This window comes from Nuphar pumila, chromosome 2 (assembly GCF_984573655.1).
Source record: "Nuphar pumila chromosome 2, dmNupPumi1.hap1.1, whole genome shotgun sequence".
NCBI lineage: Eukaryota > Viridiplantae > Streptophyta > Magnoliopsida > Nymphaeales > Nymphaeaceae > Nuphar > Nuphar pumila.
Window position 1 is genome coordinate 122,606,907 of NC_143250.1, and position 60,948 is coordinate 122,667,854.

A 60,948-nucleotide genomic window follows, 5' to 3' on the forward strand; every position below is an offset into this window, starting at 1 on the left:
TATTACTTGTCCCTGCAATCTGAATGGCATCTCCATTTTCAATAGTAACTTTTTGTATTCACTTATGTTTGACAACTGCATGCCATCAGTTGTCATGTGATGATTGGCACCCGTGGGTACCATGCATCATCTTGGTTTGAGTTTGCAGCCCAGGCAACAAAGGCCTTGGGGATGTCATAGCACTGCCTCGCTATGTGGTTCTTTCTTCCACAAAATTGACAAATAATAAGGTTCTCTTATGGATTTTGGGGTTTGGTCTCGTGTTTTTCATGATCTCTTCGAAGCAGGTTATATGTTCCCCCCGAACAAGGCATCTCATGTTTGGGGGTCCCAAAAGCACCACGTATTTAAGCCTGTGCATCTCGTATCCCCATGTTTGTCAGCATTAATTAGCATTGGAGTTTGATGCGATTGCAAAGACTCAAGTACCCTCTCCTCCATTTGTGCCAAAAAAATATCGATTCTAGAAAAGGAGTGATTGTAAAGACTTAAGTGTCTCGAAGATGATTATTTAAGACCCAGTCTCTGCACTGCAGGATTATTCGAGAAAGAAATCTCTCCTGGAGGAGGCCATGAACATCAACCCTCTCACTCACTCTCTCCCTTCTCTTTCTGCTTCTGTGCACATCCAGCAGAAGATCCTACATTGCTCCATCAAGCACCAACTGACCTGCACATTGACTGTTGTGGAACCTGATTCAGAGTTTTTACCCTTACAGGAGGAGGGTTTGGGGGCTCCTCTCAGCGTGGGTAGCATCATTCAACTAAATGAGTTGTAGATCCTGATTCAGAGATTTTACCCTTACAGAAGAGGGGTCTGAGGGCTCCTCCCAGTGTGGGTAGCATAATTCAACTTGAAGAGTTGTGGAGTCTGATTCAGAGTTTTTACCCCTACAGAAGTGGGGTCTGAGGGCTCCTCCCAGCGTGGGTAGCATCATTCAACTTGATGACTTGTGGAGCTGGATTTAGAGTTTCTTCCCTTATAGGAGGAGGGTTTGGGGGCTCCTCCCAGCGTGGATAGCATCGTTCAACTTGATTCGTTATGGAGCCTGATTCAGAGTTTTTACCCTTACAAAAGAGGTGTTTGGGGGCTCCTCCCAACGTGGGTAGCATCGTTCAACTTGATGTGGATGCTACCCACGTTGGATGTCAATGAAAAATCCAACAAGGAGCATGCCAGAACCAAGATGTGGATGTCAAGCGAGAATGGTGTTGTGCAACTCAAATAACACAGAATAATAGGGGTCTGGTTTTTAGTTAAAATGAAGAATGAAATGACAATAGAAATCACTGAAAATTTACAAGAATAAACTAGACTCAATAACAAAGACACTGCTTTTTACAGATTTAGAATATGATCTTCGGTTATGGAGATATGACCCTGACAAGTTGGTCTTAATTCGAGTAGCGATTTACAGCGATTTGCTTACTGAATAACACTACAAATTGCTATAGTGATTTGCGGAAGACACTGCAAATCGCTATAGTGAGATCCAACAACACTATAAATCATTGTGGGGCTCATTGGAGACCCCAAAACACTATAAATCACTATAGTGATTTGTGGAAGACACTACAAATCGTTGTTGAAAAGCCAAATAACACTATAAATCATTATGGGGCTCGTTGGAGACCCGTAAATACTACAAATCGTTGTAGGAAAGCCCGATAATACTATAAATTGTTGTTGGAAGGCTCCAAAAACATTTAGTCCGGAGGGCGCTGCCGCCGAGCCCCCCGCCAGGGGTGCCCCCCTGGACCCCCGCCAGCTGACTGCGCAGCGGGGTCCGCGCCGGAGGGGGGGGGACCCCCGGACCCCTCTCCTGTAAGGGAAAAAACTCTAAATCAGGCTCCACAACTCATCAAGTTGAATGATGTTACCCACACTGAGAGGAGTCGCCAAACCCCCTCCTGTAATGGCAAAAACTATGAATCAGGCTCCACAACTCATCAAGTTGAACGATGCTACAGTCAATGTGCAGGTCGGTCGGTGTTTGATGGAACAATGTAGGATCGTATGTTGCCTCCCTTGATTTCTTCTCTAGAGAAAGAGAGAGGGGGTTTTACAGTGTTTTACGGAGAAGGAAGAAGAAGAAGAAGATGATGACGATGAAAAGTTCAAACTGACATTTTTGATGGCTCAGGTCAACATCATCCTCGACTTTCTGGATGGAGGACATGTTTGTCCTTTTTTTGAACTGTTTGTTTTTTCTTTTTTGAATAAATGCCATTTTTGTTATTTTCTCAAACCATCGCTTTATGAGAAAAATAGCAAGAAAGGGTACTTAAGTCTTTGCAACCACACCAGACACCAATGCTAAGTGATGTCAACATACATGGGAATACGAGCCTCATGTGCTTGTATACGTGGTGCTCATTCAGACCCCGAACACAGACGTGGGATTCAGTGAATCATCGAGGGAGAACATACACCACCCTCACTGATCTCTTGATTGGGTTTTCTCCCCCTCCAGTGTAGAATGTGATTGGGAAGTGAGTTTTGATATATGTCATAGGGACACGCCATTTTGGTGGAGTGTTTCCGGTGACACGAGTAAACATGCTCTGATACATGTACATGGATACCGACACGTATGGTTCATATTTTAATATTGTTTTTTATGTTTTAAATTTTATTTTAATAAAAAATGTATTTTTAACATTAAAATATCAAAAACTAATTTTTTATTGATTAAAAAAATCCGTGCCCTTGTGTCTTTCCCAACAAATTTTTGTATATTTGAGTCGAATCTGAGTCATGTATCCTCGTGTCTTTGTCACATAGGTTTTGATAGATACCCCACATCGAGAAACATGCTTTCAGATCGGTATCTTTGTGAAATTCGATGGGTTCTCGGGTAGAGGGTGGTGAGATTTGATGGTGGTGTAGGCGGGGTTCCTCAATCCTCACGCTAATTAACAAACGCCTAACAAAGGATTAGTTGGTGTGCTCATAGTGTCAGAGTAAAACTAATTGGGTCATTCGGTCTCCATCATACCATTGAGAAATTGGGTTGAATATCATGATCCATGACCTTGCATCTCTTCTCTCCACTCGCTTGCCATGTATTTCTCAGTTGAGGTGGTAGAGATGGGACCTCCAACCTTGCTTGGTTCGGACCACCAAGCTGGACCAAAAGCGAGAGAGAGAGAGAGAGAGAGAGAGAGAGAGATGCACACACATTATTCCATGTGTGCTCCAGCTTTTGCAAAAATAATTTCACGTTGAAACAGTTTGCTACTTTTTTTTTCAACCACAAACTAAGGCCACGATTCCCTCCCATAGTCCCATTCCCTACTAAAGCAATGTCAAATATCTACAGATCAATTGGGACCCAATTAGCAGACTTGTCCTTCCATGTGAAAGATGAAAACTATGGCGTAAAATTTTTTTTTTAACATGCACGATTGCATCCTTAAAAGAGGAAATAAAAATCAATTACTTGTACCCAAACTTGACATATTAGCCACATGATTACACCCTTAAAAAGAGGAAGCATGTTATGCTTTTGCTTCCTCCTTTTGCCTTTTACAGTAAATTACATCTTTTTTTATCAAAGGGGGTTCATGTCTTCTTTTGTGATAATGTGTCACCAGTGAGCCCCACTATGGGATTGGCCAGCTACTGGAAGCATATAGGGAATAAGACCCGTCATGGTTTGGATCTGATCCAGATCCAATGTACAAAAAAGCCTGCGTCCACTAAGGACAGTGAAAGAAAGTTTGGGAAGTGGATTGGATCTGGACATGGGTATGTTTCAGACCAATACATGGAACAGGATCTCTCTCTCTCTCTCTCTCTAGGTAACCCATCGTTTTAGTTGATATCAATCAAATGCATATCAATGATGATGAACACATCTGTACGGTTAAATTTTTAAAAAAAATAAGAAAATCCAATAAAATGTTTCATTTAACACCATACCATATTTGGCTGGGATATTTTATATAAAAATATATATATATAAAGAGAGAGGGCACAAAAATGTCAATTCCAACAGCTTGAGCAGCCAGTTTTGGTTATGCTATCAAGAGAGTGCGGGGCAGGGAGCTATCCATAATCCATATTCCATAATAGAGAGAATTAGAGATGGATTACCCAATTCACTCGTCAAACATGGTGCGGGATTTGGCGGGATGTCGCTTTTAATTAATCACTCCCATCTCTCTCTTTCTATAGTCCTTCCCTCTTCCTCCATGTTACTGAAGGAGCAGGTGAAAAAGATAAAAAAAAAAAAAAGGAGAGGGGAGTAGGCATTTCCACACTGTGCCTTGCATCCGCGAGCTGCCATTGCGCGCCCTCACATGCCCTCCTCCCCTCGCTGACATCATATCTTTCTCTTTTTCTCTCTCTGCGAGTGTGTGTGAAAGTCATTATTATTAGGATGATGAAAACGTGAGCACGAGCATTTGTTGCTTTCCTCTTTGTGCTTCTCTTATCCTTGTGCTCGATGCAACCAACCAGGAGGAGGAAGCTGCCTGTGTTCCTCTGAGGGGCTTGTGATCTGCCTTCTTCTGCAAGCTTCTTTCCGATCGATCGCCCTCCGGAGTTAGGTGAGATCGCATCGCACAATGCCTGTCGTTTTCTTCCACGCCTTTGACGTTTCCTTCCATCTTCTTTTCCTACTTACTTTATTTTATTTGTTTCAATTGTAACGGTTTTTGCTCCTTTTCTTTTGATTCTTTGTCACGGAGTGAAAATTTGGAGTTCATCGGCATATGATTTAGTGTTTGAAATTCGGATGTAGAGATCGATCATTTTTGTCTTTCTCCATTTCTCGTTCTCTCCTTTACCCGTTTTTCGTACAAATTTTCAGTTATTTTTATGTTTTTTCTAGTGTATATATACTTGTATATATACGTATTTTTTTCTGGTATTCTATCTTGTCGGCATCGTAAATGGAAAAAATGTTGATGTAGATTGATGCATTCTGAGCCGAAGTTATTTTTTTTTCCTTTTTTCTTTTTGCCTGCAGAAGTCCGTCGTTTTCCCCCTTTCTCTCTGTTTTCACTTTTGATATACAATTCCTTTTTAGGTTACGTTGAGACCAAGGAATAAATGGATGATTACTTATTTATGTACTTATTTGTTTTCACGTCTGCCGTCGCCTATCTATCACCTGTCGTAAACGCAAAGAATTGGAGGTGAATTGGCTCCGAGATTTAGTGTTCAAGACTGATTGCTGAAAGCTTCCATCTTTGTGACTGTATTGGCCAGCTATTCTACAAAATGTGTTTTACAGGCGGCAGTTCGTCCTTTAGATAACCTTTTTTCTTTTTCAGGACTAGGGTTCTGAGCATACGATGATGAACTCCCTTGATCGTGTGACCGATGCAAAGCTTTTTGCTTGCAGCAGCAGCACGCTGGGCTGAAACTGAAGTGTTGCTTCTCTCCTTGATCTGTTTCGTTGCAATTCTAACTTCAGGTAAGCTGTGACATAGGGTCCTAGTCGAGTTTGGCGAATGTAGGTTGATCTTAAGGCTTAATTTTATGCCTTTAGCTCGTCTTCTTCTTGGCTGGATCTGGAAACTGAGTTCCTTCTCGTGTGTACGGCACAGATTACTCAATTACCTTGCCTAGGCATAATCTCTATCATCTAATATTCTATGCTCCTGGTTCTGCTGCGAAGTAGTAGATCTCTGCATCGAGCGCATTCAACATATTCCGGGCTGAGCTAGAAGAGTTTGAACCAGCATAAGCAGACATTAATTTTCCTTTTAAATACTAAAACCCGTTTTGAGTTCATGGCGAGGGCTATCCTTCGCTATTTGGGCAAATTTTATTTTCTTTGCTGGCTTTTGCTAATGTCAGTGTTGTCATATTAGATGCTAGGGGTAGGCTTGATGAGTCAGTGCAACGGTTTGGAAATTCCGCAGTCTCTGTTTTGTTTTTTTTCTTTATAATCGTAGCTCAACAAAATTTTGGGGTTGGATCCTCTAGCAATTCACAAATTTAATTTTTACTTCTTTGTCATGTACGAATTACATGCTTGAGGATACTTTGGATTGCCCTTCGTTTACATTCTTAATCTGTTTCTTTCTCACGTGCAGAGTTCCTGTAAAACTCTTGAATACTGAGGATGTTGGATAGTGGTTTCCCATTGTAAGCATTGACAATCTGACGTTAGTTCAAACCTCATGTTTCCAGTGCAACCCTAGGGAGCAGACCTCAAAATAGCTTCATTTCCGAGTTGGTTTTCTTTTTGTCTTCCCTGGATAATGAAATGTGTTGAACTTTACTATGATTTAGGAAGTTGAACGTCTAATATTAACTAATGTGTAGTTCTCAGTTCTAGTTTAAACTTGGCATGTCCTATTGTTTTTGCTATTCATATCATCTTCATCGGTTGTCAGGTCTTTATATCTGCTTCAGTTTGTGTCCAAAGTGAGCAATTGGAGAATCTCTGTAATTCTTTATTTCTCAAAATTTTACCTGCATTGAAGTGGGTATCCCATTCAAATATCTTTAGGGTTCTGGATGGTGAAATTATCCTTTTGCTGAATATTTTTCATGGCCTTCTCGTCATTTTCAGATGACTTACTGTTGGTGCACGATGCAGGATAGGTGCTGATGGTTTCTTGATATAGAGTTGGGTGACTCACTCCTGGGAGGATTGATCACCATTCTCTTGGTTGTATTTGAAAATAATGTCAAAAATTACAAAGTGGAAAACTGAGAAGACAAAAGTGAAAGTGGTTTTCCGCTTGCAATTCCATGCAACTCATGTAAGTATTTGCTTTGTCAGTTCGACTGTGGAATGAAAAGTCAGGTGCATTGCTTGATCGAGCATTGCCTTATTGAACTGTTTATAATTCTTAAATTCTGATATACTCATGATACTTGCTGCTGTTAAATTTTATTTGTCACTGGTCATTTAGGAACATCTTGTCCCTCTGGTAGGAGACTGTGACTCTTGGGGCCACAAAACATTTCACATAAGTTTCTACAGAAGTATCTTGTATCTTTATTTCATCCCTCTTTCTGTGTAGTAGTTTGGTACCTTTTCCTGTTTCCAAGGATTCATGCACCATGATGATGAATGAGCTAGAAGAAATGGATGAAGAATATGTCTAATTAGTAACTTGAAATGTGATGATACTGAACATAGAGGTGGTTCTGTCTATGCTACCACTTACCACTGGGGAGGGTCATCCTTGTTTGGGATGGAAATGTTTGGTACTTATATATGTATAAAATTCTGAAGGTGCAATAACCACAATTGAACTTGTAGTTGATGTTGACTGATGTGAACTTGATCCTTTCTCATTCTGTTTCTTCCAGGTTCCACAAGCAGGATGGGACAAGTTGTTTGTGTCCTTCATTCCTGCAGACACTGGAAAAGTAACAGCAAAAACAACTAAAGCGAATGTGCGAAATGGTAATTGCAAATGGTCAGACCCCATCTATGAGACCACAAGACTACTCCAAGATCAGAAAACCAAGAAATATGATGATAAATTATATAAACTCGTGGTGGCCATGGTATGGACTATTCCTTTTAACTGATTTTCATGTAATAGAAGTTATAAAATGATCTCCTACAGCAACTGCTTGATACAAAAATCTTAAATCTGAAAGACTTCAAATCTTTAAGCATATTCTTGTCCTCAAGCCTCAAGTTTGAGCACATTTTTTTTTATCTCTATTGATGATTTTCCTGTTAGTAATGCGTTCCATGGGTATCAGGGCTCTTCGCGGTCTGGCATCCTTGGGGATGCTAGTATCAACCTTGTTGATTATGCGGATGCATCAAAACCTTTGTCCATTTCTCTACCTCTTCAGGGATGCAACTTTGGAACGGTTTTGCATGTGAGTATTTTTGTCTTGTTTTCTTGATGTTTGCATCTGTTTTTTCTTTTCCTTGTTTATTGCATTTTTAGCTCACACTTGGTAAAACATAATTTGTCAATTACAAGAGTTGATTGTGCTATGAGGTAACGTAGGTAGATTATGCCTAAGTCTGGTTTGTTTACATCTCTTGCACATTCATATTTGATGACAATTTCTGAATTTATTTACTGCTGCCAGATAAACCTTAGTTGAAAATGAATAACTCATCTTTCTAACTGATAATGCCTGATGGCAGGTCACAGTCCAGCTGCTCACTTCCAAAACTGGGTTCAGGTGCTGTTGCAAGACACTATTAATCCTATTCTTTGGGTTGGGAATATACAGGCATAATCATCCAATTTGAATAGGATAAGAGCCTGCCTAATTCATTAATTCCTTTTTAATCTGTCTGATCCTAGCCAGACCATTGATTTAGAAACTTCTATCGAGCCAGTCAATGTTTTTGCCATACCTTTTTTTTCTTTTCCTGAAGATTTGCAATTTCTGTAGAGAATTTGAGCAGCAGAGGGAACTTAGAGAAAGAGGAATTCAGATGCTTACTGACCTGAGCATTCATGATGAAGCAGATTGTAAAGTATCAGTCTTCTCAGAAACCTCCAATCTTCAAAATGAAAAGGTTTGATCATGCGGTCTTGCTATCATTTTATACATCATAGGATCATGGTGATAGTCTAGAAAATCACAACTTTTATCTGGTTTGCTAGATTTTGGATAACAATTGGGAATTTACATTGAATTTTTAAACAAGGAAATTGAATATAAGTTTATTTAATGATGGAGGCTTTAGTTATATTATCTTGGTTGTAAATAAAAGAATTTTGAGCGTCTGTGTTAGGACTTGACTTGGACTTGATTGGGCATGAGTTAGCTTGAAATATATAACTTCCTTGGGACTTGGTAACATTCAGTTCAGAAAACCGTGATCTGCTATCAAGAGCTTACCTTTCTTCTTTATTGTATTCTGTGATATCAATCTGATAAAGGAAGAGCTGGAACTCTGGGGTCATGACCAGGACAAAAAAGCTTCTGGTTGGCAGTAAAATTGTTGCTTTTGTTATTCAAATAAAAAAGCAATTCTTTCTCATTTTATATAGAGAACTATGATCTGATATTATATGTCCTAAATGAATCTGGTCGGTTCCCTAGCAATGCAAATGAGTGGAAGTACTTGAGAATATTTGGATATGTGTGAGCTGTTAAACCACTAACTAGTTTACTTTCATTAATTAATCAACGCGATTTTTTCAAAAAATCTCAAACGTCATCATCTCTCTGTAAACCTGAAAACAACCCTGTTTCTTTGTTTCCTTTTGGTTATATATTCTTAGATTAATAATTTCAGTTTTCTTTGAATTTTAAACTGTATCCATATTCTACTCAGCACAAGCATTTTGAACACGTATGGATTAACAATTAAGTTGTATTTCTTTGACTGAACCAGTACATCTGTGTGTGTGTGCATGACATTTCCTATATATGAAGCCACTTTTTAAACCTACCTACAATTTTAGAAAATTTAGGAACTTTGCCTAAACTACTGATAAATTTTGGAAGTTGCCATCAGATGACAATTAATCATTTTAAGGCAAATTTTTATTTTAATTTATTTTTTAACCTTACCAGAAAAGTATAAAAAACAAGCATAAAATGATGCAGCCTCTATCTGCAATTTTTTAGACCGTATTTCAGGCTGTTGCTTCTTAATTGATCTAATGGCTGATAAATGGGAGTAGGTGCTCAGGGAGCATTCTGTCAATATATTTATACATATGTATGTATGTATATGTTTATATTTTATATAGATATGGGTATAGGCGTTCCCCAGTTAGCTAGTTAATGAAGTCTCTCTTTTTTTTCTAAGAAATGATGAGATTTTGCTTCTCAATGCCTTTTTCCAAAATAGGACAGTATGTATGTGTGTGAGGTGTTTCCATGTGCATGTGTGCACATGCAACCCCTAGATAATGATCAAATATAACTAATGGAGATTAGCACTGAAAAAACTCTCAACACAATTCTGTCGTAGTGCAAAAAGAGGGTGTGCTGGCATCTTGTTTCATTTCTTGTCCTTGCAAAGTGCACATGAAAAGTCTGGTTAAGGTTTGGAACCTTTAGGCTAATTTGCTTCATCTACTGCATCATGTATTTTTAAATGCTTATCTTGCACATCTGTTAATTTCACCATTATGTCATCCCAGAACAGTTGCAAACTTGCAAGAGTGGCTTTGTTATCTTCTCATAAGAGTCTTTCTTAATCATCCAGGTAAGTGGAAAAGTGAGATTCAATTCAGATAGAGAGTTTCCATCGATTGAAGAGGAAGGAGAGATGAATGAAGATTGTGCAGATTCAGCAGTTGGTATTGATGGATTGTCATATACTTCTGAAAGCTTGTGCACAGAGAAGCATGATATTTCCAGTACCCATGAAAATGATAGTCTCAAGAGCACAATATCTGGTGAGATAGGAAGCCTATGTCATATTCAAATTCCTGGTCATGAAAATGTGGGTACAAGTGACCATCAGCTTTTGCCACAAGGGAGTGGTGACTGGGTTCATGGTTGGTATTCAGACGTTTCTTTGGATAATGATTTAGCTGCTGCTTATGAAGAAAATAATAAACTGGGGACAAGTTTGGAGGTTGCCCAGTCCTCCATCTTAGATCTTAAGCTGGAAGTAAGCACCTTAAAAGCTCAAGCTGACGAAATGGCTGCAGAAACACAAAGATGTGCCCAGCAGCTAGTTGCAGAAATAGCCTCAGGAGAAGAACTGGCAAGAAAAGTGTCTACTTTGATACTTGAATGCTCCAGGTTCAAAGATGACTTTGAAAAGCTCAGATTGCATAATACAAATGATAAGGTCAGGTTTCTTGATAACAATAGCACTGTTGGACAATCTGAACATGCAAATAAACAACTTGTGACTGTTAGTGTGCGACATGAACAATCTAAGATGCCAGATAAAGAGGAGAAATATGATCAGGCAGATAATGTTTCATCTATAGCTAAGCTTGGGAAGACTGTTGATGCAGAAAGTTTTGATTTCCTTCTCCATGATTTAGAGGTGAATTGGCTACAGAATCTGTTTCTTTTGGAGGATAAAATAAAAAACATTAAAGAAAAGGCATATCTTGGAAACAAACAAAGAGGCCTTGGGCTTATTGCTGACCTAGAGTCTCTGGAGTCCCTTACTCTCAGTCTTAAATGTAGTAGTCAAAAGTTTGCTTGTTCCTCGAACATGGGGCTAACTGCTAGATCAGATCTTCATGATGGACCTGTAGATCTTGGGAAAGGATTGGCAGAAAGTATTTTACTCTTTGGGAAACCTTCTGGAATAGCGAATTCTCAGAAATCTGAAGGTATATTAGATAATGACTTGCATCAGAAAGGAGGTGTCCTCCCAGTAGTTGATGCAAAACAATTTGACAGGCAAGGCCTTTTCCGCTGTTCTAGCATGCAGGCCAGCATGTCAATGGGATTTGACTGCAACACCTTTATGGAAATGAAAGAAAAAATCAATGAGCTTTCTAAAGAGTTAGATGAGTCTAGAGTCGAGAATAGAAATTTTGCAAAGAAAATGGATGAGATGGAGTGTTACTATGAAACACTTGTTCACAAGCTTGAAGAAAGCCAGCAGCTAATGCATGCAGAACTGCAGGCAGTCAAAGATGAACATTGCTCTTGCCTCTACACCGTTGCTACTTTAGAAAATCAAGCTCGTAAGATGCAAAAAGACAAGGATGAACAACTTGCAAGGTTTGTTGCAGAGAAACATGCTTTAGATTCACTTAACATGGAGCTTGAGAAAAGAGCTGTTGCCTCTGAAACTGCACTAAAAAGGTTGCGGCAGAATTATTCTATTTCAGCAGATCATCTACTAAAGGACCTTGAGACACTTTCGTTCCAGGTTTTATCGATGTATGAAACAAATGAAGACCTGGCCAGACAAGCCTTTACTGGTTCAACTCAACCTTGCTTGACAAGAAGTAAAGTTGAACAACCAGAGGAGATATATTCCTCTCAGGTTAAGTTTGAATCCATCAACTCATTATTGAAGGAATATCACAAAACCGAAACATGTGGAACTTGGACTGATGCTTTCTTAATAGATAAGAGTTCAAAAATTTTGTCGCAAGAGAATGCTGTACCTGTGGCACTCAAGGGCCACATGGCACTGAAAACAGGTCATGATGCAGAAACTAAGGATGTTTATTTTAACCACTTATCTGAAGTACAAGGCTTGCAAGACACTTGTAAGGGTAGCTATCACAAAATGTTGAACTTGCAACAAGATAGAGGAATGGATAATGCTCACTTAAACACATTGGATGCTGGGAACTCTAGTTTGTTATCCCTGCCGCAGCAACTTAATCAAGAACAGGTTTCTCTCACAAATCATGCTGACTTGGGCAAGCAACTAAAAGGTTTAGCTGAAAATAATTTGCTGAGCTGCCAGAAGGATGAAATCTGGATGCCCGGTGCCTTTCCTAAGCCTGTCTTGGATTCTCAAGCATCTGACAAAGTTGAAATGCTGGAGTATCAGACAGAAAATAGACAGCTCAAGAGGAAGCTATCTGAGCTAGACTTTCTCTTAGAAGAGACAAAGCATTCACTTTTATTGCAATGCAATCTCCAGCAGGTGTCTGAAGATAAATTGAGGGACATGGAAATGCTGAACTTGTATTTGGAAATATTTTCTCTTATACTACTTGAAACAGTGCGTGGAGCACACACTGAAATTGTGGTCATGCAGGGAAAACATGAAGAACTTATTCATCAGCTTGAACATTCTACAAACCTAAAGGAGCTTTTGATTGTTAAGTTGCAGGTTTCATCAGACAATGTCAAATTATTGCTGGAAAATGAGGCAAAAAATAAAGTTAGATGTGATGAATTGGTCTTGAAAAATAATTTCCTTGAAAATAAAGTGCAGGATCTTTCAAAAGGAAATAGTGTTTTCATTGAAAATCTTAAGGAATGTGAGACAAGGGTCATGGATTTGGTTAACTACAAATACAAATATGAAGCTTGTACTGCAGAAAAGGAAGAAGTGAAATGCTTGTTAGAAGAGGGAAAACTGGAGAAGATTAGTCTTGAAAATGATGTCATCTCATTGAAAGAAAACTTGAAAGTCTTAGAATTAGATCTAGATAAAGAGTCCTCTGTAAGAGCTGACCGGGAGAAAAAAGTTGCCTTCTTGCAATATAGGCTGGAAAATTTAAGGAGAAAAATGTCTTCTTTCCATGAAAGCATAGTTGGTGGAACAACTACAAGGGAGTTGGATGGCAATGATCTTGAGGAAGTCATCTCCCATTTGGAACAGCTTCAGCATGAAACTCATGAAAAGTTTCTCCAACTTTCTCAAGAAAACAAGGAAGCTGAGAAACAGCTAAGGCATTCAGAGTCTCAGGTTGCACTTATGAAAGAGAAGACTGAAACAAACTTGCAAATTCTAATGGCCAAGCTGGAAGAATCCACTGCAAAATCAGAAAAGCTGCATTCAGAACTGGTTGACATGACCAACAAGTATATGCTTGCAGCAGAAGCAGAAGAAAAACATGCCCAGGAGAAAAGGCAGCTTTCTAAAGAGCTTTCAGACCTGAAGATTGAGGTGCAATCTCTTCTTGAGGAAAAGAAAAGCCTTGCACAGAAGGTGTTGTATTTGGAAAGTGGTGCTGAGGAGCTTGAGAAAATTAAGGTGATTCTTAATGATTGTATTTTAGAAAACAAAGATTTGAGGGTTTCTCTCCAGTGTGCAAGTGAAGAATCTATCAAGCAGGTGAAGGAGCTGATTTGCTTGAAAGAAACCTTGAGATGTTTGCAGGATGAGTTGCACAGTGTAGGAGACTCCAAAGATGACCTTGAAGCTGAATTTGCAAATGTTACTTCCCAATTGAATGAGAAACAATATATGGACCTTAAGCGGCAGTCTGAGCTAGAGTTTCTTTTAGACGAGACAAAGGTTTCAATCTCCTTGAAGGAAAAGCTCCTGCAGAAGGCTCACAATAAATTGACTGATGTTGAAATGCTAAACTTGTACTTGGAAATCTATTCATTGGTGTTACAGGAAGCACTCACAAGCGCACATGCTGGTAACATGACCTTGAAGGAAAAACATGTAGAACTTAACAAGCAGCTTGACCATTCTATTGGACTAAAGGAGCAGTTGATGCTTCAGTTACAAACTGCATCAAATAGCATAAAACTACTGCAGGAAAATGAGGGCAGAAACAAAGCTAAATTTGAGGACTTGGTTTTGCAAAATTCTGTTCTCGAGAAACATTTGCAAGATCTTTTAGAAGAAAATAGTCATTTTGCTGAAAAGCTCAGGGACTGTGAGATGATAGCCATGGAATCCGTTAGCTACAAACAGAAATATGCTACTTGTACTGCAGAAAAAGAAGAAATGCAGTGCTTGTTAGAAGAAGGAAAGTTGGAAAAGGTTAAACTTGAAAATGAGGTTATCTCACTGAAGGAACACTTGAGAACTTTGAAACTAGATTTGGACAAAGAATCCTCTAAAAGAAATGACCAGGAGAAACTAGTTGCTTCCATACAAGGTAGATTGCACGAAATAAGGAGAAAAATGTTTTTCTTTGGTGCGAGTGGTCTTGTTGAGATAGATAGTACTGACCTACCAAAGGAGTTGGATGACAAAGATATAGAAACAACCATTTCCCATGTTGAAGAGCTTCAACATAAAGCCCTTGAGAAATTTCTCCATTGCCGTCAAGAGAAGAAGGAAACTGAAGAACAGCGTGATTTTGCCCAAAGGTCATTAAGGCAGGCAGAATCTCATGTTCTTCTTGTGAAAGAGAAGTCTGAAATGGATGTGAAAGCTCTAATTGCCAAACTAGATGAATCTAATGCAACACTAGAGAAACTCCGTTCAGAATTAGATGATATGACCAGCAACTTTAAGATTGTATCAGAAATGGAAGAAAAGCATGTAGAAGAAAACAGGAAGCTTTCTGCAGAACTTTCAGGCCTGAAAATTGTGCTGCAATCCGTTTCAGAGCAAAACAATAGCCTTTCACAGAAAGTCTTGAGTTTGGAGAGTTCTAATGAGGAGCTTGAGAACAATAAGAGGATTATTAATGATTACATGTCAGAGAACAAAAGTTTGAGGGTTTCTCTCCTGTCTGCCAGGGATATGTCTATCCAACAGATGAAAGAGCTGGATTGCTTGAATGAAAGTCTTAAATGCTCGCAGGATGAGTTACATTGTGTTAGAGAATCTAAGGATGCAGTTGAGGGTGCACTTGCACGTGTTACTTTTGAATTAAATGAGAAACATGAGCAGCTGGTATCTTTTACAGAGAAGGCTGAATTGCTGTATCTCACACAACAGGCATCAGATTTATCAGCAGAAAATTCTAAACTGAGGAGTCTTTTGTTGCATTCTGAGGAGAGCCAAAGGAAATTGATTGAAGATATGAGGTGTTCTGAAGCTGAAGTTAATGATCTGGAAAATAACATGGCCACAATGCACGAGTTATTGCTAAAAGCTGATATAGAATTTGTTTTCCTAAAAAGTCGGTTACCCTCCAAAATGGGAGAGCTTTGCAATCAGATTGCAGTTCTACAGGATCATGAAATGGAGCTTCAGTCAAAGCTTCAAGCAACTAGTATGGCTCCGGATGATCGAATGGCAAGTGAAGATGCACGTCTAGTACTGGAGCTCTCATCGTTAAAGCCGGAGATTGATACTGTTACCCGTGGGAGAAGAGACTTCAGAGAAGGTAATCATTGCCCAAATTTGGGGAGATTCAAGGATGGCAATGAGATTGCGCATTTGAATAGCATAGTTGTGTGTCTTGAAGAAGAATTAGAAATTCTGAAAGCTTCTAGGGATGAGTTGGATATTACAAATATAATCCTCTTGACTAAGTTGGATGAGCTGAATAACCATATTGTATGCCTTAGTGAATATGGTGATGAACTCAATAAATTGCGCATCCAACATTATGAGCTTACACAAAGGCTATCAGAACAAGTCCTTAGGACTGAAGAATTCAGGAACTTATCTATCCATTTGCAGGAACTTAAAGATAGAACAGATTCAACTCAAGTCAATGAGAAGAAGGCAGCAGATGGTCCTTCCGTTGCTACACAGGAGTCTTTGAGGATTGCTTTTATCAGGGAACAGTGTGAAACAAAATTGCAAGAACTAAGGTCTCAGCTATATTTATCAAGAAAACATGGGGAGGAGTTGCTACTTAAATTGCAAATTGCACTTGATGAGCTGGAAGCTCGAAAGAAAAGTGAGGTCGTATATGTGAGAAAAAATGAAGACCTGTCAATGAGAGTTCTTGAATTGGAGGCTGAACTACAAAGTGTACTAAATGACATGCGAGAAAAAGTCAAGGACTACAATCAGTTGAAGACTGAGCTGGAAGTTTCAACGTTAAGCCTTATCTGTTGTAGAGAAGAAAAAGAAAATATTGAAATCTCTCTGCAAGAATGTTATAATCAGAGAACCAAACTTTCTCTAGAGCTTAGCTCCATAAAAGAAGAGTTGGAAGCTCATATTACACTCCAATGTATGTAAAGAACTGTTCTTGAATAAAATGTTATGAATTTTTTTTCCAGAGAATGAAAAAATATCATGAAGAGTTTAAGTCTTCCATTTTCTTAAGTTCTGATCTATTTTTATCTGCCTGCAGCTCCACAAGGATTAACTGTGGGAGAAGATCTTCCCGAGCAACACACAAATAATTCAGTTACTCACAATGACATAATTACAGTGGATCCACTGAATTCTTCAAACAAAGATGCTTTAGATGCCTCATGTGGGGAAGATTTGGAGACAGAGCAAGCTTCCATGAATCAGAGAAACAGTCTGTGCCTGATGCCGGATAAACAATCCTATCAAGTAACTAGTCCCTTTTCCCCTGACATTCAGTTTTCATGTTTTTGATATCTTTTAGTGAAATTCACGTGTTCTAGTTAAGCTTGTATTTCCCTGCCACGCAGGTAACCTAGAAATTTCCACAATAGGGGGGCCTGTGGGCGAAAGTGCTCACCCTGACCCTGTGAAACATTAGGACAGGCTGGGCCCGAAGTTCTGACCCAACACTCTAAGCATGCCCACCCCCAACCCCGACTCTCTCTCTCTCTCTCTCTCTCTGCAGGCCTCCGACTGTTCGGCATCCAGTGGCCTTGTGGCCTTTCTGGTGCACACTCTTGGTAGCTCCATGGTTGGGTCTTCTTCTTCTTAGTTCTTTTCAGTTTTTTCCAAAATTTCATGAATCATGAATGAGTGCTTGGATAGGGTTTTGATTTTAAGAGTTTTTTTTCAATTAGCATAATGTATGATGTTTATTGGGGTTTAGGTATTTGATTTAGTTTTTTTAATAGCATGAATGTTGAATTAGGGTTTTAGGTTTTTTTTTTCAACTAGCATTAGGCATGAATAATGAATGCTTGATTTTGGTTAGAAAATTAAGGGTTTTATTTTTTTTTAAATTATCATAAACCTATGATTTTGTTTAGGATTTAGGCTATTGATTTGGATTTTCTAAATGACAAGAATGTTTAATTAGAATTTAGGGTTTTTTGTGTTATTTTTTTCAATTATAAGTAAGCATGATTCCATTTTTTAGTGCGCTTGATTTTGGTTATCAAACCCTTAAATCTTTATTTTTTTAGGATTTAAGTTTTTAATTTTAGTTTCTCAAATGGCATAAATATTTTTAATTAGTTTTTTTCAATTGGCATATCTATGAATGACATTTGTTAGGATTTAGGGTTTTGATTTGGTTATTTCTAGAATGACATAAATGTTTAGTTTTGGTTTTAGGGTTTTTTTCTAATTACCATTAGGAATGAATCCATGAATATTGTGTGCTTTGATTTTGGTTAGAATATTAAATTTTTTTTTATCAATTAGCATAAATGCATAATTTATGATGTTTGTAGAAACTAGGGTTTTGATTTGTTTTTTTTTAAAATGACATAAATGTTTAATTATGGTTATAAGGTTTTTATGTGGTTTTCTTTTTCAATTAGCATTAAACATAAATCTATAAATAATAAGTGCTTGTTTTGGTTAAATATTAGGGCTTTTTTTATCAATTAGCATAGATGAGAGATCTATGGCTTTTGTTGGGATTTAGGTTTTTGATTTGCTGTCTCAAATGATATGAATGTCTAATTAGGGTTAATCATTTTATGTGCTTATTTTTTTTAATTAGCAAATCATGATTTTATGTTTGATTTCTATTAGGATTTTATGTTTCTTTTTAATTAGCAATAATCTTGATTCCATGTTTGTTTCTATTATGATTTAAGAGTTTTTTTTTGTGTGATTTGTTTTGGTCTTTCATATAGCTATCCTTTTATCTACAACACAAAGACACATAGACATGAGCATGCATGTCCCAGATTTGACTCGAAAGTTGAAATTTTTTAATGCACCTGGATCTGGTCTAAGTCCCTACCCAAGAAAACTGTAATTAAACAAGAAGACTTTAATCACGATCCAAAGTGTCCCCTCAGGGAATCCACTTACAACACTCACAAAGTAAACCACAAAGTGTTCTAAAAGAACACACTCACAAACCCATGAAAGAGAATAAAATATAATCTATTCAACAAAGAAAGTGTGCCAAAAGGCTCACAAATCAAAGGGGAGAACACCCCTGTATATACAAGAGGCTAGAGAAGAGAGAGGCTAAAAAGAGAGGGAGCCAAGCTCTCAATAACTAGAAATTCTAGCCGTTAGGAGCAGTCAAACTAGGTTTGACTCTCCCTAATATATATATTTATTGTTAAATATATATGTATTATATATTGTATATATACAAATATATGTATATACTATATACATACACACATATATATATATATTATATATGGATATGTATTTATATAATACCATACATACATAAGTATATATATAAATATATGTACAATTTAACACTCCCTCTCAAACGTATGGTAGGATAACCGAAACTTTGCCTAAAAGGAAGTGAAACCTAGGAGAAGAGAGAGTAACGACTCTAAATTGACCTTAAAAAAATGCAGAAATTTTCTTTTAAATGAATAAATGATTTTAAAATATTGCGGCAAGATATCCTAGGGCTATAGGGGCACATTACAGATTTCATATCCACAAACCAACATACATTCCAAACATAAAATTAATCAAACTATAAATTTAAATTGAATTTAAATTAATTGAATAGTCCCCATTTCGGGTTCAACAAGTTCCTCAAAATTACAAACTCTTAAAAAAATCAGAATTCGGCCTACCAAATCATAAACCATCGCTCCCTCCAACAAGCCGCTCTCGCCAACACTGAGTCTCAATACCTGAAAAAAGGCTTTTTATAAATGAGATAAAAACTGAAGTTTTCGTACGACACTCTCTCGAAATCCAACAATAAGGAAAAAAACATAAATCAAATCAAACGTAAGTTTAAGAGGGCTCTAACAAACAATTCATACTCCGAACAAGTTTGCAATATAAACAGTTCAATCACAGGCATACCACATATATATTTAGGGATGCATGAACCAATGGAACTTGCATGAATGACTTTTTATTTTAATTATCAAGTATTTCTTTTGAATATATATTCTTACTTAAAGCAACACATTAAGTTTCATCTTGTATAAAACCCACGAATACTAGAAACAAGCCAAAATCTCGAGGTCCAAGGCAGTCCCTAGTAGTATCTTATCATACAATTATATTTTATTAACTGGGTCCTACACAAGTCCCTCGACCGACGTCAAGAATTATCACCCTAAATCGGAATATTAGAAATCATCACTTAATGCCAGGACGACAAGGGCATCATTACCCATTGACACCACTTTCTTGGTATACTAATAACTGCAGCTGAGTCAAACCACGCCAGCTTCAGTCAAAGTGGTGAAAGTTTCCTACAACCGTGGTTGAAAACACGAACCACTTATTTGGTTCTTGGAAAAAACAATGCACACGGCGTTCGATATCCTCACAGTCTCACATGACCACCATCCAAAGATCTCACCATTTCAGAGAGCCTTCAAGGAATAACAAATTATTACACTGCTTGGTCTCCTATACCATTTTTAATTAGTTAAGGGTTCTTTACAAAAAAGCAATTATGCAAATCAACATGCATTCACTAATTTGGGCCTTTGCTCTGTCAATTTCAATAGTAAAATGCATATGCTACAATTATCTCTGAAGTATAATAAAACAGCATTGCAATGCATTCAAAACTTGTCATCTTAAGGACATCACAAGCATCTACTAGTGGTTCATACATGACCACTATACAATTTAATGTAATTAAATGACATTGCAAAAATTTAAGTGAACCATAATAACACATGGATAGAGGAATGCCAATTCGTATTCACGGTACATAATACCAATGCATATTCATGGCTAATGATTGAAGGCATATTGTAACAAACAAATCAGATTTATCATGCCAGCCAAAAATCCGAACTTCGATAACCGACCAGATTCAGCCTCAATTAAATTCAAATTTGACTAGATAACCAAAACAGATCAGATTTAACAATTTATAATGTAAATCAGATTGAATTGGGTTAAATAAATTCATATTGTAGGACTTTCAAGAAAATCAGATTTTTAGGGCCTATCAATCTCAATACAGAAAGAATCAGATTTGGAACACCAAGAACATGTGTATAGGAAAATAAATGTTGAAACGTGTTAAAAATTAGTTTGAAATCCGTTTTGACCATTCACTAAAACTCAGATTTTATTTATTAAAAACCCAGATTTATAGGTTTTAAGATGCCAAGATTGTTTTAGTTTGATTCATATTCAAATCTGGTTTAACAATGTTTCAGTGGTTATAAAAATTCAGATTTGTCCTGTACTTAAGATCCATGTTCAGTTCAAGGTATTTGTATGTTAACAAGGTTAGTCTAAATAAATAGTCTCTGGTTTATCATGTACTAAAACATAATTTAAATATGTATTCAAATCCAATTGATATATTTATCAAAACGCAGGTTTGTGAAATTCAAGGCCAGGTTTTAGCAAAACAAAGTTCAAACTCATGCTAAATTAAATCGAATACCAATTTTGTTTTCCAAAAGTAATAAAAACTCAGATTTTCGTTATAGGCATACCGTCAAATCACAAAGGTTAAAATACATCTTGATGTCCACCTGATTGGAACAGGGTCTAGTTCATTCCGGAATTCAATCTGGAATTTGGATAACCAAAGTTCGGATGCTGATCAGTAAACCCAAGCACGCATGAACAGCAAAACAAGAGCTGTATCCACATCCTCAATAAGGGCTGATAAATGTTAAGGAAAGAAATCCAGTATCTCAAGCTCCAAAAGAAACATAGATTAGGGTCCAGACTTTAAGTGATCCTAAACCTAAAAAAAATAAACTCAACAATAAGATCATGCAATCACATCGATTTGGTCACGCAGCAAAACAAATCTGTAACATGTACAGGTTCCCTGTGCAAGTTACGCAACATCATATAGGAAATATACAGAACAAGGCCAACAGTCTTATTAAGGTGCGTGAACCCCAAAACCCCATCGATTTTAACTGACTACTAAAATCAGTTTATGAATTTAGAATTTAATATAAGCATCAGTCACAGAAACTATTAAATCAAACTATATGGGTAGTGGGCCCAATTTAAGAAACATGCAGATCAACATTTAAACCAATAAATTTAATTTAAACAGAATTAAAATCTCAGCAAAAGACCTCAAACAAAATTATGTCTTTTAGGTTCGTCAAAACCCAAGTACCTGAATCAGCAAAGACAGTCAAGGTTTAAAGAAATTGAAAATCTGTGCATAGATTCACATATTCAACTCTTTTCTTAAACCCATGCTGAAACGATTTAGGCTAAACCTCTGCCTATCCGATCTCTAGAGGAAGGACCCGTACCTTGATGCTGATTCGCGAAGAAGAGGATGGCATTAAAGAAGGAAACAATGAGCAGTGTGAAAATGTCTTCAAAGAGACTATGTGCACAAAAGCACTAAGTTCTTAACGTGAAATGTATGCACAAAGGCACAAGATGAACACTTACAAAAGATTACAAATGCACAAAAGCATGAAATAAAAAGGAATCTTTATTGAATTCTAGAGAGAGCTTTTACAAAAAGCTTAGAATTTACAAAGGGAGAAGACCCCTATTTATACACTTGAAGACCCTTGGAGGGCCTCCACATATAGATGTTGGAGCCCCTCAAATGGTCATATTATGGACCGTTGGAGGGGCCTAACGTCTATGAATGTGGGCCCTTCAATGGCTAAAAAACAAAAAGAATAAAAACAAGAAAAATAAGAAATAAGAAAAAGAAAAATACAAAAGAAAAAGCGCATATTTTAAGAAAAGAATATGCGGAAAAAGAAAAAAATATTTTACCCTTATAGGGTATTACAACAATATATATATATATATATATATGTATATGTATATGTATCTCTCTCTCTCTATATATATATATTACATTTTAAAATCCCCCTCAAACTTACGATGTAATAACCGAAAGTTTGCCAAGAAGAAAATTGAATCTAGGAGAATAGAGCGCCTTAGTAAAGAAGTCAGCCAATTGATATTTTGATGTTACATAAAGGTATATCAATGACTTTCTTTAGATATTCTTCTCTAACATAGTGGCATTTCATCTCGATATGCTTCGTGCGTTCATGAAATGTGTGATTCTTGGCAAAATATATTGTACTCTTATTGTCACAACACAACTTTGTAGGTCCTTGAACACGAACCCCCATATCTTCCAGCAACCACCGAATCCAAACAATTTTCATGGTTATAGTTGTCATGGCTTGGTACTCAGCCTCAATAGATGACATAGACACCTTCTGTTGTTTCTTGCATTTTTAAGAAATTAATGATTCACCTAAAAAGACACAAAAACCAATGGTGGAGTGACGGTTATTTGGATCATCTCTCCAATCAGAGTGAGTATAATCAATTAAATTTAATTTAGAAGATGAAGATAACAATACTTCTTTATTTATGGATTCCTTTATATATCTGATAATTCGAAGAATGACACTCATATAAACTGATGTAGGGGCAAGTTGAAATTGACTTGCAACATGGATAGCATGAGAGATATCTGGTTTAGTGATGCTAAGATACATCAAAGATCCAACGAGTTGCTTGTAAGGAGTGAGATCTTCTAGAGGAACCCCATCATCAATTTTCAATTTTGTTCCTACTATTTCAGGAGTTTCGCAAATTTTGTCATCTGACATTCTTGACCTATCAATAATCTCACAAGAAAGTTTAGTTTGAGACAAAAAATAACCTCTGTGAGAATAAGCAACTTCAATGCCTAAAAAATATGCCATAAAACCTAAGTCCGATATTTCAAATTTTTCTCTTAATGTAGACTTGATACTCTTGATCCCTTTGGCATCATCACCTGTGATTAATATATCATCAACATATAATAATAAAATCACAATTCCTGCATCAGTTTTTTTGACAAACAGGGTAGCGTTAGTATAACATGAAATAAAACCATTTTCTACCATTAAATTGTTAAACCGATCATAACAAGTCTTGAGAACCTGTTTCAAGCCATAGAAAGTTTTTTGTAGACGAAGAACTTTACCTTTAGGAATAGCTATACTTGGAAGAGGATCCATATAAACTTCTTCATTTAGTTCTCCATTTAAAAATACATTGTTAACATCCATTTGATATATGCACTATTTTTTAATAGAGATAATTGTAATTAGACACTTAAGAGTGACCATTCGTGCAACGGGGGCAAAAGTTTCATCGTAATGTATTCCATATTCTTGACTATATCTGTTGGCAACTAGATGTGTTTTATATCTTTCAAGAGTCCCATCACTTTTAGTTTTGACTTTGTAGACCCACCTGTAAAAAAAGCAATATCAAATTTATATAGAACACCAAAAATACATTTCAGCTGGGAAGAGAGAAGGAGATGCATAGTAAAAATCGGCAGCTACCCAAAAGGATGCCTAGCCCTAATCTCATATATGAAACAAATATGATAATAGGTTTAAAATACAAATAAATTACATGATTGCCATTACATAAATAAACTCATTCTTAATATGAATGGATGCACGGATCTGGATCAGATCCAAATTCGATGACGTCAAATACACATTTTATCACCCTCCCTTAAGTTGTGCATGGTCATGAACCATGAACAACTTGTTCTTCAAAAACCAAAATTGATGCTTTGTTAGGCCTTTGGTGAACAAATCTGCAACTTGGCTTTCTGTATGAACGTGACGAGGCTCAATTTTTTTGTCTTCAACCTTCTGTCTGATGAAATGTTGATCTATCTCAATATGCTTTGTGCGACCATGCTGTGTAGGATTATAAGCAATGTTAATAGCACTTTGATTATCATATAACAGAAATGATTGTGAGATTCTTTCTCCAAGATCTGCAAGAAGATGTCTTATCCACGTAGCTTCAGCTGTCCTAGCTGCCACAGATCTATATTCAGCTTCAGTACTGGACCTAGCAATAGCTCTTTGCGGCACCATTTTTTTTTTCAATGAATATACAATACCCAGAAAGATACTGCCTTTCATCCGAATCCCCAACCCAATTTGTATCGATATAAGTGATAATCTCATGTCCTTTATTGTCAATCCAATTTCTTTGATAAAAAAGACCATCACCAATAGTTCCTTTCAAAAATCTTAAAATTCTTTTCACGGCTTCAACATGACCAATTCTTGGTTTATGCATGAATTGAGAAACTTGATTAACAGAGTACACAATATCTGGCTTGATAAAAGTAAGATATTGAAGCATTCCAACGATACTCCGATATTTGGTCGGATCATCATATAAATCTCCATCATTGGAACTCAATTTTTGATGCAGAAAACAAGGTGTGCTTAGAGGTTTACAATTTGACATACCTGTTTTGCTCAAAAGATCAAGAGTATATTTATGTTGAGTAAGAGTTAAAACATCATCTTTTCTATCCACTTCAACCCCGATAAAATACCTTAAATCAACAAGATCTTTCATTTTGAAAATTTGCATCAATAATTCTTTCACAATCTGTGTGTGACTGTTAGAACTTCCTGTGAGAATAATATCATCAACATAGATAAGTAATAAAGTAGTGACATCCTTATCCTTGAAAATGAAGAGAGAATGATCAAGCGAGCATCTGCGAAAACCATAATTTTGAATTTTGAGAAAAAAACTCTCAAACCAAGAACGAGAGACTTGCTTCAATCCATAAAGAACTCTTTTCAGTTTACAGACATAATTTTTAGGTTCTCCTTCAGCATATCTAGGAGGTTGTTTCATGAAAACTTCCTCTATCAAATCTCCATGTAAGAAGGCATTTTTAACATCAAGCTGGCTTAACTGCCAACCATAATCAACAGCCAGAGATATAATAACCCGTATTGTTCCCATTTTAACAACATGACTGAAAGTTTCATCATAGTCTTGCCCATATTTTTGTGTGAAACCACGTGCCACAAGTCTTGCTTTATATCTTTTAATACATCCATTAGGTTTATACTTAATCTTGTAAACCCATTTGCACCCAACAACATTTTTTTTAGGCCTAGTAACAATTTCTCAGGTTTGACATTCATTTATAGCTTCCATTTCTTTATTCATAGCCTCTATCCATTTATGTGATTTAATAGCTTGATGAAAGTTGACAGGTTTATCATGCTTCTCTATTTGAGACATGAATAACTGAAAATCCATGGAAAATTATCATAGCAGACCCATTTCTTAATAGGGTGACGTATCATTTTCGATCTCAAAGAAGGTTGACTCATATATCCTGCACAAGATTGTCCGAGACATTTTCTCTTGTCCTTCTGACATAAACTTGACCAGAAATGTTTTGAAAATCTCTATGCACTTCATTTTCAGGAAGATGTGAAGGTTCAAGATATCGTTCATTTGAATTAAATTCTTCACAAAATGGTTGACAAGATCCTTTTTTACTCTCAAACAGTTCTGCACTTAACCAAGGATCATAAACTTCAACATTTCGAGATGAGTTCTGCTCTTGAACAAATAACATGCTTTCAAAATTCTGTTAATCAAAGATAACATTTCTTGAGTTCTTGATACGCTTAGTTACGGGATCATAACATATGTATCCCTTATAATCATCCGCATATCCAACAAATTTACACTTCACTGCTTTATCCTGAAATTTATTCTTCAGAGACTTGTTAATATGAACATAACAAACACAACCAAAAGTGCTCAAGCTATTATAGTCAGGATGCTTTCCAAGAAGGATAAAATATGAGGACTTGTCTTCTAAAATTTCCATGGGCAGACAGTTAATCACATGAACTGCAGTATGAAAAGCTTTTGTCCAAAGATTAATAGGAATGTTACTATCATGAAGCATACTCATGGCACATTCAACGATATGTCAATGTTTTCTTTCTGTAACTTCATTCTGTTGAGGGGTGTGTGGACAGGACACACGCCTACTTATCCCATTATTTCGAAGAAAGTCAAGAAAGTCATTTGAAGAATATTCACTTCCACCATCACATTGGAAATGCATAACATTAGAAGAGAAATGATTTTTAACAAGGACACAGAAGTCTTGAAACAACCTAAAAACTTCAGACTTGTGTTTCATGAAATATATCCAAGTGAAACGAGAATAACTGTCAATGAATAAAACATAATATTGACTTCCAGATGAAGAACATACAGGAACTGGCCCCCATACATCAGAATACACAATTTCAAAAGCTTTTGATTGATTTTGTTCATTCCCAATTTAGTTTAGTAAGAACCTCTTCTAGAGGTGGAGAGGTAAAAGAAGATAGAAGAGAAGATCTAGTTTGCTCGAATTCGGATCTAAGCCCGTTCAAAAAATTGAAGAAGTGATCATCTTCTAATTGCTTATGTCGTAGCTCAATAACTTCTCTACTTCATTTGGGTTCAAGGAGTATAAGTTTATCCCAAATGGATGATAATTCGGCAAAGTATTCTCTAATAGACATTTTCCCTTGTTGAAGAGCTAATGCTCTTTTTTGAAGATAGTATTTATGAGATAGATCTCTTGAGGTATACATTTTCTCAAGGTATTCCCAAACTTGAAATGCCTTTTTAAATTTCAAAATATTGGCATTAATCCTAGTCTCCACCGTAGAAAAAATCCATGAAAGGATTTTGTAAATCTTCATCTCCCATTCTTCATGTTTTTTGTTGTATTTTTCAAAGCCTTTTCTCTTTCTTCTACATCAAGAACCTTAATTTTACCTTTTTCAACTATAGTGATTTTTTGTTTGGTTCAGGAATCATACCTTTGACATAGCCTCAAAGACCTTTTTCCTTGATACGAGCTTCCATATTACCGGCCCAAACATGGTACTTGGACTCATTGAGTTTGAATCCTAGGGAAAAATGTGAATCCTTTTCCCCCATGGATATGCTTTTATGAGAAAGAAAGAGTCTTCTTAATTGAAAATTCACCACAACGGGTCTTTTTGGAGCTTACTTGATGTAGTGCATCTCACTTGAAATAACTTGCAAGAGCTTTCCACAGCAAAGGAGAAAGAATAGGGAATGAGCACGTTCTTCGAGGTGACCACCGTGAAGACGCAACACGAGCTATTCTTCTAGCGACCAAGCTTTATACCATGTGAAAATGTCTTCAAAGAGACTATGTGCACAAAAGCACTAAGTTCTTAACGTGAAATGTGTACACAAAAGCAAAAGACGAACAATTGAAAAGTGTGCACAAAGGCACAAGATGAACACTTATAAAAGATTACAAATGCACAAAGGCATGAAATAAAAGGGAATCTTTATTGAATGCTAGAGAGAGCTTTTACAAAAAGCTTAGAATTTATAAAGGGGGACGACCCCTATTTATACACTTGAAGACCCTTGGAGGGGCTCCACATATAGATGTTGGAGCCCCTCCAACGGTCATATTATGGACCGTTGGAGGGGCCCAATGTCTATAAATGTGGGCCCCTCAATGGCTAAAAAACAAAAAGAATAAAAAAAAAGAAAAATACAAAAGAAAAAGAGCATATTCCAAGAAAAGAATATGCATGAAGAAGAAAAAGACTATTTTACCCTTATAGGGTATTACAACAATATATATATATATATGTATATGTATCTCTCTCTCTCTATATACACGTAGACATATATATAGAATATATATGTATATGTATCTCTCTCTCTATATATATGTAGATATATATAGATTACATTTTAACAGTTGCAACCTTCTCATCTCCCACTCAATGCTCTCTCTCTCTCTCTTTCTCTCTCTCTCGATTCAGCCCCCCCTCTCTCTCTCTCAATATCATGATTGTGAGAATGGGCTCGTGCCCCTTTTTATAAAACGAATAAGACTCCTCTAAAGAGGAGACATCAACTCCGAAATAGAAGTCTTTCTAAAAATAGACGTCCCTCCTTAGCTAAACTACTATATATATTATATTAATACTATAGTTATTATTTTTATCATTATTATAATTACTTATTTATCTTATCACAGATGAATCATGGATCTCGGCCAACAAGTCCAAGATCCATATCAGGATCCAAACTTGCGTCAACTCTATTATACATATATTATATATTATATTAATCTAAACAACGAAAATATAATTATTTAATACAAACTATAGTTACTAAATTTAAAATTATGCACATATTTTGCAAAATATTACGAGGTTTGGTAAAAAAGTCCGCCAATTGGAACTCTCATGTGACATAAGGCAGATTGATTGTTCTTTAAAGATATTCCTCTCGAACATAATGACAATTCATTTCAATGTGCTTTGTTGTTTCGTGAAAGGTGTTGTTGGTGGCAGTGTAGATAGCACTCTTGTTGTCACAACACATTTTTGAAGCTCCTAGAATCTTGGTTCTCATATCAGCCAACAGTCTTCTCAACCACACTACCTTCATTGTGGTAGTAGCCATGACTTGGTACTCGACTTCAATTGAGGAAAGAGAGACCTTCTTTTGCTTTTTGCACCTCAACAAGATCAATGATTTACCTAAAGAAACACAAAAACATGTGGTTGAGTGGCTATTGTTTGGATCACTTTCCCAGTCTGCATTTGTATATGCAAGTAAATCTAATGCAGAAGAGGAAGACATAAATATGCCTCTAAAAAAAGAATTTTTAAGATATCTAATAATACACAAAACAACTTCCATGTGAACCGATGTGGGAGTGTGCTGAAACTGACTAGTTGTGTGCACAACATGTGCTATATTAGGTCTAGTAATAGTTAAGTAAGAAAGATCTCAAATAAGTTGTCTATAAGGAGTTGGATAATCCAGAGGCTCTCTATCATCAATTCTTATCTTGACATTTGTTATTCATTAGTGTCAACCTTCTTATCATCTGATATTTCGGACCTGAAAATAATATCAGAAGCAAACTTAGACTGAGATAATAAATAATTTTTAAGAGAATAAACAACTTCTATTCCTACAAAGTAACGTAAAAGACCCAAATCAGTCATTTCAAAACTAGTTTTAAGAATATTTTTGATATATTGAACTCCCTGTTTGTCGCCTCCTATGATTATCATATCCTCTACATAGAGCAATAAAATGACAGTACCTGCATCAGAATCCTTAACAAATAAAACAATGTTAGTCAAGCAAGATCTAAAATCAATATCAAACTTTGCTGAAATTATTATACCAAGCTTTGGGTGCCTGTTTCAACCCATATAATGCCTTTTGAAGGCGAAAAATCTTTTCTTGAGAAAGACTTATACCAGGAGGTGCCTCCATGTATACTTCTTCCATAAGTTTTTCATTTAAAAATGCATTTTTGACATCCATTTGATATATAGACCAATTTTTAATTGACACTACTGCAATAAGGGTTCTAATCGTGGTTATGTGAGCAACCAAAGCAAATATTTCTTTATAATCAATGTCATGTTCTTGCAAATATCCCTTTGCAACAAACCTAACTTTATATCGCTCAAGAGTAATATCACTCTTGGTTTTTATTTTATATACCCATTTACAACGTATAGGTTTCTTTCTTGGTGAAAGATTTTGAATAGACCAAGTTTGAGTATTTTCTAAAGCTTCAAGTTCTACTCTCGTAGCTTCAACCCATTTAGGGTGTTCTTTAGCCTAAGCATAAGATAAGGGTTCTACATATGAGTGAATTAGGGCTATGCATGCTTGATATTTTGAAGAAAAATAATCATAAGATACAAATTTGGATGGGGGTTTTGATATTCTAGATGATTTCCTAATTTGCAGTTCATCTTTACTAAGGTTAGAAAACTTTTCAAGTGCACATGGAGGGTTTTGATTTCCCCTTTTAGAATCTTGTATATAAGTTTGGTCATTGTGGGACAATCCATCAAGTGAGTCAAAGTCGCTAGATTCAATAACATTCTCCAAATCATGCTCACAATCACAGTTATTAATATCTTGTTTGGAAACAAGATCAAACAAAAAAGAATACTCGGTTAGTACTTCTTTCGGTTGATCCTTATAAAAAAAAATCTTTTTCCAATAATGTAACATTTCGAGAAATCTATAAATTTTCATTTTAGAGTCATAACACCTATAGCCTTTTTGGTTGTCAATATAACCAAAGAAGGCACAATGAATATCTCTAAGAGAAAACTTATCATTCTTATTAGTAAAAATAAAGCATTTGCAACCAAATGTTCTTAATCTTGAATAATCAGTGGAGAGTTTAAAGAGTTTTTCAACTGATGAGCTAGTGTAGAAAAGAAAATAGCATTATGTAACAGTCAAGACAACTTCTGCCCAAAAGACCTTAGGCACATAGCTAATAAGTAAAGTCCTTGAAGTTTCAAAAATGTGCCTGAGTTTTCTCTAAACTAGGCTATTTTGTTGTGGTGTGTGTGAACAAGATTTTTGATGCGTGATGCCATGTGAGTCGAGATAGTTTTCAAATGATTTTGATAAAAATTCTTCTTTAAATCAATTCAAAATATAAAGATATCATTTTCAAATCTATTTTTGACTATCTTATAGAAACTTTGAAATTGAAAAAAAAACTTTGATTTATGCTTAAGTAAATCCAAGTATATCTAGTAAAGTAATCTACAAAAATAACATAATATGCATATCCACCTTTAGATATAATCGGTCCTGGACCCTAAACATCCGAATGAACCAACTCAAATGATCTAGAGGAAATAAAAGTTCTATCTTTAAACAACAATCTTTTCATTTTTTCAAGAACATAGTCTTCACAAGTGAGATCATTAATATTACAAAACTTTTACAAACTTGGAAAGATTTGGATATTAGATACACTGGGATGTCCTAATCTTTTATGCCACAATTTCAAATCCATTTTTTGGACATTACAACAAAAAACATCTTTCGGTATCTTCAAAAAATCCATATAGTAGAGGCCTCTTTTTCTATAGCCTTGCCCAATCAGCTTTCCCGACAGGCGATCCTACACCAAACATTCATTTGAAGAGAAGGGGATATTACAACCATAATCAAATATTTGAGATACAGATAAAAGATTCAAATTTAATTCAGGAATGTATCTAATTTTTGAAATGAGATTATTTTTTATGTTTGAAAGATCTTTTTCAAAACTTTCTATTCTTTTGATTTCAAGCGGCGTACCATCGACCGTAAAAGCTTTTGATACACTTGAGTTGCTATAGCATTTAGATAAAATATCATTGTATGAGGTCATGTGAAAAGATGCACCAACGTCAATAAGCCAAGGAATCTTACCTGGGTCCAAATAAGATGATATCGTGGCCCCAACTAAGGAAGATGACCCTCTAAGAAGAGGTTGAAGAGCTTTAACTAATTGAGCTAGAGACATGCTTCTAATAGATTTTCTTGAAATGTGGGAAAGTCCTTTTCCTTTGGCTCTTGAGGAGAATCAACTGAAGCAACTTTCTTTTCAAATGTTCCTTTTAGTTTAGGACATTGGGGCTTAGTGTATCTTGGTTTATGATAAAAATAACAAATGATTTTTTTTTCTTTCATAGTCATTTTTCGGGCTTGTATAATGATGTGACTTATATGCACGAACATGGATTCTTGGTCTAGAAATGGCTAAGACCGAGTCATCTTCACTTTTGCTTATATGCTTTTTCAATCTATTATCTTCTATACTCAACTCTTCTATAGTGTCTTTAATAAAGGACATTTTTCTTCTATGGAGAAGAATAGACTTGGTAGATTCAAATTCTGGCCGTTAATGAATTGATAAACGTGCTTCGTATCCTTGTCTTTGGCAAAGTTTTATGTCTTTAGGACAATGGCATTTTAGCTCTAGAAGAGCCAATTCTTCCCAAAGTTCGGATAGGTCATTATAATATTCTCTAATAGTTTTATCCTCTTGGACTATAGTCGAACTTTATCTTGCATATTACATATATGTGCAATATCTTTAAAAGAATACATTCTCTTGAGATACCTTGTTAGCATGTTCAAATTTGGCAAGACTTGAATATTTTTTCACATCTACACTACTAATAAGCCAAGACATGATCTTGGCATGTCCCATCGTCCACTCCTTTCGGTTCTTCTCATAAATAGTTATAACTTTAGTTTTATCATTTTCGGTTATAGGAACTTCTTTTTCACCCTCTACCTCAGTGAGAACTAGCTTGGGTTCCAGATCAGATTCATCTACTAATCCCCACGACCCCTTTTCCCAAATAAAGTGCTTCATGATAGAAGCCCATGTTACATAATTGAAACCATTGAGCTTTATGGGTTTAATGGTGACATCATTATCATCCATTTTTACAAGGGATTAAGAGGGAGAAAGAAAAAAAAGAAAACGAGAGAAGAAAAAAATAGAGAGGAGCAAGGAGATGAAAAAGCACGAGCACACCTCTACGATCACACGAGCCAACAAGCTACACTTGCACAATTCTGCGAACACTTGATTCACCAAAGTCTTTCTTTCTTCCGTTGGGCACGAAAAATGAGGCAACAAACAACCTTCAAAAGTCAAGCGCTACCTTACTCTGATACTATGTAATGAAACAAGAAGACTTCAATCACGAACCAAAGTGTTCCCTCAAGGAACCCACTTACAACACTTACAAAGTGAACCACAAAGACCACAAAGTGTTCTAAAAGAACACACTCATAAACCCATGAAAGGAAATAAAATATAATCTATTCAACAAAGAAAGTGTGCTAAAAGGCTTATAAATCAAAGGGGAGAACACCCCTTATATACAAGAGGGTAGTGAAGAGAGAGGCTAAAAAGAGAGGGAGCCAAGTATATATATATATATATGTACAATTTAACAAAAAACACAAATTCCTTCATTTTGGGAATCCCAGACCCAATCATCTAAGACCCCTCATTTGAAGGAAGGATGGTGTGAGCCTGATTCTGGATCCAACTTTGATCTGCATGTTCGCCGATCTCATCAAACTTTTGTAGTCAAAAGCGTTAGTCAGTGCTTAAGCATCATACTCTTAAAAGGCTTAGGCGGGACTAGTCGCCCTAGCTGGACCAAAAAAAGGAAAATATAAAATTAAAATAATTACAAGAAATTCTTAACAACAATAGAAATACATATTCAACTCAGTTATGTAGCTAAACAGCTGAAACTAAAACAACACATCATTCATGAATGAAGCTAAACAATTAAAACATGATTACATTTTTAACATTCGAATCCATCTAAAGTATTACCGTACAAATGCAATATACATGTACAGAAAACTGAAAATGTATACATTGTATACAACAAATCAAGTGCACAGATCTAGAAAAATAATCTAAAATGAGTATACACAAAATCATAAAGCACATATACAAAAAAAATGAATGCATAAACTGTCTGTGTGTGTATATATATAGCTTCAAAAAAAAAAAAGAATGCATAAACTTTCTACGTGTGTGTGTGTGTGTGTGTGTGTGTGTGTGTGTGTGTGTGTGTGTGTGTGTGTGTGTGTGTGTGTGAAGAGGGAAAAAATGAAGAAGAAAGAGACCCTACTGCCTAGGTGCTTGGGCCTAGGCAGAGGGCCACAACTAGGCCGAATAGGCACCTATTCGGTGCTTTTGACTACATAGATTCAAATGTACTGTTAGTTATTGATTTTAATGAGATGCTTCTGCAGCATCACAACGGAACCACATTTACCTGTTGTGCAGGGTATCACTGAACCCATGGGCACTTCACCTGAAGACTCCAGGCTGATGCTGATACATAAAGGTGTATTGCTAGAGGATAGTAGGGAACGTCTACAACTTGCTAGTAGGCACATCAAAGAGAAAAGCCTGTTTTCTAGCATGGAACGCCTGCAGAAAGAGGTACTCTGGTTGCATCTTTCTTTAAATGTTATTATCTCCTCTGCCACAACCCACCACCGGCACCCATAATTTCAGTCTGTTGAGATTATTTTACCTAAATGCTGGAGCATCCCTTGTACTTTTTGCACATTAGGTTGTATAGAGTTGAGAAAAATAAACCAGGTTTGCCTACCAATATTGGAGTGCCAGACTGCCATGCCTTTCTTATGCTCTTCTTTTTTCCATTAAGCAAAACGAATGGGAATTTTGAAGACTTTCATCAAATCTTGATATTTCTTATGTTCCACCTTGAATATATCGTGATATTATCATGAATTTATTGCAACCTCAAAAACACCAAACATACCACATAAAGTTTTATTAAAAGGAAAGACATGTAAAGCCCAATTTCCAGAAAAAAAATTCAAAAGCTCTTGGTTCACTCACGTGATTCCACATCAGCAGCTATTTTGAATTTTTTGGTAAGGGGGGAAAACCCTCTTAAATAGAGGTGGGAGAGGCGATCATTCCCCTCTGTGATATGGGACTATTTTGCGTCCCTTGCTTTTATTCTTTGCATTATATAACCACCAATAGAGGGGCACTCTTCCCCTTCTTCCTCAGTATTGGATCATATCATGTGTTTGAGTGTTTATGCTAAGGTAATGTTACCAACTCATACCACTAAATATATATTCATTAATTTTCATAATACTTCTTATTGCATGTTTATTTCTAATATTTTTAAAAACCGAATTTCTCTAGATTTTTCTCATAAAAACAAAGATTTTGGAAATCTCCTGAGATATTCCATTGCCACGAGCATCATTTATGACCATGCTTTATCTTAATTCTGTGTAATTTAAAAGCAGTCAGTTATCTGTTATTTCTTGTTCCTTAAATGAGGGCCCTTCCTTTTCTCAACTGCAACTGTCAATTCCTTCTCTCTCCAAAACTTCCACAGGCATCCTTTTGGTGTTGGCTTCTAAGTTGGAAGGATGGCTTTGGGAGACCCTCTAAGATTCTTTTTGTAATCTTCTTTGGTGAACTGCCTTTCTGCTCTTCATTTTGTTTTTTGTTCCTTAGATAAGCAGATTCATTACTGTTGAAAGTACACACTTCAACTGAAAACTTCATTAATGCTGAATTATAAGATCACATTTGTCGGCTACATCTTTAGTCTAGCATTTAGCTAGGCAAAGTTCAGGATTCTTTCTTTCCCAAGTATCATAGAAAACTTATTTCCTGTTCTGCAAGTTTATTTAATCTCCAACTTTCCACATCATTTGCCTTTTTGTCGGCTTGCTTAATTGCTACGTTTATATATGGTTTCTCTCATTTACCTAAATTAACTTTCTTAAGAAAGACTGGGCATATAGTACCAGAAAATGTTCTAGATGTTTAGTCATATCCTTTATAAGTAATGAACCTCCAAATAACACAATTACTTGTTGAGACATGGAAGGAATCCTTGAATGGAATGGTGCTGTTTACTTTTATCGTATTTGGGAAAATAGCCCTTCCCAATGTTTCCTTGTCAAGTTACACATCATCTGTGGACTGAAACATGCTATTTGTTAGTTCATCTGATGAACCATTATCATAAGCAAATGTCAAAGATGTCTTTAACCTTATATGAAGCAGGCACAAAATCACATTTTAAGAATTTTAGACTGTTATGGATATTATTTATGTTAACATTTAGACAAAGGAATTGAAATTAAGAGCTGAAGATTTTGACTTTTATCGGCTACAATCATAAGTCTCTGGGATGTTTTTTGTCGTCCCTGAATTGAATAGAGCAATTGGAAATTTGCCATATAACCTCTTATACGACATTGGCAAAAGAATCCAAATATGGTCCTCTTTCTCAATGGAACTTCCCAGTCTTGCAATTTTGCCTTTCCACGGTCTAATCAATGGTCATCCTCTAAATGCTTATTCTATTCCTTGTTATTAGATTCAACATCACCTAAACAATGTGTAGAAGATGACAAACGTAGTTTCTAAGTTCCACAAGAATTCTTTTCACCTACTCTTGATGATCAATCCCTTCTTTGTCATAATTATGCTTGTGTTTCTGATGATCGAGTCATGAGTTTGGTAAACTTTTAAGAAATTGAGTCCTAAACACTGTGCTTGTTACAAAATAATCTAAATAGACAAAAGTTGTACTAAAAACTTCGGCATTGCTTGGGCTTCGTGTAAAGCCCCAAAATTTTTAACCTTAATTATAGTTCAAATATTGAAATTTTGAGACCATTTTTTTATAAGTATAAGTAATTCAGATCTTATAATGCGAAAACAATTTTTAAAAACGGTTAAGACTTTGGGCACGGTTACATTAAAAATAACAATCAAATCAAAATGTATGGGATATACACATTTCAAACCACGTACAATATAAGACTGAAATATGAAGAGTTTTAATTTCATTTCAAATTAGAGTATGAAAACAATACTTCAGTCTCTACGTGATCAAGCACTTAAAACGAAAAGATCATGAATACCAAGATCGCAAGAAAAGAGTGGACCCTCGCGGAACAGCTCAACCAGCCCTTCGCTCCAACTACTCATCATACTTTACCTGCATTACTTGTCTCCCATAAAACGGGGTCAGACTCGCTAAAGTCTGGTAAAGCAACCCAAACTCAAACTTAAAGAAAACATATCAAGCATTTAAAGGTAAAGATATATTATTCATCCATCGTCAAGTGATAGACAAGAGAACAACGTCCTATGAGTCATTCATTTCAAGCATTCGAACATAAAGCATGTAAAAGCATTTCATCACTTAATATTCTATTCAACCTTAACTCACGTAATAAAGCATAATCTATATGCAATCAAGTCATACAAGTCATCGCATAATATATATATATATATATATATATATATATATATATATATGCATTTAAGACATTCATATCATTGTATCATTTTCATATGCATTCATAATTCTTATAAACAATAAGTCAAATCACATTTGACAATTCCAACGTGAAACACATGCACATACCTTATAAGTAATTTAGTTAGATATTCATGATACACATCAATCATGATACATAGGTGTGATATATTTACTCAGACAATCATGATGCAATCATTTGAAATGAAACTATGTAGGCGTGATGTATCATTCACCGAATAAGCTATGTCACATGGGTGCGGGTGCGGCGCAATTTCAAAAATTTTGGACACGAGGACTCAGCTATATATATGTATATATATATATATATGTATATATATATATATATATATATAGAGAGAGAGAGAGAGAGAGAGAGAGAGAAGCAATAACATAGCAACAGAAAAAATTTATTAGCAATTTCATTGTCATTTATCAGTACATGAATATATAAAAATATCAAGTTTTCAGTAGAGAAAATATGACTTGCATATGAAAATATACATCTTACAGGAAGAGGGCACATTCATGTTTCAGTTACCTTTGCTCTGGCTAAATCCTGGTTGTATTGTATTTATATTCCTTTAAATTGATAAATTGAAAGGTATTTTAAGAATATAAAATTATGCATATACAACTACTAAGTATTGGTCCTGAACACTGATAAGCAACTTTCTAGTAGGCAGCTCAAGCATTTACGCTCATTTGAAGAATTTGCATAGTATCAAAAGAAGCACAATATATAAAACAAATCACCCTTAAGATAGATGGAGAGAAAGAAACCAGAAGCATCCAGACGTGTATGTGTGTGTTGGTGTGTTTTGGGGGGAGGTGGGGCAGATAAACATTAAACAAGCACTACATGAACCAGTCAAAGTATGTTTCTGTTTAATAAGTGTATGCCCCATGAAAGCAGGGCCCACTCAAGCATGATATTGGTAGTGCACACCCTTCGCTGGAGGAATCACGCTTCCCCTTAAAGATCACACATCCCCAATCAAATGGATCAGAGTTGCATAGACTGCAAGTCACAGACTGTGCACAGTCACAGACTGTGCAGTTGCAGTTGCACAGTCTGTGACTGTGCAACTACATTGCAGTCTGGTTATATATATATATTTAAAAAAAAAGTTATATAAAAAATGTTTTTTTTTGCTTTTCGTCTTAAAAATGGACATTTTTGGACTCGGTCAAAGTTGATCGAGTCCAAAATATGGACGGACTCGGCCTCGACTCTTTGACCGAGTCCGACTCGGCGTTGACCGAGTCTGGGCCGAGTCCGAAGCCGCACCCGTGTCGGGGCATGTCGACTCGAGTGCGGCGCCTCCCTAGCCAAGTCCGTGTGACATAGCTAATAAGTCAGAACTAATCATTTGTAGGCGTGATGTGTCATTCACCTATACGCTAACATAAACGTCACAATCATAACCTCATATCAAGATTTAAAATCATTAAGGATCTGATTATCATATCCGAGTTCAATATATAACCATGCTATAATAGAAAAACCAAATCTATAGATTCATAACTGGCTATCTTAATCAACTCAGAAGATCATCACAATTCATCATAACATTTCATTTATTCATAATAAAGATTCACAAAATCCACGCCCGATCACCTGGTCTGAAAAATGTACAACCTCACAAGGAGTTACCGCTCTAGACGGATGGTTTGCCTGGTCTTGGACAATGCACTTTTTTCACAAGAATATACCGTCTTCGTGGGCTACCCGCTCTTGGACAATGCACTTCCTCACGGAGACTTACCGCTCTAGCCAGATTACCTGATTTGGTCATGCACACCCTCACAAAGAATCTTTTTGGGGACAGTTCCTCAACGGGTACCATATCCAGTGAAAACTATTGTGATATATGCATCAATACAATTGATGACTCTCAAGGTCGATAGTCATCAACACGGGCATAAGCATGTATACAATCAAAGCATCACATCATACATCACTTCATATGTTATTAAAATTATAAAATCACACATTTAACCAATAAGGCTTCATGAACCAAAGTTCACTATTGAACTTAAACATTTATCGCATGCATTCATAATTTCATTTCACGTGGCATTTAAATCATATCATATATAAGCATATTATCCTACGCATCATATCATCACCACAAAGAACATTGCACTTCGTAAATTGAACCTCGAAGCATGCGTAAACAAAACATGAGTTCTATGCATGCATACGTGAACATGCACATTTCATAATACGAAGCAACTAAACTTCAACATACATAACTCCTACGTAGTTCGAGATTTGCACACACAATAAAAGTCATATGCATTTTTTACTACATAAATCGATATATCACCTTAGATATAATTGTGTAAGGGTTGGTCAAAATCTCATTGACCATCCTACCGTACATCATACACATATATTTCTCAAGCAAACAAGACATACAAGTTCAAAACAATTTATAACATTCACATGCATTCTTCTATACAAGAATAAATGAGTTCATCATATGACAATATATATAACATTCACGGTATGTAACGCCCCAAAAATCCAGACTTGTAACTTTTTAGAAAAGTTTAGAAAGCATTGAAATCATACAATAATCAGAGTTTAAATAATACTTCAGCGGAAAATGATATTTTTTAAAACCACAAGTCAATGGATCTTGAGCACATTACAGCGTAAACTTTCCTTTTGTCAAATCCCGCACAACCATTGAAATCAAATGGTTTAGAAACAGAATTTCAATAATTGAGAATTCGTTTGTTGAAACCAAGAAGAAGCTTACTAAAACAGTTTTATTAACTCACGGTTTAATAAAAGAGAAATTTTGAAACACACTTTATACCAAATTTACCAACATGTCCTCAGGAGCGAAACGTCAGGGAAAAAGCTCTATCTTGACCTCATCACGCCATCGTGTCATCGCAGACTGTATTACCTATCCAAAACCTGCCCATAAAATGGGTCAGTTTCACTAAAAACTGGTAGGTGCACAGACAGGACAATATTGAACATAATTAAGCAGAATAATTTAATATGTCAAGTAGATAGGCAATTATATAGCAATTTAATTTCAACAGATTCACAGAGCAACGACCATGAGCACAATGCTAAAATTTTTACAAGCATTTTATTGGCACAAGTAGGCTAACTATTACAAGCAAAGCGCTACACAAGAAAGTTAACTAGCAAAATACAATGCTTCATCAACCACACACACAATTCCATAAGTATTGAACCTGTTGTACACTATAACTTTCACACGTGCATGATTGAACATATTATGTGATCAGATTTAAATTATGTTTCGATATTAACTGGCCAAGCGGGTACGCACAAGGCACGACTCTAGAAACAGCCTAGACTGATCCGGGGGTTTATTATGCTATGTATTTTATGATAACCCGGATAGCTGACTGAGTCCGCACCTAAGGGGACGGTCGGTGACCAAGAGAGAAATCCCCAAAGCAGCATAAATAATGGATGCATCCCAAACATGGAGAGCTACCACCTAGGATAATTATGGTAGTATCATTCCCCTAACTCCGATGACTGGGGAAGCCGAGTCTTTTGCTCGTAACTGCCATTAATGGCCTGTCCATCGAAGTTTTGTACCTTCCTGTCCTCTCTCCTGACAGGAGTCAGCGATTCGAATGAGTACATCAGGGGTAGTTAACTGAAGACTCATTCTACATACTCTGGTCTTTCGACCCACTCGAGTATCTTGCCGGTGAAGGCGAAAACATCACTTATTTAGGTGATCACAACATTTTGTTATTTGCGCTCATCGAGGTTGCCACAACCTACTCATCCAATCATCGCAACGTACAAAGACGTACTTGTCAAAAAGTACGGTCGTACATGTCATAAGTACGACTACGATGAAAGGGATATGGTTCCACAAAAGAAACCCCAACAGATATTATCTGCAAAAGAATTAATACAACACAGCCTGGCAAGATAAGTTTGAATTCACTTCAACAACATTTTTCATATTTCATGATGCAAGGTCATCTCGGATCTCTCGTCCGATCAGCAAAGTACTTAACATGTTGTGCATGTCTAAAAGTACGCTATATTGAATCAGGGAGGTCTGTGGGCTTCTCAAAAGGAATACCCAACACCCAACTTCAAAACAATTCAAAGAATATAGGAGTGCTCATTTGGCACGATTCATCCTTAAAAGCCATAATGCCACATTAAGTCATTCACACAAGACACAACACTATCAATCTTACATCCAAAATTTATCTTAGTATCGACATGTTACACTAGATTGATACATAAGGAATGGGTCCTTCAACAGAACCCCACTCATTCATATGCTCATGCCCATGATCAGGGTTATTCAAAATGAGCCGCAACTTGAGTCAAGGTTATAAAACATTTCTCCCAAGTGTGTGGACTTGGGAGGGGCCAAATGTGACTTCGCAATCCTGCAAGATTTAATCATACTTTGCAAAAGTTGTGCATTTTGAAGAGCCCGGGGTTTGCAGAAGGAAATCCTCTTTAAAAGAACTATAGTGCTCAAGTGCAACTTCTGGTGTTTTGAAAACAGGTGATAACAGGATATGCACAAGACTACAATTATGTAAGTACATATTTACCATGAGTGTGAGCATATGCAGGTTATAACATGTCAACAAACAACTCTCGACTTGCGATGCCGCACATCGAGGGAAAAGCACATAAGTAATACATGAGGTACCAACACCATACATTGACCACTTAGACAGGCAAACACATAAGGTCATAAGTAATACACGAGACACAAGGTCGTACCTCACTCAAAGGAAACGTGCAGGCAAAAATGGATACAAGCAAACAAGGGCATATGTATTTCAAGAAATACGAAACCACACCTCAAATTCATAAACACTACGCAAAATAATAATCGAATAATGAAATTGTACATCCACCCATAGAAAGGTACAGGCGAGTATACATGTAAGCAACTTAGGGCATAAGTATTGCAAAAAGTGCGAAACCACCTTCAACACGTAAGCAAATACACAAATTACTACTCGAAGAGTAAAACCGTACATCGACTCATAAACATGGAGACAAGAATAATAAGTCACGCAAAAGCAGTATAAATCTAAGTACAACTAGCATAGACATTTTAATTATTTCAACTTAATTAGATCTTATTGCCCCTTGTGCAACTTTACCCTACCTTGGGATGTCGTGCAACTGCGTACGCCTACGCGTGAGGATAATATGAGGGTTGAGTCGCAGAGCACGAGCGAGACCTGTTGCGTAAATCTGCAAGAGTGCGAAACATTTAATTAAGCTAATCTAATTAATGGTGCGATGAGGACATGGGTAGGTTTAGGCGACAGGCACTGCCGAAAACAGCAAGGCGGTAGGGGCCCTCGGCTCCTTCCGACAGAACAATAAAATAGCAGGGGCTTCAGCCCCTGCCTGACGAGGAAGCGAAGGGCAGGGGCCTCTGCCCCTGCCAAACAAGGTCACGCATGGCAGGGGCATCGGCCCCTACCTGACAAATCAAAATGTACGAGATATACACATTTCAAACTACGTACAATATAAGACTGAAATATGAAGAGTTTTGATTTAATTTCAAATCAGAGTATGAAAACAATACTTCAGTCTCTACATGATCAAACACTTAAAACGAAAAGATTATGAATACCAAGATCACAAGGTAAGAGTGGACCTTCGCGGATGCAGCTCGACCAACCCTTCGCTCCAACTACTCATCATACTTTACCTGCATTACGTGTCTCCCATAAAACTGGGTCAGACTCGCTAAAGATTGGTAAAGCAACCCAAACTCAAACTTAAAGAAAACATATCAAGCATTTAAAGGTAAAGATATATTATTCATCCATCGCCAAGTGATAGACAAGGGAACAACGTCCTATGAGTCATTCATTTCAAGCATTCGAACATAAAGCATGTAAAAGCATTTCATCACTTAATATTCTATTCAACCTTAACTCATGTAATAAAGCATAATCTATATGCAATCAAGTCATACAAGTCATCGCATAAAAATATATATATATATATAAGACATTTATATCATTGCATCATTTTCATATGCATTCATAATTCTTATAAACAATAAGTCAAATCACATTTGACTATTCCAACGTGAAACACGCGCACATACCTTATAAGTAATTTAGTTAGATATTCGTGATACACATCAATCATGATACATAGGTGTGATATATTTAGTCAGACAATCATAATGCAATCATTTGAAATGAAACTATGTAGGCGTGATGTATCATTCACCTAATAAGTCAGAACTAATCATTTGTAGGCGTGATGTGTCATTCACCTATACGCTAACATAAACGTCACAATCATAACCTCATATCAAGATTTAAAATCATTAAGGATCTGATTATCATATCCGAGTTCAATATATAACCATGCTATAATAGAAAAACCAAATCTATAGATTCATAACTGGCTATCTTAATCAACTCAGAAGATCATCACAATTCATCATAACATTTCATTTATTCATAATAAAGATTCACAAAATCCACGCCCGATCACCTGGTCTGAAAAATGTACAACCTCACAAGGAGTTACCGCTCTAGACGGATGGTTTGCCTGGTCTTGGACAATGCACTTTTTTCACAAGAATATACCGTCTTCGTGGGCTACCCGCTCTTGGACAATGCACTTCCTCACGGAGACTTACCGCTCTAGCCAGATTACCTGATTTGGTCATGCACACCCTCACAAAGAATCTTTTTGGGGACAGTTCCTCAACGGGTACCATATCCAGTGAAAACTATTGTGATATATGCATCAATACAATTGATGACTCTCAAGGTCGATAGTCATCAACACGGGCATAAGCATGTATACAATCAAAGCATCACATCATACATCACTTCATATGTTATTAAAATTATAAAATCACACATTTAACCAATAAGGCTTCATGAACCAAAGTTCACTATTGAACTTAAACATTTATCGCATGCATTCATAATTTCATTTCACGTGGCATTTAAATCATATCATATATAAGCATATTATCCTACGCATCATATCATCACCACAAAGAACATTGCACTTCGTAAATTGAACCTCGAAGCATGCGTAAACAAAACATGAGTTCTATGCATGCATACGTGAACATGCACATTTCATAATACGAAGCAACTAAACTTCAACATACATAACTCCTACGTAGTTCGAGATTTGCACACACAATAAAAGTCATATGCATTTTTTACTACATAAATCGATATATCACCTTAGATATAATTGTGTAAGGGTTGGTCAAAATCTCATTGACCATCCTACCGTACATCATACACATATATTTCTCAAGCAAACAAGACATACAAGTTCAAAACAATTTATAACATTCACATGCATTCTTCTATACAAGAATGAATGAGTCCATATATATGTAAATAGTGATTTATAGCCTAAAATAGTTCTATAAATGCAAATTATACCCTGATTGACTTGAATGAACAAATGAATATGTAATAAATAAATAAATGAAATTCAAAAGGTAGAAACACATTTCTAATTTGGAGATAAAAAAATGAGTTAATAATCCTTAAAAATTATGGGTTTTACACTTTGACTATGCATCTATGCCATAGCTACATGTTAAACCTTGCATGGACTCACTGGGCATGGTACTGCTCAAAATTAGACACGGTGTACACTAACACAGGCTAACATAGCCAATGCTATGTCCAACTTGGTCAATGTCAATCATGCGGAACATAGTCAATCATGTGTGTAAAGGTTATTTTTGTAATTTCTAAAACAATAACAAAACGTAAAATGCTTTGTTTCTCTGTCTTTCCTTCAAAGGCTTCTAGCTCCAACTCCAACCACTGTCTTTGGAGTGGATAATGTAGAGATTTTGGCAAGATAGTTACCCGCTCTCTCTCTCTCTCTCGTGAGCGCGCGCCCGCACACACATTTTTGTTCTTGTTCTTGATGTGATAGCAAAACTTTGTTTGCTGACAGCTCTGTTCACATCCTATTCTTTAGTAGACACCAGACACTACTGACCATTCCATGTGGCGACAACCCTTCAACCTCTCTCTCTCTCTCTCTCTCTCTCTCTCTTGCTGGTTGGTACAATAAAAAGTGCAAAGAGTGAAAATGTTAACACTTTCACGCCATATAAAGTAAAAAAAGTTAATAGTAAGAGAAAGAGAAGACCACAATGGTATTTTGAATTTTCTATGGCTTTAAGATGAAACTCTTCCCTTTAATAAAGTTCAAAGGAGTACATTTAATTTAAGGGTTTTTTTTGGTTGAATGACAAGCATACTTTATGCACTCATGTCCTAATTAAAAAAAGGCAATTTTGTGTCTCGTGCCCACAATGCCAATGTCACATAGCTAGGTGTTGAATAAGGACCTTTTTTGCAAAAAACAAAACAGAACAAGCGACATAAAGAGAGAGAGAGAGAGAGAGAGAGAGAGAGAGAGAGAGAGAGAGAGAGAGAGAGAGAGAGAGAGCACCATTCTCCTCTTTCTTCTTTTCCTTGGGTCTATGGGTAGCTAAAGTAAAGGGGAGAGAGGGTAAGAGAAAGAGGGAGAGGAAGGTAGTAAAGGGGGCAGGAGAGTCGGGCTTGATTCACCCTTTTTTGTCTTTAGTTTTTTCTTTTTTTTTTTCTTGAAAAAGATATAAAAGTTATCTAGGTAAGCATAGTTGGTCGACTGGTACATGGCCAAGTAGAAGGTTGAGGTCTAGTTGTTCATCAATGCATAAGTCACCAGGTGCCTAGTTGACTGCTTAGGTGCACTTTTGATTATAAAAAATATATTGTTAAATCATTAAATACATAAATGTGCCCCTATGTCCTATTTCCATTAAAGTATCATATTCATGTCATGTGCTAGAATATATTCTGTGTATGGATACTCCATTTTGACTCCCATTCTGTATCCTCTTATATAGAAGTCATTTTGGAAACTTCATGAAAAGGCCGTATCCTTGTATCGTCAGCTGTATCCATGTGACAGTCACATATATTACCTTGTATCTGATTTGGATCGTGTGTGTGTGTGCTATATTTGATCTACTGTTTTGTGTCTATGTTATATGTACCTTGTTCCTTTGCTATCAAAAGCACTAGGTGGTACTTGGACACTAAGCTCACCTATTGCCTAGGCATGCCTAATTGTCACATGGAATCACCTAGTTAAAAATTTCTAACAAATAAAAAAATGTAACATGTTGAAAAAACGTAATAACATGATAATTATACATCTTTTTTATATGGGACTTGAAAGAAAGGCTTGAATTTAGCTGTTTCAGATCACATCATTGTACATCTCCACTATGTATAACTAGTTTAATACAAAATATAAATTATAAATATGATACCTATTACCTAGTCAAAGAAGAACAAAATGTCAACAAGTGTCATGACTAATCCCAATGAATGTGGAAAAATACATTATAATAGTTTAAATGCATGGCATCATTTGTAATGACAGTCATCTATTAGTAAAAAAACGAATGATGTCCTATAGAGTTCACTGCTCGCCCTTCACTTTCTTAATTGCAGAATAGACCAGCCATTTAAGCTGAATTGTTCTCTTTTCTGATCATACACGGCTTACACACGCACAGGCAGAGCCTTCTGAGCATTATTTTTTCTTAGTATATATGATGTCTTACATGGTTCTTCTGCTTCTATTTTTTATCTGTGTTCCTGTTTATGCCCTACAGTTAGAAAAGATGAAAAATGAGAATTTGGCTCCATTGCTTGACCAAATGGAACAACACCCTGACGTGGTTTATGAAGAACCATTTCAAAGAGAAGTGTCACAATTAAACATGGTTAGTGGTTCTCTAACATCCAGCAAAAGCAGTTTTCAATTATTTTCCAATTGAACTTATCCTGAAACTTACTGTGATCTTGTGTTCGTCGACTTGGATAGGCAAATGAACAATTGGGTCACATATTTCCTCAATTCAATGGATTTCTGGAAAGTGGAAATGCTTTGCAAAGGGTACTTGCCTTGGAAATTGAGTTGGCGGAGGCACTGCAGACAAAGAAGAAAGACACGATGCATTTTCAAAGGTATGTGAAAACATGAAAAATGTAGCTTGGTGCAGTTCACATCTTATAAACATTCAGTAACTCTTTTGTTCCTTTTCTTTATGTTTGTCTTTTCCAGTTTGTGCATATAAGAATCTTCTCAAAAAATTACATTTTTCAGTTTCTTATGGTACTTTGTCTGATTGAGCTCCTCTGGCAGTATTGTTGTATTAATATTGTAAAATCTTAAGCTTCTTAGGAGAGCAACACAATGCCTCATTGCTACATATCTAGATTATGAGGAGCTTCTTTACCAATTTTGATTCTCACACCATGTTGAAGAGTCTCGAAGGATAACTTGATCAGATGTGGAAAGAAGTAATGTTGTTAAAGATGGATTCATTATAGAAGAATGAGATCAGAACCACTGCATAGGGCTACCCATTATAGTGGTATCAGTTTGGGGCACAAGGCAAGAGTATTCTCATGGATTGTCATCATGGGAAATTTTAACTTCCATACAACCTCAATAAAGGGGGCTATTCTCTAGCTAGCTTGTAACATCATCTAGAGTAATGTAATGTTAGAAAGTGACTTGAAATACATTGGGTTCAATAATGAATCCATATCTATGCACGTGAAGTGCAAATATACCCATTAAAGGGAAACAACATAAGCACATAATGTGCTAACACATAAAACCCATAAAAAGGGAAAAATATGACATAAAGTCATAAGTTGCATATCATTGAAGAATAATGGAGAAGGGGTAAAAACCCCATTACAATGGAGCATAAGCTCCCTCAAGAAGTAAGAAATACAAAGGGGAGAGCCCCTATTTATAACAACAAAAAGGAGCCTTGGAGGGGCTCCACTCATAGACGTTGGAGCCCCTCCAACGGTCACAAATGTGACCGTTGGAAGGGGCCCAACGTCTATTTGAGTGGGCCCCCCAAGGTACCTTTTGGTACTTGAGAAAAAAGAAATAAAAAATAAAAGAAAAAGAAAAATAAAATAAATTACAATCACATTCATAAAGTGAATGTGCGTAAAATAGAGGAAAAGACTAAAATACCCCTACGGCTAAATAAAAGGAAAATATATATTTTATATATATAAATAGGAGGATACATATACATATATACCATATATGTATATGTATCATCTTTTATATATATAAAATATGTCTAATTACAACAATTGATGGGTACATTTTAACACCCCCCCTCAAGCTTTGCAGGGAAACGAAAAGATTGAAAAAAGGGCAAAACTCCATGAGGCTTTGGCGACTCCAAGAGGCTTCGACAAGGATGCAATGAAACTTGAAATAGCCTTCCTCCAATTGTCTTCAAATGATGAACCCATTTCCCGAACCATCCAGGGTACTTCCCTTTGTCCTATCTCCAAGATCCTGAGAAAAGAAAACAACAAAGAACAAGTAAACAATATCTTTGCACTTTACTAAAAAAAAAAGGAACATTCCTAACAAGGTGCAAAATTTATGCATAATATGATAGTTACTTTAGTATGAAACGAAAAATTTAGAAAACCAAAGTTTCTAAATCATACATTATGTTAAAACAAAATGAGCGGAAGCAAATTATGCAAAAAATGCAAGAATGCATAATGCATTCATAAGGTCCACCATTGGACAAATATAACCCCATAATGGGGAATAACAAAATGATCCACTAAGGGATACCACAAGAAGCCTACGAAGAGGCATAATATACATATGCTTTATTGAATGAGAGCCCCAAAAAGGCCATAAAGAGCATATGCATATACGAATCATTATATGAATTGATACTCAAAGAACTAAAACATGCTTCAAACATGTAGTGAAGTTCCAAATAAGAGAAACGAAGTCTCCAAGCATACTTTAGGCAAAATAAGCCCAAGAGTTCACAAGGTTTTTAAAAACATTTATGAAAGTCACACTTAATTGAAAAGAAGAAAAAAAACATTTTACATATAAGGGTGGCAAAAACCATAAGCACTTAATATATAGATTAAATGCTAAGAAATCAACTTGATATGCATATCAAAAAGATGATTTACTTGAAAAACACAAGTCATGAATGAAATTTTGCAAATTTCAATAATAGTTTATTCATTACAAACAACTTCCTCATTAGTCCTCCAAAACCCATAAATCAAGTGTATAAGCTACTAGATCAGGAATATAAAGCCATTAAAGGCAAAAGACACACACAAAGGTGTGTAAACGAACCTCTTGTCTACATATAATAATACTTGAAATAAGTGCATCTACGACAAGAGCAAAAGAATACATGCCAACATGGACTAAAAAGTATCTCTTGTCTACGTAAAAATACACTTAAAACCAAGTATGTTCAGCTACTAGAACAAGAGTAATAAGCCAACCATGGGCTAAAACATAATACATCTCTTGTCTACATAAGATGGCACTTGAAATGAGTGAAATAAGCCAACCATGGGCATACAACACAAACGCCAACATGGACTAAGATCACACACGATGGTGTGAATCAACGTGTCTTGTCTACATATAAGATCACTCAAGACAAGTGTGTTCAGCTACTAGACCAAGAGAGCAAAAGCCAACAAAGGGCTAAAAACACACGAACAACAACAACAACAACAACAACAACAACAACAACAACAACAACAACAACAACTACGCCTTCATCCCAAAACCATTGGGGTCAGCGATATGAACCAAAAAAGGAATTCATTTGGGGTCTTCCACATGAATCCTTTTCCTCCAATCATTTCTATCCAATGCCATGTCCTCCGTGAGGTTCAAAGCATTCATATCTTTTCCTATCATCTCCATCCAAGTCTTCCTAGGCCTACCCCGACCTCTTTTAACTAATATATTTTCCCATTTCTCCAACCTTCTAACTGGAGCATCATTAGGCCTTCGCCGAATATGTCTAAACCACCATAAACGATTCTCTCGCATCTTATTTTCAATGGGTGCAACACCTACCTTCTTACGTATCTCCTCGTTCCGAATCTTATCTTTTATTGTATTTCCACACATCCATCTAAGCATCCGCATCTCAGCTACACTCATTTTTTGAATATGATGTCTCTTGGCAGCCCAACATTCCGAACCATATAGTAAAGCGGGTCTAATAGTCGTCCTATAAAACTTTCTCTTCAACCGCAATGGCATTCTACGATCGCACAACACTCCAGTTGCACTTTTCCATTTCATCCACCCAACCTTTATCCTATGATTTACATCCCCATCAATTTCTCCATACTTTTGAATGATGGATCCCAAATATTTGAAATAATCATTCACCGGTATTTCTTGCTCACCGAGCTTCACTACACTCCCATCACTACTTCGTTGCTTACTAAACCGACATTCCATATATTCCGTCTTACTCTTACTCAACTTAAAACCTCTAGCTTCCAATGTTTGTCTCCATGATTCTAACTTAGCATTAACCCCAGCTCTAGACTCATCAATCAAAACAATATCATCAGCAAACAACATACACCACGGTACATTTTCTTGAATTGATCTCGTAAGCTCATCCATCACTATCGCAAATAGGAAAGGGCTTAAAGCAGATCCTTGATGTAACCCAACCGTTATCGGAAAATTGGTTGTCACCCCTCCACAAGTGCGGACATTGGTTACTACTCCTTCATACATATCTTTAATTATACTAATGTACTTGAGAGAAACCCCTTTCTTCATCATTGTCCACCAAAGAACGTCCCTAGGTACTCTATTGTATGCCTTTTCTAAATCAATAAAAACCATATGCAAATCTTTGTTCCTCTCTCTATATCTTTCAATAAGTTGTCTAAGAAGATGTATAGCTTCCATAGTTGATCTACCAGGCATAAAACCAAACTGATTCTCCGATATCATGACAACCTTCCTCAACCTAGACTCAATCACCCTCTCCCAAAGTTTCATAGTATGACTCATGAGTTTTATACCACGATAGTTTGTGCAATCTTGTATATCACCCTTATTCTTATATAAAGGCACCAAAGTACTCTTCCTCCACTCATTAGGCATCTTATTTGTTCGCCAAATCAAGTTAAAAAGATTTGTCAACCATTCTAAACCTTTCTCTCCCAAGCATTTCCAAGCCTCGATAGGTATACCATCTGGGCCAACTGCCCTTCTTGATTTCATTTTCTTCAAAGCCTCTGCAATTTCTTTCTTTTGAATCTTGCGCATGAAGTCACGATTTATCTCATAAAAAGGAATGGCGATGTCTCCAAGATCTTGAGCATGACTATCATTAAATAGCTTATCAAAATAATCTTTCCATCTCTCCTTAATCTCCTCATCTTTGACTAAAACCCTTTGCGTTTCATCTTTGATACATCTAACCATACCCAAATCCTTCGATTTCCTATCTCTCATCTTTGCAAGCCTATAAATATCCTTCTCGCCTTCTTTGGTATCCAACTTGTCATAAACCTCCTTATATACCTTAGCCCTCGCGTTTCGAACAACTTTTTTAGCTTCCTTCTTTGCTATCATATACTTCTCCAAATTCTCATTATCACGACTCTTACTTAGATTTCTATAACACTCTCTTTTAACCTTAATAGCTACTTTGACATCCTCGTTCCACCATGATGTATCCTTACCTAGTGGTGCACCGCCTTTAGACTCACCCAATACCTCCTTAGCCACTTTTCTCATGCCACCCGCTATCTTATTCCACATTGATTCTGAATCCTCCTCGAGACACCAATCAACTTCCTTAACTACCTGTTCTACAAACATTCCTTGTTTAGCTCCTTTCAGTGCCCACCACTTAATTCTAGGATCTATCTTATGTCTATCCCTTTTGAGGCATTGTCTAATTCTACAACAACAACAACAACAACTACGCCTTCATCCCAAAACAATTGGGGTCAGCGATATGAACCAAAAAAGAAATTCATTTTGGGTCTTCCACATGAATCCTTTTCCTCCAATCATTTCTATCCAACGCCATGTCCTCGGTGAGGTTCAAAGCATTCATATCCTTTCCTATCATCTCCTTCCAAGTCTTCCTAGGCCTACTCCGACCTCTTTTAACTAATATATTTTCCCATTTCTCCAACCTTCTAACTGGAGCATCATTAGGCCTTCGCCGAATATGTCCAAACCACCGTAAACGATTCTCTCGCATCTTATTTTCAATGGGTGCAACACCTACCTTCTTACGTATCTCTTCGTTCCGAATCTTATCTTTTATTGTATTTCCACACATCCATCTAAGCATCCGCATCTCAGCTACACTCATTTTTTGAATATGATGTCTCTTGGCAGCCCAACATTCCGTACCATATAGTAAAGCGGGTCTAATAGTCGTCCTATAAAACTTTCCCTTCAACCGCAATGGCATTCTACGATCGCACAGCACTCCAGTAGCACTTTTCCATTTCATCCACCCAACCTTTATCCTATGATTTACATCTCCATCAATTTCTCCATACTTTTGAATGATGGATCCCAAATATTTGAAATAATCATTCACCGGTATATCTTGCTCACCAAGCTTCACTACACTCCCATCACTACTTCGTTGCTTACTAAACCGACATTCCATATATTCAGTCTTACTCTTACTCAACTTAAAACCTCTAGCTTCCAATGTCTGTCTCCATAATTCTAACTTAGCATTAACCCCAGCTCTAGACTCATCAATCAAAACAATATCATCAGCAAACAACATACACCACGGTACATTTTCTTGAATTGATCTCGTAAGCTCATCCATCACTATCGCAAATAGGAAAGGGCTTAAAGCAGATCCTTGATGTAACCCAACCGTTATCGGAAAATTGGTTGTCACCCCTCCACAAGTGCGGACATTGGTTACTACTCCTTCATACATATCTTTAATTATACTAATGTACTTGAGAGAAACACCTTTCTTCATCATTGTCCACCAGAGAACGTCCCTAGGTACTCTATCGTATGCCTTCTCTAAATCAATAAAAACCATATGCAAATCTTTGTTCCTCTCTCTATATCTTTCAATAAGTTGTCTAAGAAGATGTATAGCTTCCATAGTTGATCTTCCATGCATAAAACCAAATTGATTCTCCGATATCATGACAACCTTCCTCAACCTAGACTCAATCACCCTCTCCCAAAGTTTCATAGTATGACTCATGAGTTTTATACCACGATAGTTTGTGCAATCTTGTATATCACCCTTATTCTTATATAAAGGCACCAAAGTACTCTTCCTCCACTCATTAGGCATCTTATTTGTTCGCCAAATCAAGTTAAAAAGATTTGTCAACCATTCTAAACCTTTCTCTCCCAAGCATTTCCAAGCCTCGATAGGTATACCATCTGGGCCAACTGCCCTTCTTGATTTCATTTTCTTCAAAGCCTCTGCAATTTCTTTCTTTTGAATCTTGTGCATGAAGTCATGATTCATCTCATGAAAAGAAATGGAGAAGGCTCCAAGATCCTGAACATGACTTCTATTAAATAGCTTATCAAAATAATCTTTTCATCTCTCCTTAATATCCTCATATTTGACTAAAACCCTTTGCGTTTCATCTTTGATACATCTAACCATACACAGATCCCTCGATTTTCTATCTCTCATCTTTGCAAGCCGATAAATATCCTTCTCACCCTCTTTGGTATCCAACTTGTCATAAACCTCCTTATATACCTTATTCATCGCGTTTCGAACTACTTTTTTAGCTTTATTCTTTGCTATCATATACTTCTTCAAATTCTCATTATCACGACTCTTACTTAGATTTCTATAACATTCTCTTTTAACCTTAATAACTAATTTGACATTCTCGCTCCACCATGATGTATCCTTACCTAGCGGTGCACCGCCTTTAGACTCACTCAATACCTCCTTAGCCACCTTTCTCATGTCATCCGCTATCTTATTCCACATTGATTCTGAATCCTCCTCGAGACACCAATCAACTTCCTTAACTACCTGCTTTACAAACATTCTTTATTTAGCTCCTTTCAGTGCCCACCACTTAATTCTAGGATCTATCCTATGTCTATCCCTTTTGAGGCATTGTCTAATTCTAAGATTTAAAATTAAGACTCTATGTTGTGTAGCTACACTTTCTCTTGGTATAACCTTACAATCGATGCAACAACCCCTATCTCTCTTTCTAAGTAGGAAAAAATCTATCTGACTCGTATTAACCCCACTTTTAAATGTTACTAGGTGAGACTCCCTCTTCCTAAACCAAGTGTTTGCTAAGATCATATCCTAGGACAAACAAAAATCTAAAATCCTTTCTCCACTTTCATTTCTTTCTCCTATACCATAGCCTCCATGGATGTTCTCAAATCCATCCCTACTAATGCCTACATGTCCATTAAGGTCACCGCCAATGAAAAGCTTTTCTCCATAAGATGTCTCTTGTACTACTCCATCTAAATCTTCCCAAAATTGATGCTTAATGGAATCATCTAAACCTACTTGAGGTGCATAAACACTAATAATATTAATAATATCCGTACCTAATACTAATTTAATAAGTAAAATTCTATCACCCTTCCTACGGACCTCAACTACATTATCTATAAACTGACGACTCATAACAATCCCTACTCCATTCCTATTCTTATTTATTCCTGTATACCAAATCTTATATCTCCAAGGTTCTATCACTTTAGCTTTCTCACCTACCCATTTGGTCTCTTGAAGACATAAAATATTAATCTTTCTCCTACACATAACATCTACTAACTCTACCAACTTACCAGTTAAAGACCCTATGTTCCAAGTGGCTAACCTAATTTTATGGTCTTGGACTAACTTCTTTACCCCCACCCGTCCAACAAAGTGAGGGAACCCTTGCCTATTTGACACCACACCCGGGCGCCGGTGTGACGCGTCGCTTCTGGGCGACGACCTAGCAACCCTTGCACATTTATCACTGCCTCCGGGCCTAGAGAGTACGGCGCGTCACTCAGTAGGGAACGCCCCAACGAAATTCTCATATTGGTTCATTTTCATAGGATATGACAAAGTTTTTATGCTGGCTGTCACAGGCCTACCGCAACCCTCCTCCTTTATCCGGGCTTGGGACCGGCAGTGTATAACTAAACAGTTATACACAGGCTAAAAACACACGAAGGTGTAATAAAATTCTTATCTACATATGATGACACTTAGATAATGGGCACAAAAGGAAAGGACTTTTGAGGCAATAAAGCTTGTAATGACAACATATAAATAAAACCTCGAATGAAACAATATTCCTTTTAAAAAAGAATACTCATAACAATAACATTTTGGAATAAATGCATGTAAAAAGTATCTTCAACAAGATACTACAATCGATAAAATAATATTCTTGAGAACAAATGTGTGAACATACACACACCAAGAACACTTGTGAAAAAACACAAGAACACATGTGCACAACAAGCACAACATACGGAATCACAAATGTGCAAGTGCACTCATAAGATTCTTAAACAAATAAAAGGTTGGGCTATAATCCCAAAACACCTTGATTTTAAATATACCTTAAAACATTTAAGGTTTCAAACACCATATGTCCATCACATTTACATAGATGGCATCCATAATATCAATGGCCACAAGAGAAAAAATGAGTGACACACTCATAATTAGAGATCAAATAACAAATCATTTTAGAGTCCCAAGGTGCCCATAACTCACCTCAACAACCATCTATAATATGGAAGGTGGACAATCTAAAATGATACAACACGAGGTGCCCATAACTCACCTCGACAAACATCTCTAATATAACAATAATAAGGCCAAATAAATGATGCATTAAATAACATGTGATGGACAAATATAAGTGCCACAAAAGGGCAGTAACCACATAAGGAATCATTTTCCAAATAAAAGTTTTTACCAAGAGGACTGATTAACAAACTGAATCAAAGGTCCAATATAATCCATCAAAACAATTTTGCATAAACACGAATTATGCTTAATCTTCAAAAGAAGTCTTGTACCAAAAAAGACTTATTAAGCAACAAACACAACAACATAAAGAATTCATCAAGACAATCAAGCTTTTAATCAAAGAAATCATAAGAACCGTAATGGTTCACAAAGAAGGCTTTAACACAATACTCAAGGAAAGAATATTAAAAAAACACTTGAAAATTTATAGATTTGGGATTAAATCCCATACAACAATTTTAAAATATTCTTTGATTGTGATGAGATATGCGGACACATACAAAGTGCTATAAGCACTTACAATGATTTAAAAAGAACTCAATATCTAAATTCATTATATTTTTCACAAAAGAAATGTGCATAAAGGCTCCATAATGCAAAAAATGTCTACGAAGAGACAATACACATGTAAGCACACAAGGCTTTATAAAAGATGTGCACGAAGGCACTCATACAATACTTGAACAAATACACACCAAGGTGTAAACAAACATGCACTAAGGCATGTATATCATAAAAAAGAGGGAATGCATACAAGCGCAAAATATTTGAGAAGCAAATGTGCACAAAATACAACAATACACAAAAGTGAGCAAGTATGTACTTTATAAAAAGAGCAATGCTTGAAATTCTCAAATTTTAATTAAGTAATTACATGCTTGATAAGTGCAATTGAGGACAAAGAAAACCATATTATGGCCAATGTAGGCATCTTTAAAGATATTATTAAGAGGTTTCGAAACCTTATGAAAAATACAAACCAACAAGTTTATAAGGATGAAAAATGAAATCATTTATACCAAAAAGGATGTAATAGATGAACTATGCACTCTATGTGGGAAATTCCTTTTAAAACAATCTTTCCTAATGGTTTATCATAGATAATTTTTTTCAAAAAAGAAACATTGAAAAACTTTTTAGGAGTTCTTATAAGTCATCATTAACAAGAACTACTTTAGGATTCAACAAAGATTTTAGATGTGAGAGATTCTCATATAATGATTATATCAAATTTTTCAAAAATGCACTAAAATCCATAATCAAGAGGGGAACTCGAATCAAATTAGGGTTCATATGAGAGTTAAGAAATTTTAAGTAAAGATCATTATTTTAGCAAGAAATCATATATATAATTTTTAAAAGTTAACTTATAGGTCAATCATGAAATATTTATTTAAGAACTATAAATCTCACATAATTGAAGGTAATTTTTTTAAAAACATAAATTACTATTATATGCGATGAGTAGTTCGAAAAATAAACACGAATTTTATATTTGGACAACAAACGATTTCACCAAATTTAAAAGGAGATATTTTCAAAATATATGAGCACACGAAATGTGAAAAGAAATAATTCAACTATCATGACCATTAAACGAACAAACTATATGCAAGAAACATATTCTCAAATGCATAATACTTTTAAGAAAAGGGATACATACCGAATAACTTGAAAAGCATAATACTTTAGGAAGAGCAATGAATACTTCACCATTTCTTGAGCGACACGCTTTCCGTTGCACCAAAGGACAACCCCATCGTGACCTCGCTCTGATACCATGTTAGAAAGTGACTTGAAATACATTGGGTTCAATAATGAATCCATATCTATGCACGTGAAGTGCAAATATACCCATTAAAGGGAAACAACATAAGCACATAATGTGCTAACACATAAAACCCATAAAAAAGGAAAAATATGACATAAAGTCATAAGTTGCATATCATTGAAGAATAATGGAGAAGGGGTAAAAACCCCATTACAATGGAGCATAAGCTCCCTCAAGAAGTAAGAAATACAAAGGGGAGAGCCCCTATTTATAACAACAAAAAGGAGCCTTGGAGGGGCTCCACTCATAGACGTTGGAGCCCCTCCAACGGTCACAAATGTGACCGTTGGAAGGGGCCCAACGTCTATTTGAGTGGGCCCCCCAAGGTACCTTTTGGTACTTGAGAAAAAAGAAATAAAAAATAAAAGAAAAAGAAAAATAAAATAAATTACAATCACATTCATAAAGTGAATGTGCGTAAAATAGAGGAAAAGACTAAAATACCCCTACGGCTAAACAAAAGGAAAATATATATTTTATATATATAAATAGGAGGATACATATACATATATACCATATATGTATATGTATCATCTTTTATATATATAAAATATGTCTAATTACAACAATTGATGGGTACATTTTAACATGTAATGCAATCAATGTTAACACCTCTTTGCAGCAATAACATCCTCTACGGTAATGCAATCAGTGTTACACCTCTTTGCAGTAATGTGTAGGGCCTCATTTCTTTGTGGGTAACTCTTGCTAGGACATGAAGAATCAATGGAGGAGTTGTCTCCTTTCAATTATGAACTTCCTTTCCTGGCAAAAAATTGTTAAGGTTACCCATTACCAATGTTGTGGCTTAAGGTTGCTTGGTATTTCATATGGTTAGAGCAATATCTTGATGTATGCCTATTTAACCTGGTCAAGGTCAGAGAATAGTTGGATGGGGGACTGAAGGGCAGGCTGAATGTTGACTGTTGTTAACTTATAATATTTTTATCTTCTAGGACTATGACCCCTTACTCCGCTTATATGAATTATGTTTCATTTAGTAAATTTCCTTTTTGTTTTTGACCTTAGAGAAGGAAAAGGAAAAAAAATTTGTTCCCTTACAACTTTAGTTGTGTCATCCCATCATCCTTCCACTTGCTACCCACAAGTTGATCTTAAAGGTGCACCTGCTCAATGAAATCCCAAGAGGATATTTCAATCCAAAGAGTAAAACAATATGGTGGACACAAGTTCCATGTTTGCTGGTTGATGAAGGCACAAAAACTCCGGTTTATAGGTAAGCTCATTTGAAGTAAAAATATCCAGATATGCTAAGAACACTTGGTGGTGGGTTACGGTTGACTGTCCAAGGTAGACAACCCAGTAATTATGGATATGCAAGCTGAAAAAGACTTCGTAAGTTTGAACAATAACTTGGAACTCGGTTTCAAAGGCTTAGTAACACAAGCTACATGTAGCCTTTGTGACTTAGGATTATGAACTGTATATCATAGCACAGGTTTGAGGAGTTATGGTTATTGATTCTACAGCACGAAGCTTTATTTTTCATTAATTTCAGCATTCTAATTTCAATAAGCAGAATATTCATGAAGTGCTTGTGGTAAGTAGCAATCAAGGACAAGGATGTAGGTTTTCTCTTCTCACTTGTCCACCATGAAAGAGTTTTTGTATATCAGAACATGTTTTCGTTTTTACAAAAAGATTACAATTACAAGATAAGGTTGCACATAGGTTGAGGTTTTCGACAGTGATGTAGGTTGAGGTTTTCCACACTGATGCAAAATTAGGATGAAAAAGCACAATCTTTTAGAGCTTCTAACAAATAAAGACCCCTCTAGAAGTGTCTATGAATTTCCAAAGGGAGATATCACATCTCAGCTCTAGTGAATCCAACGCTGAAACCCAACTCTTGACATCCCCAACAAGCTCATCATCATATAGTGATGTTCAAACTTGTCATGGAATATGATAAACCAGGCTCTGGAAAGTGGTCTGTGAAAGAAAATCTGTTATTCAACTACTTGTTTGTAGATCCATTACAAAACTTCCAACTCTTTCTCTACCTTTTCCTACTATGAGCCCTCAAAGAGAAAAGGCTTCTGCTACCTTAAATCCATCTTTGCCATGTAAGTTCAGGTGTTTTAAGTTGCATTAGGGAAGAAATGCAGTAACTCCAATTTCTCACACTAATCAATGAGATACTGGAACAGATGATATGTTTATGTTTGCTTCAGCAAGGGGGTATATACGTTTAATGAAAAACTCCAACACCCACGCACACAAGCCATATTAAGTGAAAAAAGAGAACCATACTTTTATTTAATTAATTCACTTATGCCTCTAATTTTGTAACAACATTCTAGCTTGGTTATTTCTCAATGTTGGCATTAATCTAACCATCCTTTCTAGGATTGATGCCATCATGCTATTCAAGTGCTATATCCTGTAATACATTTATCTTGATGTATCATATGTGCAGATAAAGTTTCATCTGCTCTCTAAACATTCATTGTGTATAGCCAACCATGCCATGCTTTTGTTATGTACTTACTGCGATGTTTCTTTTCCGAGTGTTTAGTTCCTTCTTGAAACAACACAATGACGAGGAAGCAGTCTTCAAAAGCTTTAGAGACATCAATGAACTAATCAAGGACATGCTGGAGCTGAAGAGGAAAAATTCTACAATTGAGACAGAGTTAAAGGAGATGCATAACCGCTACTCACAACTTAGTGTCCAGTTTGCTGAGGTGGAAGGTGAGAGGCAGAAACTAGTAATGACCCTTAAGAACGTAAGAACGCCCAGGAAGCCCTAGTTCTTTGAGCAACGACAACAAAAGTATGTGACCCCAAGGAACGGTTCTCAATCTTGTCTCACATGTTTTAGATGTTGACAACATGGAAGGCCTTACTGAAGCAAAACGCCATCTGCTGCAATACACCTTTCAGCCTACTTCTGGTATATTCCTCCAGGCTAAGACATTACAAGAAAACTAACTTCTGTATATAGCGCATTATGATGCTGGGAATTACAACAGGAGATGCAGTGTTTTGGTATGTAGATAACTGAATACTCCAGTGGTTGGTTGGCCTTATCAACCCGGTTCATGAGTCATTTGTCAAAGTGCTTATGCATCCTTGTTCAAAGGATGCACATATATATGTCAGAATGGCATTCCTCCACAGATGTACAGTAAATTAAAATTCTTTTATTGGATTAGTCTTACAACTAATTCTGACATGAGTTTTTAGATGTGCGTTGCCTCTGCAATACCCTGTATGTAAGAGTTTAACAAATGCTAGATAACTCAGTCCACAGTATTGGCAGAGACAAAATGGCTCACGTTCTTCGTGGTTTGAAGTTTAACGTTGCCTCACCATAGCTCGACCGGTTTGGTACAAAATGTGGAAGAAAAAATCCGCAAGATAAATGTTAGGTTTTCAAA

General features: G+C 36.2%; 1 protein-coding gene across 4 annotated transcripts; it reads left to right on the forward strand.

Annotated features, from left to right (window-relative positions):
* Positions 1 to 4,344: 4,344 nt before the first annotated feature.
* On the forward strand, positions 4,345 to 60,746 carry LOC149846974 (uncharacterized). 4 transcript variants are annotated; one of them, XM_089996711.1, is made up of 13 exons: positions 4,345 to 4,554; positions 5,284 to 5,426; positions 6,561 to 6,726; positions 7,283 to 7,483; positions 7,688 to 7,810; positions 8,088 to 8,125; positions 8,342 to 8,468; positions 10,116 to 16,392; positions 16,516 to 16,724; positions 33,970 to 34,128; positions 46,711 to 46,821; positions 46,923 to 47,065; positions 60,084 to 60,746. In XM_089996711.1, the coding sequence occupies exons 3-13, from the start codon at positions 6,649 to 6,651 to the stop codon at positions 60,316 to 60,318; spliced, it is 7,701 nt and encodes a 2,566-aa protein (XP_089852837.1). In that variant the 5' UTR covers positions 4,345 to 4,554; positions 5,284 to 5,426; positions 6,561 to 6,648; the 3' UTR covers positions 60,319 to 60,746. The 4 variants fall into 4 exon arrangements, with proteins under 4 accessions (XP_089852837.1, XP_089852839.1, XP_089852836.1 ...); XM_089996710.1 differs by lacking the exon at positions 4,345 to 4,554 and adding an exon at positions 4,946 to 5,145; XM_089996713.1 differs by lacking the exon at positions 5,284 to 5,426 and having other exon boundaries at positions 4,515 to 4,554.
* The last annotated feature ends 202 nt before the right edge of the window (positions 60,747 to 60,948 follow it).

Excerpts from the sequence above, each read along its gene's own strand:
- LOC149846974 (XM_089996711.1), top strand. The coding sequence starts at position 6,649 with ATGTCAAAAATTACAAAGTGGAAAACTGAGAAGACAAAAGTGAAAGTG. Across the intron at positions 7,811-8,087 it reads ACTTTGGAACGGTTTTGCAT|GTCACAGTCCAGCTGCTCAC; the intron begins GTGAGTATTTTT and ends GCCTGATGGCAG. Across the intron at positions 47,066-60,083 it reads GACACGATGCATTTTCAAAG|TTCCTTCTTGAAACAACACA; the intron begins GTATGTGAAAAC and ends CCGAGTGTTTAG.